The sequence below is a fragment of the Urocitellus parryii genome, chromosome 7 (genome assembly GCF_045843805.1).
Source record: "Urocitellus parryii isolate mUroPar1 chromosome 7, mUroPar1.hap1, whole genome shotgun sequence".
NCBI classification, from domain to species: domain Eukaryota; kingdom Metazoa; phylum Chordata; class Mammalia; order Rodentia; family Sciuridae; genus Urocitellus; species Urocitellus parryii.
Genome location: NC_135537.1, coordinates 181794700 through 181855647, shown reverse-complemented (window position 1 = coordinate 181855647; position 60948 = coordinate 181794700). Strand labels below are relative to the sequence as shown.

Genomic DNA, 60948 nt, shown 5'->3' with positions numbered 1-60948 from the left:
GCGGTAGCGCGCTCGCCTAGCGTGTGTGCGGCCCGGGTTCGATCCTCAGCACCACATACCAACAAAGATGTTGTGTCCGCCGAGAACTAAAGAAAAAATAAATAAATGTTAAAAAATTCTCTCTCTCTCTCTGTCCCCCCACCTACTCACTCTCTCTCTTTAAAAAAAAAAAAATAAAAAAAAATAAAACAAAAACAAACAAGGATTTTAAGCAAAACGTTTCAGTCCAAAATCCAGGTACAGCACTCCTTGCCCACCGGGTGCAAAACACTGTTCCTTCTCCGTCTCTTGGTCTGTCATTCTGGAGGGCTTTTGCCAAGCCACTCTTCCAAAAGGTCCATTCCCCAAGGACAGGCAGAACACTGGAGTCCCACCTGGGGGTCAAGAACATTTATTCTGACACTATTCGTCATCACAGTAAGTAATTCACAGCAAATGACAGGAGAATGTGGGTCACAGAGCACCATGAAGGGAGCACGGGGAGCCGGGAGCCCACCCGGTGCTGACCAATGTGTGTGTTCTAGGGAGCAGGAAGTTCTGGGTGATCACCAGAGTGGACCTGGGGGGGAGGTTCCTGCATTTTTTACAATAGGCATTTATGATTTTTACAAAACACCAAAGCTATCACTTCAATTTAAAGAACAGAGTCATTTCCAACAGACTTGAAGTCCTTGCACCCCTCGGTGTCCTCGGGGCCACAGATGGATGCCACATCAAGATCTGCCGCCCAGACACGGCCTCCCATTCCTCCTGGGAGCTCCTGCGGGAACCCGGGCAGGTGCTGGGACAGCACTCCTCGCCCACCAGGCGCAAAACCCTGTTCCTCCGCTGTCCCTTGGTCCGTCACTCTGGAGGGCTCTTGCCAAGCCACTCTCCTACAAAGGTCCGGGCCCCGGGACAGGCAGGAGGCTTCTCCAGTTGTCCCAGAGAACACGGGGGTCCCAGCTGGGGCTGCCCACGGGCTGCCTCTCCCTCCGGGGTCACCTCAGCCCTTCTCATCCCCTTCAGGCCAGCGTGACCATCAGACGACATCCCGGTATCCAATCTCAGTGACAGGGACCTGCCAGGGGACCTCCCACACCTGACGCCCCGGGGCTGTCACGCCTTCAGCAGGGCGACCTTGTGCTCGGGGACAGGGTCTCCACAGCTGTTGTAGGGCTGGGTCCCTGCGTCCTGCTGCAGGTGATTCTCTGCAAAAGACACAAGACATTCAGGCTCTCAAAGGGCAGAGCTGAGGTGGCTCAGTCGTGCCATGGCATTAAAGGTGCCCCAGGAGGGGTCCGCCCAGGGGGCCAGCATCCCCGGCCCGAGGCTCCGAGCAGGTCACCCTCCTGCGTGGGCCATCTCTCTGCTGGGAGACACTGGCTTCCCGTAGCTGTGCCAGCCTCCCTCACCTGCTGGGCCTCAGCGTTTGAGCTGCTTCTAGTAACAGCCCAGAGGACTCTGGCAGGGATGTGAGAACTCAGGAAGCCAGGCGCAAAAACACTGGGGCTGGAACCTAGGGCGCTGGGCTGGATAAAGCGCCACCCTGAGCCACGTCCCAGCCCTTCTCCACATTTACAGGATCTAAGTTGCTGCGGCTGGCCTTGACCCTGCAGTCCTCCTGTCCCAGCCTCCTGAGTTGCTGATTATAGGTGAGGGCCACCGGGAAAGTGGTCCTCTCTGTGGGTGAGGGCATGAGGACAGGAGGATACTTTCTAGAATGATTGAAATGTCATTTTTTGATTAGTGGATGCACAGGGGGAAGTTTAAGCTACTTCTTTGTTTTCAAACACACACACACACACACACACACACACAATCCCTACAGAGGAGGAGGGCCCAGGGTTCCACCTGTGCCCCTCGGCTCTCCCCTTTCCCGTTTCTGGCTCCCTGGGTCCTGTCCTGCCCTGTCTTGAGGCCTAAGGGTATGGACATGCTGGACGGCTCAGCCCCCTGGAGAATGTCCCCTGCACCCACCTGCCTCCTCCAGAGTGGAGAAGTACTGGAATCCCTTCAGGTCAGCGGCCAGCAGAGTGCGGAGCACTGGCACCTGTGGACAGACGCGCTCCAGTCCAGGGCACAGCGCTCCCGACCGACATGCAGGTGGGCAGCCTGGCTGGACAAGCCTGAGGTGTTTTGGGGTTGGGGGGAAGGCAGCCTGCCCAGGGGCTGCTGCCAGGGGAGGGGTCTCTACACGAATGGTCTCCAGAGACCACCAGGAGGAGTGCTCTGCAAACGTGACGGCAGGCGTGGCTCTGGAGCCAGACGTCCCCGGCAGAGTGCAGCCCGGCTGCAGAGGCAGACCAGGCAGCAGGGAGTGGCCCCAGAGGACAGGCGGAAGGGGACAAGGGGACGGTCAGGCAGAGGACGACCAGGTCAGAGGCGGGTCAGGCCACGCCTACCTGCAGGCCCACGAACACCAGGGCGGCCCCCTGCCTGCGGAAGTCCTCCAGGAGGTCGCCGAGGCCCAGCACCACGGTGTAGTCGATGCTGCAGACGTGGGTGCACTCCAGGACCGCGCAGCGCCGTGGGGACCCTGGGGGCAGGCCACTCGGTCACGCCCAGTGAGGACATCAGGGAGGCAGGACCCACATGCCCCGGGCAGGCACTGTGCTTCTGGCTAAAGCGGAGAGCAGGTGGTCTGGGGCCCGGGGCCCACAGGGGACAGTGGGAGCGGGCAAGTGTCCCCTGATGGCTGGGCTGGGTCTCGGGTCCTGACAGCCAGGGCCAGGTGACAGAGGGTGGCAGGAGCTCCCAGTGACCTCGGCCCAGCCACGTACCTTCCAAGGCCTGGCTCAGCATCGCCTCCCGAAGGGCCTCGATGGCAGGGAAGTGCAGGCCGCTGGCCGGCTGCAGGACCAGAACCGGCCCCTCTGACACCTGGGAAGGGACAGGGAAGAGAGTCCGGAAGTCAGGTTGGACACAGCCTCTGCCTGGCCTTGCGGGTCCCCAGCAGCAAGCCAGAGGGGAGCACAGCGGCGGGAGGACAGCAGGGGGCACTGGCAGGAGGCCAGGACTGTGGAGGCCGCCTCGGCCCAGTGGTGACTGCAGCTGGGGGGGGAACTCAAGACACCAGGACAGCTAGGCAAAGACGCCCACCCTCGTGTGCCCACCCCGCCCCTGCCCGCACCTGGGTCTTGGGCCTGGCCACGGCGTGCAGGAGGATAAGCAAGGACACCAGGGTCCCGGCCAGGATGCCGTACTGGACCTCCCAGAAGCACAGCAGGAACGTGACGCTGAGCGGCAGCAGGTCCAGCCCTGGGAGAGGAGTCCACTGAGGGGTGCCCTCCCCCAGGTCCTCCCTACCCAAGCCAATGTCTCCAGCAGGGTGGCCCCTGGTCCTCAGGCTGCACACAGGGTGGTCACAGAACCCAAGCAGCCCCAGGGCCCTCAGGGCAGCAGGCATGGACCTCAGCTGGTACCCGGGCCTCGGTCAGAGGAACACAACCTCCCTGTGGCTGAGGTGCGGGCAGGACCCGCCTGGGCCTTCCCGCCAGGGACCTTGGAGGGAGGGGAGCAGGGGCTCATCAAGGGGCCATCAAGGGGCCATCAAGGGACCTAGGAGAGGCGGGGTACAGGGACCACAAACCCCAGACTTGCAGATCTCCTTCCCGAGGAGGCATCCCAAGGGCGAAGTGCAGCCCCAGAGTCCCCCCAACACAAGTGGCTCGGGCACGTCCCACCCCCGAGCCTCGGTTTCCCTTAGGGAGCTCTTAAATTGCACACAGGTGTGTCAGCGTGTGCCAAGGCACCCTAAGATGAAACGTGACGTGGCGGGAAGCCCTGGGACACAAGAAGACCACCACTCCTTTCCCTGGGTGACTCGCTGGGGCCCCGGGAAGGACACACACAAACGGCCTAAGCTGTGACTTCTTAGGCAAGATAACAGAGTGGACTAGTGGGGGTGAGTGGCCGAGGTGGCCCTGGGGTTCGAGACACAGAGCTGCGGTGCTCTCTGCTTTTGGACCAGCACATGATGTTTCTTGTTATTTTTGCAGCGCTGGGGACTGCACCCAGGGCCTCCGCAGCTGGGCAGGTTCTCCCGCTGACCGCACCCCCGCCCTTCCCATCTTGACAGAAGATCTTGTTACATTTGCCCAGCTGTTCTCCAGCTTGCCCTCCTCCTGCCTGAGCCTCCCGAGTGGCTGGGATGACAGGAGTGGCCACCGATGCTGGCCCACATACATACTCTTCACGCGCCAGAGTGTCCCGAAGATCTTGGTGTCGAACAGTGGGGCCACCGCCATGATGATGACGGCAGCCAGCGCGGCCTTGGGGATGTAGTAGAAGAGGGAGGTCAGGTAGTCCAGCGACAGCAGCACCAGCGCACCTGGAGGGGGCAGCACTCAGGGGCCAGGCCCAGCCCCCCGAGGGTGGGGAGCGAGCACTGACCGCCTGCACCACGGGCCCCAGGGGCCACTGTCAGGTGAGGCTGACTCAGTGGCCAGCCAAGCAGGGACCCCGTCAACTGTGGACTGCCACCCTCCTCCCCAGGCCCCCAGACAGGGACACAGGGAAACACAGGGGCTCACCAGTCACCAGGCCCCCTGCAGGGGTGCACACCCCCGACTGGGCGTTCACAGCTGTCCTGTAGGTCAACAGAGACCCGTCAGTAAGGAAGGGCGGGCGGCTGATCTTCCCAGGGACCCTGGCTGGGCAGGCGCCGTCCCCTACCCAGAACAGTGAGAAAGCCGCGCTCTCCACGGCCCTCTGCTTTGACCCCCACCCCACCCGGGCTCTGCTGGGCAACACTTCCCACACTTGGCCACTACTCTAGGACAGCCTGCAGGGTCTGAGCGTGGCCCCAAGGCCAATTCCAGGGCAGAGCCTCAGTCCTCCACCTCCACTGTCGGGACTGGGCACCTGCAGATGCAGGAGCTCCCGGTGATAAACACAGAGCGGGGAGCCCAGATGCCGCCTGAGGGCAGGCATGAGCCCCATCCACCACTGCAGACGTGGTCACAGCTGAGTGGGAAGTCACGAAGCCAGGCGGGCTGTGACAGGAAAAAGGAGTCCCACGCGGCCAAGTGCCCAGCTAGGGAGAGGGGTCCTAGGGCTGGGTCTTCCCTCAAGGAGCAGAGAGGGAAGGACGCGTCACTCACCTCCCAAAGCTGCCAGTGACGGGGTAGGAGGAGACGAGGGAGCCCAGCACGTTGGTGAGGCCTGGGGAGAAAAGGAAGCTCGCGAGAGGGGAGATGGAGGACAAGAGCCAGGCCAGGGACCTGGGAGGGACCGGGGCCTGCGCCTGACCTCCACAGTCCCCCTCCAGTGGGCCCAGGCTGACTCCAGCCTCTCACAGGGAGAGGAACCAGGGAGGGAACCCAGGGCCGCGCGCGGGCCAGGTGAGCACCCTGCCCCGGAGCCAGCCCCTGCCCCAGGTCCAGCCTTGTCCAGCCACTCTGGTCCCGCTCCACTGCGATGGGACTCTATCTAGAAGGAGTGTGGCCACGGGAGGCAGTGCGTGGAGGACACAGCGGCCACCACCCTCAGAGCTCTACTAGGGTCCTCTCAACCCCTCTGCTGCTCTGGCCCACCAAAGTGAGGGACATGCTGTCTCCCCCAGGTGGCACAGACGGACCACACGGGAGAGCCCAGGCCCACCAAAGTGAGGGACATGCTGTCTCCCCCAGGTGGCACGGACTGACCACACGGGAGAGCCCAGGCCCACAGCCTCACTGGTGTCAGCCCACGCCAACCCCAAGCTGCCCACAAGAACCCCCCCACACCCCGTTCACAACCACCACAGTCTCCCCCACTCTGCAAAGCCCACGATGGCGGGGGGCGGGTTCGAGGCCTGCCCTCAGGTGGCTCAGGCCTGGCTGCTCAGCACCAGGGCCTCCAGGTCACATGGCCCAGGGCCTGTCCCGAGAGCGAGGGGCCCAGATGTCAGTGGCCGTGGCAGAGGCCATGCCCTGGCCGCAGTCTGCACAGGACTGCCCTCACTCCTCGTGGTTTCCGGTCCAGAACGGAACTCTGCTGCCCCTGGCGGGACAGTCCCCCCAGCTCGGGCTGCCTGTGGGACCCAGGTCAGCCTCTCCCTGTGCACCAGATGGAAACTGCGGCCCATTTCAGATCAGGAGGCGTACATCCCCTCAGCATCCCGTGGCCAGCGCTGTCTGGGCTGCAGCGGGGAACTCCGGTCCCGTGGAAGGTTCCGGGCCATGAGTTCTTTGCTGTTGCTGCTGCAGGGGGCTGGACGTGCTGTTGGGAGTGATGGGTGTGGGCAGCTCCGAGAAGCCCGTGGGGAGGTCTAGTGCTGGGGGGTCTGTGGGTTTCCTCTGCTCACGTGCAATTCCTGGGAAACTGAAAGCCGCCGGGGCACTACTCCATCAGTGGAGCTTGGACAGCATCCTTATGTTCCCTTGAGACCCTCAGAAGAGCCCAGACCTGGCCAGGGAGCTGGGTGTTGCTGGCAGTCACCCCTGGGAAGGACCATGGGCTGCCCAGGCCGGACGGGTGCACATCTCCCAGGTAAGGGATGGTAGTAGGCCGGGCCCACAACACATTAAACAGCACAGAGAAGCCGGGCGCAGTGGCACGCACTTGTGATCCCAGCAGCTCGGGAGGCTGAGGCAGGAGGATCGCGAGTTCAAAGCCAGCCTCAGCAACAGGGAGGCACTAAGCAACTGGGTGAGACCCTGTCTCTAAATACAATACAACATAGGGCTGGGGACGTGGCTCAGTGGTTGAGTGCCCCTGAGTTCAATCCCTGGTACCCTCCCCACCAAAACCCAGCATAGATTAACTAAATTTAAGATTCATGCCTACGGTCTCAAATGTCCCCTGGAGAAGTCAGTTCACACAAAGGAAGCGCAGGAAAAGGCAGCTGTAACTTGGAGGGCCCACCTCCCACTGACCCACCACGCCTGCCTGCAGGGGGGGTACTCAGGAGCAGCTGTCTGGCCACCCCCTTCCCCAGCCCTGGCCTGGGGTGCCCCTGAGTGGGCATTGCAGGAGCTCCTCAGGCGTGGTACACAGCAGGCACTGCGTGTCCACCCTATTCCCAGGATTAGACAGAGCCTCTGGATACCTGAGAATGGACCCAAGTTAGTGTTTCAGAAGGCCCCGCTAGCTCATCACGCACACCGCCACCTCGAACCACTCAGCAACATGAGATGACAGGCGCTGGGCTGTGGGGTACTCACCGATGGCCAGTAGCTCCTGGTTGGCATCGATGCGGTAATTATTTTGAGAAGCTAAAGAAAACAAACACAAACACTGTCACCAGATACCAAAACTGCAAGGAAAACTCTCACGAGGTGACCACAGGCACTGCACTCCGCGTACGACACTCAGCCTTGTAAACGTAAGACTCGGCCTGCGCACACGGAATGGAGAGATCCAACCCCGCTGTGTTCCAAAGTCCAGAACTTTTCAAGGGCTCAAACAATATCCTAAAGCCTTCGGACGGTGCATCGTGGCCTTTGGGTCTTTGAATGAAGGGTATTCAATCAGTGAAGCTTACGTAAACATTCCAAAATCTGAAAATCTCAGAAATCTGAAACGTGGCTGCTGCCAGGCGTTGTGCGTGTGGGCCCTGCACACAGTGTGCACGCAGGTGCTGCATGTGACACAAGAGTGCCATCTTTTTTTTTTTTTTGGTACTGGGGATTGAACTCAGGGGTACTCGACCACTGAGCCACATTCCCAGCCCTATTCTGTATTTTTTTTAAAGACAGGGACTCGCTGAGTTGCTTAGCGCCTCACTTTTGCTGAGGCTGACTTTGAACTCAGGATCCTCCTGCCTCAGCCTCCTGAGCTGCTGGGATTACAGGTGTGCGCCACCACATCTAGCAGAACAGCATAATCTTAACAGTCAACCAGGCTAGGAGGGACAACAGGTATTTGTCTCTCCTTTCTTTTCTACAACAAACTCACATGGCTTCTGTAAGACCCGAATATATTAAGCCAAAACATCTGATTTCAAGTCAGATGGTTAGAAAGCTCAAGGCTCGGAATCTAAGAGGCGGGAAAGAGTCTGAGAGAGGTCACAGGGCACCGATCTAAGGACAAACGGCTGGGAGAGGACCAGTGGATCCACGTTCCACGCTCTGCAGGTGTGAGTCTCCCCACCCGCTCTGCTGTGGGGCAGGCAAAGGAGCAGAGGAGTAGGGCCGAGATCCAGGACGGCCCCTGAGCACGCTGAAATGAAGCTTCTGGGTTTTCCATGAAGCACAAAATATTATTATGATGTTCTGATTTTCCCACCATTTACGAACGTAAAAATCATCTCGAGGTGAGTCACCAGAGGTGGGGGTGCAGGGACCACGGCCCGACTGCAGAGCACACAGCCTTGCAGGTTAGGCAGGTGGTCCGGGGGCTCCGAAGAAAGGGTAGGAGGCCCAAGTGACAGATGAGAAGGGGAAAACCCCAAACGCAGATCCAGGAAGGACGCTCTGTGCTGCTGCTTGTGACAGAAGAGAAAGACACTCAGAGAAATAGAACTGAGCAAAGAAGTCAGGAGCTGTGGGTGGAAAGCACTGCAATGTGGTGTGGTTCTGAACAGCGCGGAGGTTTGGGAGACCCTTCTGAATGGACGAGTCTCTTCTGGATGGAGAGAGCACAGCGCTGGGGGAAGAATGGACCCCGGCACACCAGGCTGGGCAGGCACCAGCCCCGGAGGGTCAATCACGCTGGTGTGTGTGTGTGTGTGTGTGTGTGTATTTTTTTAGTGCAGTTGCTCATGCTGGGCCAGGCTCTGCCAACTGGGCTCCAACCTTCAGAATCAGCCTAGGCCCCCACACAGGGGCAGTGACGGGAACAAGGGCACCATCCGCATGAATGATTTGGAGCTGGAAGCCGCTGTGTGGCGGGACCAGCCAAGGTCCCAACAGCCTCAACGTGCAGGAGGGAAGCGGAGGTGCTGGAGCAGACGCAGGTGCTGAGGCAGGGAGGGGACGGCCGGTTGTGGGAGCCAGCAGGAGGCAGAGTGCTGTCAATCCTGCAGGCTTCTCTGGGCCAGTAAACCAGAGCTGTCCACCACACGTGACCCTCGAGCTCTCTGCTTCTCAGCCTGACCCAACCTCCCCATCCCACCGAGGCTCCTTACATCTACAGGGAGTGCCACGGTACCTGGGGGAGGCAGAGGGCGGCTAGCGCCCATCTCTGCCCGACTCCATGCCCAGGCTGCTCACTCAGTGATGTCCCTGGGGGCAGCCAAGGTGAAAGCATGTACCCTGGGAGTCGGCACTGGCCGCACGGCAGCACCTTTCACGTCCACACTGAACAGGCTGCTGGCATGTGCACCAGCACCTGGACGGCTGCTCAGCACCGCAGGTGAGCGTCCCTGACCCAGAACCCGGGGAACCAGGAGTGCGTCAGGCCTGGGAACAGAGGCACAGACTTCCCAGTGGGGCACCCCCCAGGCCTCGCCAGCGGAGCTGACTCACGGCACACGCCACGGTTCACACTTCTGAGTGTTTCAGATCTTGGATTTTCTGTGCGCGCGCGCGCACACACACACACACACACTTTAACACGTGACCACGGGTTACTGAGATAAAAATTCTAATTTTAAAAGTTAGAGCAGATAAAAGCAAGCAAGAAGGCGGCAGGCCAAGAAGGCGGCAGGTGAGCCTTCGGGGCCAGGGGAGCATCTTACCGAAGGCTTTGGCCACAGCGATACTCTCCAGGAGGCCCACCAGGGGCACCACGGCCAGCCCCGTGCCCATGTCCTGAGAGAGAGAAGGGGACAGTGAGTGCCCAGGGGTGCTCTCCCTGACTTCAGGAGGGAGGGGCGGGTCTGGCCAGGGAGGGACCTGCCACACAGGACCAGTTCTTCCAATGGCAGCAAGGGCACCCGTGTCCACCGCAGGACCTGAGCCCACCCAGGTGAGGGGGTGTCCCCTCCTGAAGGAAGGAGCAAGACACTGAGGGCCTCCAGGCAAATGCAGCCCCGCCAGCGTCCAGGGCGGGAGAAACACCAGGCTCCAGGCAGGAAGACCTGGCGGTCCAGGGGCTGGTCCAACCTGGGACTCTCCCGTTCCCCAGAGCAAGGCCCACCACGCCGCCCACCCCGCTCTGCTCACCTGCACCATCTCGGCGAAGGAGGTGGTCCCGTTGGCTGTGGTCAATGAGAAGGGAGGGGGCCGCACTGGGGGGAGCCCCTCGGCCGTCTCCCCAGTTAGAATGAAAGGCTGGTATCCGGTCACCTCAAAGGAGTACGCCACCAAGGCCGCAAAGGAGACCACCAGGGCGTTGCGAGCTGGGATGGGGAGACGCGAGACCCGGTCACGGCGGGCACGGGGGTCACCGGCCTCCACCCAGTCACACCCCATGGCTGCAGCATGGGAAACGTGGCCCAGATACACACGGCCACGAGTCAGCAAGTCCACGTGGGAGCACACGGACAGTGGGACGGTGACAAAGAGAGTATCTTAAAGTCAGTGGAGAAAAAGGTCACACAGGGGCTGGGGATGTGGCTCAAGCGGTAGCGCGATCGCCTGGCATGCGTGCGGCCTGGGTTCGATCCTCAGCACCACATACCAGCAAAGATGTTGTGTCCGCCGAGAACTAAAAAATAAATATCAAAATTCTCTCTCTTTAAAAAAAAAAAAAAAAAAAAAAAAAAAAGGTCACACAGAACGGCAAAGCTAGGACAAGAGCATACCTGGGTCTAACAGTGCCCGCCAAGGACAGCAGGTGGCATCTGTCCGGTGCTGCACACAATCAGTCTACACGAGCCTTTCACTTTTTTATGCAGAGTTGGGTTTTGAACCCAGAGCTTTCGGCAAGTGTTCTACCACTGGGCCATACCCTCAGTCCTAAAAACCTAGACTTCTACATCCAGCTAAACAATCTTTGAAAAACAGAGACAAAATATTTTTTCCCCCCTCAGGCATACAAAAGCACAAAGAGCTGGGTATAGCGGAGCAAACCTGTAATCCCAGTGACTCAGGAGGCTGAGACAGGAGGATCACAAGGTTGAGGCTAGCCTCAGCAACTTGGTGAGACCCTGTCTCGAAACAAAAAAATAAAAAGGGCTAAGGATGTGGCTCAGTGGTTAAGCACCCCTGGATTCAATCCCTGGTACCAAAAAGAAAAAAAAAAAAGTAGAAAGAAAACCAGCAAGAACACACTGACCTAGAATTACCAACTCAACTGACATTGACAGAACACGAGTAACACCTGAATACATATTTTCAACTGCACCAAGAACAATCACTAAGACAATATTCTGGGCCATACACTAATCTCAATAAATGTAAATAGATTTACTCATTTCAAGTGTATTTTCTGATCACAACCAAATTAAATTAGAAATAAACAGCAAAACTCTAAGCGGAAAATCTCCAACCATTTGAAAACTAAATTCCCACAGTTCAAATGAGAAACCAAATAATCCATTTTTAATCAGTCAAAGGAGTACTCAAAATGGAAATTAGAAAGTACTTAGAGCTGAACAGAAATGAAAACGGAACATATCACAATTGTGGAATGCAGCTAAAGCAGTGCTGAGAGGGCGATGTATAGCAATTAAACATCCGCACCGGAAAAACACAGATGTCGAATCAGAGACCTCAGCTTTGACCTTAGGAATGTGGGGGAAAAAGATTAACTCAAAGTAAGTAGAAAAAAAGGAAATAGTAAAGATCAGAACGGGAATCAAGGAGGTCTAAACAAGAGCCATAATCAATGAAACCGGTTCTGTGAAAAGATGGATAAAAAACAGCAGGCCCTAGACAAAGCAGTCGGCAACAACGCGGAGCGTGGGGACGGGGCCAGTCCTCCTTCTGCCTCCTCCAGTGTGGGTCCAAGGTTGTTTAGTTCTTACCTCCCAGAGCCTCAGTTTCCTCGTGGGAAAAATCCTCAAGAATCACAAGCAGAAATGTACACTTCTATTAGTTTAAAGCTAACAATTCTACATGCTCTGGGGAGAAAGCAGCCTGTAGAGTGTGATTTTTTTGTCTGTTTGTTTTTGGTACCAAGAATTCAGCCCAGGGGTGCTGAACCACTGAGCCACAGCCCTTTTTATTTTATTTTGAGACAGGGTCTCACTAAGTTGCTGAGGCTGGCTTTGAACTTGCCCTCCTCCTGCCTCAGCCTCGGAGCCACAGAGATTATAGGGATGTGCCACCATGCCCCGCAGCATGACGTTCTGGCGTTTTGAAAACCCTTCTACGTGGGGGGAGACGGCAGCCCGCAGGGCTGCACAATTCTTAATAACCAGGGGCGAAAGCCAGAGGCGTCTGTGACATGCAGACTTGGCCAGTGCCCGCAGCAGGCAACATCCTCCGCCTCAGTCATCCCCAGGCCAGCCGCTGGCAACTGGGGACCACCCTAAGCCGAAGCTGGCTGAAACCTCTCAGCTGGCTGCTCCACCGCTGGCCCTGCCCAGCCTCACCTTCATCCCGCCAGCCACCATAAAGGCCTGCCCTCCCCGCCCTGCCTTCTTCCTCCTGGTGGGAAAGAGTGTCTTTCCCACTTGGTTGAGTGGCCTGCTGCGCCCCCTGCTTCAGGACCTGTGGCCATGACCAAGTCTGGGTTTCCTTGAGCCTCTCCTGCCTCCTCCCCTGGCCCCACCTGACCAAGCCTCTCACAGGAGAATACAAAACAAGTCCCTGAGAAACTCAGGGCAGCACTCCCCACACTCTGGTATGCCTGGGAATCTCCGGGGGTCCCCAGCAGATGCAGAGGTTAATTCTGGCCCCTGGGTGGGGCCTGAGGGTGCCAGGCTGCTGGTCGGGGCCACACTGCAGCATCCAGTGTCAGACAACAGCATTTCCACAGGGGCTACTGTCACAGATTCACAGACCACTGAACTGCGGCTCAGAGACTGGTGACAGTCCCCGCAAGATCAAACACAGGGCTACACTGGGATGGGAAGCCAGATGTTTCCACCCTTAACCCAGAGGTCTTGCCCCCACCAAGCTCTCGCCTTTGCCCACAGCCTCAGGTCTGCGGACAGGACCTGGTAAGTAACCACAGCAAATGGGAATCAGCCTGAACAGCGGGAGGTGACCCAAGGGCAACCTCCCTCTCCCTCTCCCTCTCGTGGCCGTTGGATTTCTCGGTACCCCAAAGCAACCCCCAGCTCGGGCCATTCAGAGACAGAACACTTCCCAGTCTTCCTGGGTGGGCCCCCCTCCCTGGGCGTCACTGACCAGTACTCGGCCACAGGACCTCTATGCCCATCCTGGCAACCAGAGCACAGAATGCACAGGGAGAGGGTTCCTCCTGCGTAGAAATGGCCTTTCAGCAGCCAACGGCCATCCCTCCACCCCCACCCTGTCACTCGGGCTTCCCCAGTAGGCCTTTCATTGACTGTGACTCGCCTAAACACTCCATGCCTGAAGCCCCTTTCACTCCTGGCCAGCACAGCTGGAATAGCCACTAGCCTCGGTGGAATCCGGTCCTCCAGGGACCCTGCAGACCAGGTGTGAAATCCCAGCAGTGCTGGTGCTTCTGCTGTGTGACTGCTGCAGGTGGCTGTGTACCTGTCACTCCGGGATCCCTGGCCTCTGCCTGCTGGATGCCAGCAACAACCTCCCCAGTACTGCCAACCAGAGAGGTCTCCGGACATTGCTAAATGTCCCCGGGGCTTTCTAACACCCAATGCTCACAGCAAGTCCAGACCCTACATTCTCCAGGGGGTGGGGTGCAGGGCTCCCTGGGTGGCCCCAGCATGTGGCCCAGAGTGCACACAACCTCGGTGGAAGCCGTTCCTCACAGAAGGGCCCTACCTGTGGTGGCAGTCCACACCAGCCCGTGGCTGAGCCGCACGCCAGGCGGCATCTCAGGATGCACGGGAGGCACGTGATCCCGCATCAGCTTCAGCACCAGCAGCAGCACCATGCAGACCAGCCCCAGGACGGCGTCACCCACCCTGCAGACGGAGGACCGGTCACCACCCAACCCAGCAGCCCCGGGTCCCACTGTCTTCCTGGCTTTCACTGAAAGGCTCTCTCTCAATTGCTCTTCCTGTGTTCTCCCAACCGCTCTGCATCCCCCTTCTACTTCAGAACGCCATTCAGATCTCAGTGAGCACACAGCTCTGCGCAGGACGGGGGTCAAGGGCCTGTCACCATGACAGCAGGGCTACCAGCCTGGTGTTCAGTCACATGGCTCCCTGGACTGCAGCCGCTCAGTGAGCAGGGGGATTGGGACTATGCAGTCTGAGACTGACGTGCTGGGACTATCAGTCTTCACCTCCACTGCCCGCCGGGGGGCTGACCCCTCCTGGACAGGCGGGAAGCCAGTCAGCAGCAGAGGGGGAGGAAGCCATCCAGATCTCCCCCACTCCCTCCACTGCTCCCCCAAATCATTTCCTCCTCTGACCCCCGTGGCAGGAGAGCTGGAGAGGATTCCTGGTCTCCAGCTGGGACCTGCAAGTCCACCTCTGTGTTTCCTACTGGCTCCCAGCTCGGTTTTGAGGACCTCTGAGAGCTGCAAGGCAGAAGGCTGACAAGTGCCACCTGGGGTGAAGAAGCAGGGGCTGGGAGGGGCTGGAAGAATGAGCTTTCTCAACTGGGGAAGAGATAAAGGCCAACAGGGCGGGGGAGGGCTGGGACACAGCTCCGCTGGCAGAGTGCTTGCCTTGCATGCACAGGGCCCTGGGTCCATCCCCAGCACCGCACACACAGAGAAGAGCCAACAGGTACCTGGTCTCTCCGATATTCAGGAAGGTGTGATACACCTGCAGGAAAAACTGCCTGGGGATGTTCTGCAGTCCCAGCAGATTCTGCAAACAGAGATCCAGTCCAATCAGAGGCCCTGCCCAGGGCCCCTCCCACGCACCCCACTCCCCGCCCCCGGTTCCAAGCAGCCTGCCGCCGGGACCCCAGACCCCTCCAGGAGCTCCGGGGGGACCACCGGCCCGGTCCCGTGGCAGGAGGTGATGGTTATTTCCGGGGAGGGGACCTCACAATGTTTGGGTCCGTGGCACCTTTCTAGGTCACCCCAAAGGGGTCTACTGTGGCACCGGCAGGCTCCCGGGACCAGGCCCGGAGCCCTCCCACTCCGCTGCCATTGGCCTGAGGCCCCATCCCTCAGCCACAGGCCCGCCCCGCCCCGCGGCCATTGGCCCGAGGCCGCGCCGGTCACTCCCAACACCAGCCGTGCCGGAAGGAAAAATCACGCCGCCGCGCAGAGCTCAGGATGGAGCTGCCGGGGAGGGGGGCGCTGGGGGTCCGGCGCTGGGGGTCCGACCGCAGCCCTGGGGTCCCGGGGAGAAGGGGCCCCCCTCCCTGCTCTAGCTTGAGACTGTGGGGCCTGTTGGAGGGAAAGTCGAGGCTCAGACTGCCGGGGGATCCTCCCTGACCCCCCAAACCTGCCCGCAAACACAGAGGTGGGGAAACACGCCCACACTGACAGATTCTGTCCTGTGCAGGTCAGGTGGCTGCAGGTCACCACCTAATCAAGGTTTTAGAAACTTCGTGGGGGCGGGGTAGGGTTGCTACTAGGAAGGCAGGGAGAAGATACCCTCCACTCCAGCCCACAGAAGCCTTCCCCAGTTCCCAGCACCAAACCACACCAAGCCCAAATAAAGGCAGACCCTCCCCCACCACCTGTGCTAAGATCGCTGGATGTATGTGCATGTGACATACACGCTAAGTTGTTCCCTCCACCCTAACGCCAGCATGACAGCCTGCCTCCAAAGGAGAGGCAGGAGACAGTTAAAGGCACCCCAAGTGTAACCCCGTGCTTAGCACAAACACGGGGGCCACCTCCCGTGCACATTCTCCTCTCCCTGGCTGCTCCCTCGGCCTTTATCAGAGGAGAGAGGGCCAGGGCCAGGTGGACAGCCCCAGTCCTGGGAGGTGTGCTTTGTGGAGGTGCTGGTCACGAGGCAGGAGTGTGGCCCTCAGCCCTGAGTATACCCTTGGGGGCCGCAGGGCCCCACCTGCAGGACAGAGTTCATGTCCACTCCACACAGACTCCGTTGGGTGCTCACCTACTCCACACCATGAACAGGGCTGGGACCAAGGAAGGTAAGACCCAGTAAGGGGAGTAAGTTCCTTCCTGGATAATGGAGGGTCATGGGGTCCAGTGCCTCTTATAGGCATTTAAACAAAAGTGTAAACCATGGCATTTAAAATAATATCAAGTAGAAACTGGGAAAAAACACAACGACCACGCTGTCTAACCAGGGTCAGGAAACCACCTGCTGGGGGAAGCCTGGCCCCAGACTTGTGACCCACCGAGGAACGGGTCAAACAGAACCAGCCTGTAAGGCCACCAAGCACCCTGTCACGGAAGCTGACCACCACTCCACATCTCCCCAGGTGGGTCATGTACCACTGGGGGGGGGGGGGCACAGGAGTACCGGGTGCTTCTCGTCCACAGACAGGTCACCCCAAACAGCAAGACGTGTACTAACTGTAAACAACAGGATGGGCTTTGGCCCTGCTCCTAGGTACCCCTGTGCTGACCAGCAGTTGTCAGAGGGCAGAGTCCTGGTGGGCACCATGCCTACCTTGATCTGTCCAAAGCCAATAGTGACGGTAGCAGCAGAGGTGAACCCCTTAATGACAGGGCAGGAGATGAAGTCCAGCAGGAAACCTGGCAGCCAAGAGGGACACTGAGCTGGCCCCAGTTCCACCAGGTTCCAGAGAATGGGGAGGTTCTAGGCTGGGGGAGTGATGGGGTGGGCCTGGGGAGCAGACACTACAGCTATGGACTGATGGATGGCACACCCCGTGTGGGGCACACTAAGGGGACCCTGGGCCCTGGTACTCCTCCCAGAACACAGGAGGGCTGGGAGCTGAGGGCACCCCCTTCACATACCCACATAAGGATGGCTCTTGGAATGCAAAGGAGAAAATGCCAACCCAAGGGGCCTCAGTACCCTAGGAAAGGCAGAATTGGAGCCCCCCCCCAGCAAGGGGGCAGTCTCACCCAAACGCAGGAAGCCCATGGCCAGCTGGATACAGCCCGATAGGAAGGCCAGCAGCACAGCATACGCAGGCTCGTGGAAGGTATAGAAGGACACCAGGAGGGACATGATGGCCGTGGGGCCCAAAGTCACATCCCGGGATGTGCCCAGGAAGAAATACACAAAGCATCCCATGAAGGCAGAGTAGAGGCCGTACTGTTGGGGAGACAACGGTGAGTACCCAGGAGGCCCAGGCCTTTAACACACGTACCTGGTGTCCAGGTGCAAGCACAGGGTGCCCGCTTTGTACTGGGCACCCAGGCAGGGTGTACCTCCCACCCTCCACCAGCCACACTGCAGACCTGAAGTAAAAATGGGGCGTTTTTTCTATCTGCACCACCTTGGGCTCAAGTTGTTGATGACCAGATGAAGTGTGTGTGTGTGGGGGGAGGGGCTAGTGCTTCTGAGAGAGTTCAAGGGCTGCCTGTGTCTGGAGAAGTATTCTCAAGGCCACCATGAGTCACCCCTCTGGCCCCAGCTGGACCCCGAGCTGGCTGGGTGCCCAAGGCAGTCACATGTTACAGACCAGGGGTTGCGTGGGGGCCTAGGGTAGGGCATGTGCTGGTGCCTGGACTCAATTTTGCTCTGCTTCAGGGTAGGCCCCGAGGCCGGGAAAGGTGTCAGGCTGTGGACAGGGGACATGGTTGGCAAGGGGGCCAGACACCTCACCTGGGGTGGGAGTCCAGCCACTTCTGCATAGGCCAGAGCTTGGGGGATGACTGTGAGCCCAACCGAGAGCCCAGCGATGAAGTCCATCTTCAGCCACTGCAGCGAGTAGTCAGGTAGCCACGCCAGGATGGGCAGCCTCCGCTGCATAGCCGCAGGGGAGCAGCAGCAGCTGTCTGGGGCCATGGTGGAGCGAGAGGACCTGGCCTGACCCAGAGCCTTCAATGAGGAGGGCATCTCTAGGGGGGACAGGCAACAGAAAGCAACAGTCAGGGACCCTGAGAGAGGGACCTTGGGAGAGCCCAGCAACACCAGCAGGCGTCCAGGGGCATCAGGAGCAGGCACTGTCTTTCCTGGGGTGGGGTGGGGTGAGGGAAGTCCCAGCCAGAGGGGTCAAGTTCCCCAGAGGCCGTAAGAGAAAGCCAACCACAGAGGGGCCTGGACCAAAGGCGCAGGTCCACCCTGCACCCTCACCCCTAACTGTTCCTGAATCCTACTTGCCTAAATCTGGGGTGCCCTATCAACGACTCTGTTTACAGACAGCAACCTAACAAAAGGTTGACAAATGGCTTCTTCCTGGAAGCCTGAAGATGAATTTCTCATTTTTGTTTTCCCTCCCCAGGGAACGTAACCAGACTAGTGCAGACAGAAGCAGGGTCCTGGGCGGGCGCCTCCCGAGGCTGGCAGGATGCGTGGGTGGGGGCCTGTAGGCCCTGATGGGGGGGCTCTGAGATTTCCAAGTGCGCAGCGCGGTGAGCTCCACCCACTACTGCGGACTGCAGCGCAGATGGGGGGCGTCTCTGGCACCGAGGCCACTTCTTAGCCAGCCACCACCTGTAGCATTCGTGGCCCCAGAGAGGCCCCAGGGATTCTAGTTGGTTCTGGAGAATGACACAGGCTCCTCTATTAATTCAGGGTGCGCAGCATCCTCTAGGGTCCTGGCGCCCCCTACGCGCAGAGCTGGCCCCAGACCCTCACCCCGTCTGGACTGCGCCTCCCTGGGCAAAATCCACTCCTCCCCACCCACCACGATGCCACTAGTCCCCGATCCTGGGATCCAAATCGCGGAGCCCGCGCTGGCTGACTGTCCGCAGCAAGCGGACCCCGAGTACGGCCGAGGGCCCGAGGACCTGGGAGGGGACTCTGGGGGAAGGGTCCCGGTGGGAAGGGCGCTTCCTCGGACGCCCGGGTCGGCCGTCCCCGCTCCGTGATCTCGGCCCGCCCCTACAGCCTTCTGCCTCGGACCCACTCGCCGCCCGCCAGTGGCGCGAACTCACCCACCGTGCGCCGTAACTCGGGGTCGTCTGGCGTCTCCGCAGCCAGGTCCGCAGGAATCGCTAGGGGTTGGGGGTGGAGTGGGCGGAGCCGGGGCGGGACCTGTAGTGCACGTGATCGCGGGGCGGGGCGGGGCGGAGCCGGTGACCCGGCAGAGCGCGCGGACCGCGGTCGCCATGCACAGCCCCGGGCCCGCCTGCTGCGCGCTGCTGCTGGTCTTGGGACTCTGCCGGGCGCGCCCCCGGAACGTGCTGCTGATCCTAGGTGAGTGTAGCCACCTGGGCACTACTATTCCCACGGCCACCTGTTGCTGCCCCACAAAGCGGCCACTTGCCCTCTCCCCAGCAGTGCTTGGTGATGACCCCAGCGTGCCCGGCTGTACAGAGTCACTGCCGTTCCCACCCCATCGCTCCTCACTGCTGCCCACAAACTCTTCGTGGTTGTCTCAGTGGAGAATGCAGTGGGGTTTGGAAGGGTCAGCTCCCTTGCTCAGTACCCCGACTTCTGTCCCTATTCCCGTCTGGCCTTGCAAATCCCCTAGCAGTATCCAGAGCAGCCAAGGCTGCCCTATAGGGTGCCAGCAGAACCAGCTGGGCAACAGGGGTCAACAGTGCCCAGAGGGCGACTGGAGACCTCTCAGGTGCCCCTCCTCACCCTGAGAGCTTAACCTTCCCCTTTCAGGCTCCAAAGGTGTGGCTCAGCTTTCCGGGCCCCCACAACCCACACAGCCTCTCAGAAACCCCAAGTTCCTGCAGGCCCTGCTGCTCATGAGACTTCCTGTTTGGGTGACCAGGACTGGCATGTGACACCTCAAACCCTTTTGAGGTCTGGCTTCCTGCCAGGCCCACTCTCTGATTAACTTTGTGGTCTGGGGCAGGCCGTTCAGCTAATTGTAAGGTAAACAGCTCTCTTGTCAGCCCCCCTCCCAGGGGCAAGGGAGAAGAGTCTGCCCCGGGATCCATCCTGTCCAGACCAGGATTAGTGCCGGAGCCTTCCTGAGCCCAGACAATGGGGCCCCCAGGGTTGGGCCTGCCTTAGGTTGGGCTGCAGTAACAAGAAGCCGCAGACCAGCCGTCTGACAATCAGACAGTTATTTCTCATGATTCTAAGGCCCCCCTGCCAGCAAGGTCAGGTTCTGGGGAGGGCTCTCCTCCTGGCTTGCTGTTTTCTCACATGGCAGGGGAAGGCCTCAGTCCTTAGATTTGACCCCACCCTTAGGACCTCATTTAACCCTCATTAAAGACCCTGTCAACAGCAGTCACATTGGGGTTGGGACTTCAACGTATGAATCCAAGGTGGAGTTTGTCAGTCAGTTGCTGGGCCACAGCCAAGTGTAAGGTGTCTGAGTGGGCTTGGACCAGGGCAGTATTTCCTCCTCGGCTGTGGCAGGATGCATTCTAAACGGCAGGACCTCAGCATCCTGATCCACCCTCCCAGGCTGCCGGGCTGCCATCACTCATGCCCAGTATGTCCAGCAGGATGGAGGATGGTGGCCCAGCTGGACCTTGGCCATTCACCTCTGTTCAAGGAGTGGGCAGCCTCTGAGGCAGGTGTAGAGGGGGGTTGCCCTGGGGCTCCCAGAGCAGAGGGAAGAAGCTTGGTGTGGCTGTAGGAGCTGGGAGGCCTGTTCCCACTCCCCACTGCCCCGCTGTGTGGACATGGGCTCTGCACCTCACCTCTGGGCTTCAGTTGCTTCGTGGTCTCTAGGCTTTGGGGAAGGGGGCTGTGTATCAGTGAGAGGCGGGGATGGAAGCACAGAGGAGGATTCTCAGAGGGCCAGCTCTCCTGGCCACTGCCTTGTACAGCTATAGAGCTTGGGATGCCAACAAGCTTGCGTTGTGGCCAGCAACCCCCTGTGACGTGCCGGGTTGTACTGTGCTGGACTATCACGCACCCGTGGATGTCAAGCTGTGGGGTTGTCCTGCCTCATGCGTAGCACGTCGGCCCCCTTCATAACATACCCACCTGGGTGCCATGCTTGCTGGATACCAGGCCGCCTGGGTCTTATCCCTGCCTGCTAGGTATGCCGCCTGGCTGTCATGCCCGCCTGGGTATCACTTGTGTGGGGTGTCATGCCTGCCCAGTTTCACGTGTGAGTTGTCACGCCTGCCTGGGTGTCACATGCCCTTGATATTATGCCTGCTTTGTATCAACCACTCAGATGTGCTGCCCGCTGGGTGTCTTGTCCTCCCCGGCATCTGTGACCCAAGTCTCCGCAGCAGGACCCATCTCCCCGCTCCCACACACTGTCTCTCTGACCCAGCCCCATGCCCTGTCTCCTGCCTCCCCCAGCGGACGATGGAGGTTTTGAGAGTGGAGTGTACAACAACAGTGCCATCGCCACCCCTCACCTGGACGCCCTGGCCCGCCGCAGCCTCGTCTTCCGCAACGCCTTCACCTCCGTCAGCAGCTGCTCGCCCAGCCGTGCCAGCCTCCTCACAGGCCTGCCCCAGGTGAGGGCCGCCAGGGGCCCAGGGCCCAGCCTCAGGACCCCCGCCTCCCTAGGGTGCTGCCACTTCCCTCCCGTCCCCAAGGCAGGCACAGTGGCCAGTGTCAAGGGCAGACCCCGGCTCTGACTCCGCACCCACCAGCAGAGCAGGCTCCATGGCTCCTCCCTCCCTGTGCCTCAGTCTCCTCACCCATAAAGTGGAGGCCCAGCAAGACCTGGCTCACAGGGCCCGAGGGGTTGGCCGAACACAGCTCTGTGGGCAGAGCATGCAGCAGCCTGCACACTTAGCCCAGCTGCTGCCTTTCGGTGTGGGGCACCCCCCGTGGCAGGACCTGTGCCGTTAAGGCGCTTGCTCTTTTACTGTTGTGAGAAGGACGTGACTTTGACATCCTCACGTGTATTTACTAGTTTGCAGTACTAGGGATGGCACCCAGGGCCTCGCACATGCTGGGCAAGTGTTTTGCCACTGGGCCGCACCCCAGCCTTCTTCCAGTTTTATTTTGAGGCAGGGTCTTGCTCAGCTGCCCAGGCTGGCCTTGAACTTGCAATGCCCTGCCTCAGCCTCTTGTATCCCGTGGCACTAGTGCGTGCCTTCACTTCGCTCAGCCCTACCTGTTCATCTTCAGAACTTGCTCCTTTTCCCAAACGGAGACCCTGTCCCTGTTGAACTCTGACCCCCAGGGCTCCTCCCCAGCCCAGCACCCCCCTTCTGCTTTCTGTCTGAATTTGACAACTAGGGACTCCCGTGGGTGGGACCGTACAGCATTTGTCCTTCTGTGACCAGCTTGTTTCACCTAGCATGTCCCCGAGGTTTGTCCCCATTATAGCATGGGTCAGAATTTTCCTCTTTTTTGAGGCTGAATAACGTTCCCTGGTACAAGTGGTCCCATGGTGCCGGTCGGCTCTGTCGGTGCACACGGTGGCTTCCACCTCTGGCTGCTGTGAGGAGAGCTGTGTGATCGTGGGCGTCTGGGCTCTTGTCCTGCGTGTTCGTCTTGTGATAGTCCCTTGCTGTAAGCAGGTGTGCGCGCTCCACGCCTGCCCCGGGAGGCCGTGCTGAGCAGAAGGTGCTCGTGGTCACCGTGGGTCTCCTGAGGGGCCCCTGGCTTCTGGGCAATGGGGGTGGGGAGGCAGGGCTCTTCCTTTCTTCCTCACGGTCCCTCTTCCTAGACCAGCTGCAGCTTTCACGTGTGTGGTTTCCTTGACAGCATAACATGCCTAGGTCATCAAGGCAATAGCAAGAAGGGTTCCCTCCTAATCTGCAAGGTGTGATTGTAGCGGAAAGGTGGAAGGTGCAGGGCTCACAGAGAGGGGAGTGAAAGCCGCCTGTCCCGGGCACCTCCAGGTTCTCTTCCTCTTGCCCTGGCCCTGCTGCCATGGAGGGGCCTGTTAGCAAGAAGCAGGTCGGGGAGGAGATCTCCCTGGGTGCTGGCCATCTGAGAGGGGCGTGGGTGAGCGGCGAGAGCAGGAGCTGGGGCCAGCCTTACGGGGTCCTTCCCGCAGCACCAGAATGGCATGTATGGGCTGCACCAGGACGTGCACCACTTCAACTCCTTCGACAAGGTGCGGAGCCTGCCGTTGCTGCTCAGCCAGGCCGGCGTGCGCACAGGTGAGGCGCCATCCCCCTCTGCCCTGTAGAGAGAAGTCACAGCCTGGGAAGTCCACCCCTGAGCTACCCTGAGTTCTGCCCTGGGTCCTTGTCCCAAGGACCTGGGCTGCAGCCTCCTGGCTGGGCTGGGGCTGCACAAGAACCCACCAAGGGTCTGGGCCATCTGCCTGCCGCTGTAGCACACTGGGCTAAGGGTGTGAGGGGGACAGAGAGGACCCTGGACCAGCCTCTGCCCACCCCCAGGCATCATCGGGAAGAAGCACGTGGGGCCGGAGACCGTGTACCCGTTTGACTTTGCACACACAGAGGAGAATGACTCCGTGCTCCAGGTGGGGCGGAACATCACCAGGATTAAGCTGCTGGTCCGGAAGTTCCTGCAGACTCAGGATGACAGGTACGGGGAGGCCCCCTGCATTGCTCTCCCTGGTTAACCTGGACACATCCCAGAGTCTTCAGTGGGGATTCCTGGAGCCCCCAGCTGCTGGGGCAGGTGGGGAGAGAAGGTCCCGGACACTCAGGGCAGAGGAAGAAGGAACGTGGGGAAATCGAGGCAGTGAGGTGATGGAGACCCTCAGGTAGAGGAGTAGGCGAGGCGAGATGCGTCCTGGCTGAATAGCACAGGGCCCTCAGGGTGGTGGGCCCAGCTGGCCGACCTCGACCTGGACAGCCAGCCTCCCCCACATTCAGGCCTTTCTTCCTGTACGTTGCCTTCCACGACCCCCACCGCTGTGGGCACTCGCAGCCCCAGTACGGAGCCTTCTGTGAGAAGTTTGGCAACGGGGACAGCGGCATGGGGCGCATCCCAGACTGGACACCCCAGGTCTACGACCCTCAGGATGTGCTGGTAGGAGGGGTCCCTGCCGTGACCACCTGAACCCAGGACCCTGCCCGGCTCGCGCCCCTGGTCCCAGAGGAGGAGACCTCTGCCTAAGTGGGGTTCAGACCCCCTCCATGGGGCCACAGGGCGCCCTGGAGACGGGAGGTGACCCTCCAGAGCAAAGCTGTTCCCCTGATCCATCCACGGGAGGAAGAGGGTGGCTGGCACCTGTGTCTCCTACCCCAATTCAGTGGTGGGTCCCCCAATCTGAGCCTGACTTCCCACCCTCCTGCCTCCCCAGGTGCCTTACTTTGTCCCCGACACCCCAGTAGCCCGAGCTGACCTGGCTGCTCAGTACACCACCATCGGCCGCATGGACCAAGGTGGGTTCTAGGAATGCAGGCTTCGAACCCTGCCCTGGGTTGGGTGCCCCTCAGCTGGGTTGGGTCAGCAGAGGAGGGTCCTACCCACAGCAGAGTGTGAGCAAGGGTCGGTGTGGAAGGCCCTGTGCCAGGCTGGGCAGAGCCTGCATTCAGGCTTGGGCAGGCACAGGTGGCCCTGTCTCCAGGGGCACCTCATCCTTCTCTGAGGTCACCTGCTGCAGAATTCTCCTGGCCAGGCCCTCAGGTGCCCCAGAGGCTAAGTGAAGACTCCAAACACTTTCCCAGCAATGGGGTCCGAGTCAGGTTTGGGTGGGAGCTGCCTGGATTGTGCTGAGGCGGGACCCGGGAGGTGTGCTGGATTTTTGTGGCTGCTATAACCAAGTACCACAAACGGCGGTGCTTAAAGCAGCAGATATTTGTGCTCTTCCTGGAGGCCAGAAGTCCGAGGTAAAGGTCTGACTGGCCTCACCCCTTCCAAAGGCTCAGGGGGTGTCCAGCCTGTCCAGCTTCTGGAGCGGGGAGCCCTTGGGGTCCCTCAGCTGTGGGAGCGCTGCTGAGCTTCAGCCTCCACCTCGTGTCCCTTTGCTGGGTCTTGTCTGTCTCCTGTTCTTACAAGCACCCTTGTCATGGGGTTTAGGGCCCACCTGGGGACTTCAGGATGCTCTTGTCCCCAAATCCTTAACTTACATCTGCAAAGTCCCTTTTCCAAATAAGGTCATCTTCTCAGGTTGGGGGTGGACATATCTTTAGGGGGTGCACCTTGAGCCTGCTGTAGAAGGTGGGGGCTTTTATCACGTCTCCGCTGGTGCCTTTAGGGGTCCCGGTAATGGTGGGTGAAGGGAAAGTCTGTCTTCAGGCTGTCCCTCTTGACTTCACTGGATATATATGAAATTCCAGAAAATACAGAAACCAGTGAGGGGCAGGAGCAGCCGCCTGGGCATGCCGGTGGTGACAAGGGATGACCAGGTCCCTGGAGGCCCCTGAGCAAGAGGCCTGGGTTGGCAGGAAGGATCACGGGGGGCTCTGGGGAGGTAGCATGCTCCAGCCCTGGGCTTAACCCCCAGTATGTGGGTGGGGGGCACCAGGGGTGTTGGAAGTCCAGAAAGTGACAAAGCCCAGCGGCCAGGTAATGAGGTACAGGGTGAGCACACTTGCCCAAGTCCGTCTTCACGCCTGCAGCTGAGCCTGTGCCCCTGCACCCCAACAGGGATCGGGCTTGTGCTTGAGGAGCTGCGTGGAGCCGGGGTCCTGAACAACACCCTGGTCATCTTCACATCCGACAATGGGATCCCCTTCCCCAGCGGCAGGACCAACCTGTACTGGCCGGGTACCGCTGAGCCCTTGCTGGTGTCCTCTCCGGAGCACCGGCAGCGCTGGGGCCAGGTCAGCGAGGCCTTCGTGAGCCTCCTAGGTATGGCTGTGTCTGCCTCGTGCAGGGGAGGGTTAGAAGTGGCCATCTGTTGGGACTGCTACGGGCCAGGCCCGGCTCTGCAGTGTGACCCAGGCAGGGAAGGGACAGCGGCCCGTTTACATGCATGAGTACCAGAATCACCTGGCACGTGAGTTAACGTCCAAATCACACCCCAGAGTGCCTGACCAGTGCCCAGGGGTGCCAGCACCATGGGCCTGGGGCCCCACTTTGAGAAGCACTTACTCCTGGTGCCCTAAGGCGGCCCTGGGTTGTCGAGTCCCACAGTGCGGCTGCGTAGGCAGAAGCACAGGTGCAGGAAACTGAGAGAGGCTGAGGAGAGCGTGGCCCGGGCAGAACTGGCTGTGCTCTGCCCTCTGCTCACAGGAGCTGCGGGCAGGCTGGTCAGGGCAGCTGGGCCCCTGGGTTCCCTCCAGCTCAGGCCCATGTCTCCCTTAGCCCCAAACCCTGAGCCAGGGACGCTGTGACGGTACGCTGCGTGAAGTGCTCCCTGCCTGGGGCGTGCACTTCCTGGGTTTTAGAAGGACTCCAGTATCACCAGGCAGGGCCTCTGGTTATACTAGTAGAGACCAAGTGGCCCAGGGATGGCCGGACCCTGAGGGTGTCCTCCCAAAGCAGCACCCCTGCTGGCGGTGGCTTCAAGGTGGCTTAGACGCAGCTCTTCCCCAGGCTCTGCCCTCAGGGACCCTCCTGAAGCGCCCTCTCCTTTGCTTCCAGATCTCACGCCCACCATCTTGGACTGGTTCTCCCTCTCCTACCCCAGCTACACCATCTTTGGCTCCAAAACCATCCAGCTCACGGGCCGGTCCCTCCTGCCAGCACTGGAGGCAGAGCCCCTTTGGGCCACCGTCTTTGGCAGCCAGAGCCACCATGAGGTCACCATGTCCTACCCCATGCGCTCTGTGTACCACCGGAACTTCCGCCTGGTGCACAACCTGGGCTTCAAGATGCCCTTCCCCGTGGACCAGGACCTCTACGTCTCGCCCACCTTTCAGGACCTCCTGAACCGCACTGTGGCCGGCCAGCCCACGGGCTGGTACAAGGACCTGCACCACTACTACTACCGCGACCGCTGGGAGCTCTACGATGAGCACCGCGACCCCCGCGAGACCCAGAACCTGGCTGCCGACCCCCGCTTCGCCCAGGTCCTGGAGGCGCTGAAGACCCGCCTGGCCAAGTGGCAGTGGGAGACCCACGACCCCTGGGTGTGTGCCCCCGAGGGCGTCCTGGAGGAGAAGCTGTCTCCACAGTGCCGGCCACTCCACAACGAGCTGTGACGCCCCAGGGCACACACAGCCAGCACCGCCGCTCCTGTGACGTGGGGTGTCACACGGCCTCTCCTCTGCTGAAGGGGAGACCCCATATGCCCTACCTCCTCCCTTGGGGGGGATGCCGCCATAGCAAGGGACACTGTTGTCCTCGAGTCTGAGCCGTGCAATGGCACAAGAACTGTAGGGGGTAGCCTGGGACAGGGTGGCCTGGGACAGGGTGGGATCCCCAGCCCATGCTTTCAGGGTGCGTTTGGGGATCCCAAGACAGGAGGGCAGGGACCTTGATCAGTGTGAGGCACCAGGGACATTTCTGACCCCTCCACTGGAGGCAGCCGGACATGGCCTCTGGCGTTACCCCTGCTTGGCTCCACTGCCTTCCTTTGCCCACAGCCCCGCATCCGCCCCAGGGGGTTCTCATTGGTTCTTGGTGGTGACAGGTTTAGTCCTGGGACCTTGCTGGGCAGAGCTGGTCCTTCTTTCTGAGCTGCTGGGGATGAGGTGTGAAAGGGCACCCTCTGGCTTGGGTTGCTTCTTGTGTGACACCAGGGTCTGGCTCTATCTCTGCCTGCCTCTGCCTGCCCAGAAACTCAGCCTTGAAAAACTAGACAGAGGGTCCTCTCCCTCTAGTGGGGTCCCTGCACTCCATTCCATATGGGCCTGGGGTGGGAGGAAACCACTGCCAGAGCCCTGTAAAAGCCTTTCATTTCATAAAACACACGGAATCCACTTTCTGAACTCATCTATGATAGTAGCAACCTGAATTCTAGGACAATGTCCAGTCCAGGGACACTGTTTGAAAATGACATTCAGTCTACAACAGCCCCAGGAAGTGAGTCAAGTCCAGGTAGGGGCCCTTGCCTAATAGTCCAGGGCTGAGCATGGAGACCACCAGGCACAGACCCCCTGAGAATACTGTTTAGGAACTTTATTTACAGGTGAACATGCAGGTGTCTGTGACCCAGAGGGACTGACACAGCTCCCAGCCCTCAGGAGCTGAAAAAGTCAGCCAGGGCCACATGGCACGGGGTCTGTGCCTCTGCCCTGGGCAGGGGTGGCAGTAACCTTGGGGACACTGAGGCTCCCAGCCGGCTGCTCCAGGGGCTTTGGGAGGTTCCTTTGACATCTTGAAATGTGAAAGGAAGGGCAGCCGGTGATCAGATGGGGAGTTTATCCAGTTGTCCCAAGAGGCTGGGGCCCCTGGCTCTGGAGAGCCCACGCACACACTGCAGAAATGTCCCCAGGGCCTCTGGCTCAGCCCGTGCCACGCCCTGGTGAAGGGCAGAGGGGTCACAGTGGGTGTGGGTGACCACTCTGTGCCCCACCGTGGTGAGGTGCGGAGAGGGGGAGCCGGGCCTGCATGCTGAGCTGTGCCAGCTGTGCCCCGAGGCTCTGGCAAAGGACAGGAGGGCAGTGACATGGGCATCCTCACAGCCCAGGGAAGGATGCCTCCGCGTCACTAGGGGCTCTCCTCCGTCCACACCACCTTCTTCTGCTCATCTGCGATGGCCAGGCGGACGCAGCCCAGCAGGACGTCCACGTCACTCCAGGCATCAGGGGCCAGGCTGCTGTACAGGCAGGGCACTTTGTCCAGGTCGGCCTCCTCCTGCCTGGCCGCCTCCAGGAGCTGCTCCTCCGAGGTGCCCAGCCGCTGCAGGCCTTTCCTGGGTGGCAGAGACCGTGGGGCTTCAGGGCAGAGCAGGGTCACCTGGCTGCCCAGGAGAGAACCAGAGGCACAGCACCTGCCCAGACACCCCTGGATGCAGACAGTGGCCCACCTTGAGGGGACCTCATAAAGAAGCTAGGACTGAGCCGGGCACAGTGGCACACGTCCGTTTTCCCAGTGCCTTGGGAGGCTGAGGCGGGAGGATCACTAGTTCAAGGCCAGCCTCAGCAACTTGGAGGCCCTAAACAACTTAGACTCTGTCTCTAAATGAAATATTAAAAGGGCTGGGGGTGTGGCTCAGCGGTGAAGAGCCCCTGAGTTCAATCCCTGGTACCCCCACCAAAAAAAAGCTAGGACTAGGCCCCCAAGTGATTTCCACCAGTGGGGGCAGTCGAGCTAGGCCAGGTGGCAGGTTCTCACCTGGAGAGGGCAGGTAGACCTTTGTCCTGAAGTTGGGGGGTATGGTGTTTCCAGGGCCAGAGCAGCGTGAGCTTTGGAAGCCCCTCAGCGGGCCCTGAAGCTGGCCACCTGTGCATTCTGAAGCTCGGTGCCCGTCCAACCCCACTGCCAGCCCCGGTGGCACCTACTTGAGTTTCTTTGCATTCTTCTCATTGATGGAGACATGGACGATGATGGGGAAGATGTCCATCTGATGCAGGCTACGGACGCTGTCCAGCCGGACATCAAGGAGGGCGTGAGTGTTCTTAGGGGGAGAGAGAAGGAGGAAATGAGTCAAGATCCTGGGTCTCGGGCCTTGGAGGGGCTATGAGGTGCAGAGCCTCGTACTCATAGCTCCTCCCAGGGACCGTCTTCCTCGCTTGAGCCTCAAGCACCGGAGCATCGGCATCTCCATTCTATTCATGCATTTGCTAAATGTCTCCTGAGTCAAGGGAGCTGAGGATCAAGGAGTCAGCTTGCCAAGGTCCCATGGATCTGGGTCCCTCCCACGGAGCATCCAGCTGGGGCGTCCAGGGCCCCAGAAGTTGTCCCCAAATCCTCCCAGCCCAGGAGGGAGCTGCGGTCCCTGGAGCAGCCCCAGGCCCACCCCTACCTCTTCCATGAGGGACTCTATAGCTTGGCGTGTCACCCAGCAGCGGCCAGGAGATTCCTGTCCTTCTTGGATGATGTCCCCTCTCTGGCTCCAGGTGTCATATTCCTCCTGGCTCAAGTACTCTAGAGATGACATCGGGCAGGGCCGTCACACCTGGCTGCACAGGGATCCTCAGGGGACCCACCTGAATACCCATCCCCATGGGTCCCCATAGCCAGCCCGAGAAGCTCTAGAGTGGTCACTTCCCACCAGGAGGAGTCTGTGCTGGACACTCCCACCCTGAAAGACCTGGACACTGCAGGGACACCACCAGGGTAGGGACGCGGATGGGAGAAGAGAAGGGATGGGCGGAAGGGATGGGCGAGCAGATGGATGTCCAACTTCTTACGGCTGAACGTTCCCTCAGCTCCTTAGATCACTGTTGTTCATCCAGGGGCACTTTACCCTCAGGGGACATTTTCAGGGGCTATAGCTAGAACAGGGCTCTGCTATGACATCCAGTAGGATGAGGCTGGGGTGCTGCCCAACACCCTCTAACGCCCCCACAGTGGACATGGCCTGGCCACGCGAGTCCTGGTGTGCAGCTGAGACCCCGCTGGGAGCAAACCTGGAGCCCTCCGGGCCCTGCTCCTGAGTGGCTATCCTTGTCTGCCAGGCCCTGGCTCAGAACTGCACCCCCTCCTCCTGACCGCCCCCCCCACCTTGGCACCCCTGATCTGGGGCTGCCAGGTGCCCTTCCTCCCTGCTGAAGCTTTGCCAGCACCTCCACTGGCCCAGCGGCCCCGAAGACCCTCTCTGGGCTCTAGCCACCTCCCATTCTGTTTTTGAGATGGGCATCAAAGGTCAAGCCCCCAGGTCTTTTCACTGACTCCCCGGGCCTCACCCGTCCCGCGTGCAGTGGCTCAGGCCTTGTGCCTTTCCACATCTGCCCACTGCCTGGGGATTGGCGGCTCCCCCCAGAGCTGCCCCTCCTGGCTGGCCCCCACCCCTCCCACACAACCCACCACTACCCCTTTGGGCCACCTACTGGGGCTCTGCCCCTCCCACGGGCCTGCCCCAGGTGTGCCCAGGCAGCCGTTTCTGAAGAAGTGGTGGGGCTCGGCATCTCCAGCTGCCCCTCGGAGCCTGGCCACGGTCCGTGCTCATGAAGGAACCTCCTAGAACGCGCCTGCTTCCTTTCCCCTTGGAAAGCCAGAGGTGGCAAAGACACCGGGGTGTAACCCAGCACCTGCCAACAGCCTCTCCTGCTGCCCGGGATTGGCAGCTCCCCTGGGAGACCGCCTCGAGTGGCTTGGGGGCAGGTGGCCCTCCAGCTGTGCTACCCCAGTGGGTAGAAGCCTGCTTGCCAACAGTGACTGTGGGGGTGGAACAGTGCCCCCATTCATGTCCACACAGAACCTCAGATGGAACCTTAACTTGGAAATAGGGTCTTCAGAGCAGGCCAGGTGAGGTCTTGCTGGATGGGAGGGTCCTAAACCTGATAACTAGTGTCCTGACACGAGAAGGCCATCTGAAGACCCAGGGACACAGTGAGGTGGGAGCCGTGCAGACACAGGCCAGGGAATGCCAGAGGTCCCCAGAGCTGGGGCCCCGAGAGGCCTTGGCCCTGCGGAGGAAACCCACACCGTGACCTTCACCTGCTGCCTCAGGAGCAGACAGAGCCTTTCTGGCAGGGCCAGGTGAGAGCGCACCTGCTGGGCACTTCCCAAACCCCTGGAGGAGGCAGAGCTTCCTGCTCAGGATCTTCCCGACCACCCTGGGCACCAGGAGCACGGGCCGGGGCCGGGCGGGCCTGTGGGGGTGCACCAGGGTGTACGGCGCCAGGGTAAAGCAGCTCTCGGCCCAGAAGCACACACTGGAGCAGTCTGTGGAGGAGAAGGCTGATGAGCAGGGGCGCCAGGCCGCGGCCGCCCCCCGGAGCCCCGCTGCTGCCCCAGCACCTACAATAACAGGACTCAGTCCAGCACCACTGATCACACCTTCCACCCCACCCCAGGCCTCCCAGCATTTCCCTGACTCAGTAGTAAACAGCGGGGGCTCTCCAGGCTCAGGGCTGATGACCCTGACATCCTGTTTGACCCCCAGAGGTCACAGAGGAAGCAGATTTTCTCCTTCCAGAGGAGGATCTGGGAGAGCCCGGCCCCTTCCCCAGTCCTGCCCCCAGGGCTCTGGGTCCCCAGCCTGCCGTGGGCCCTTCCCTCTACTCCTGAGATACTTGTGCTGCTCTTGGTCCTCAATAGCCACCTTGTACTGTGCACTGAAAGAAAACTTCAGGGGGAAAATAAACCAAAATGATTCTTCTTGTTCTAACTTGGCTTCTGATGGTCTCCAGTGAGCAGTCTTACCTGCCTCGGGGTCTGTGCCAGTCTGGCCTCTACCATGACCTCGTGCACACACTGGTGGCTAAGTGACCACCCCAGGGTCCACTGGCTTGCATGATGTTGGTGGGTTTCAAGTTTTTACTATTCCAGAAAGACGGCCATGGATAGGCTTGTGCCAGTGGCATCTGCACTATTTCCCTGGGGCAGGTCACAGAAGTCACGGAGGAGGGAGTGACAGTTTGGAGGACATCACAGATATGTAGCTTAGTGGCCTCCAGAAGGGCATGTAGACATCAAATACAGTTTTTTAAAAACAGACCCTGGCCTGGGCAGGAGGCCTCGGCCTGAAGAAGCTAGCCCCCCAGGCCAACAGTGCAGCTCCCCGGGCCTCACCTTCTGCCCTGCTGGGGTCCTGGCCCTCACCAAAGGATGAGCACAGAGGACCATCCTTGGCTCTGTCCATGCTGACGATGCGCACCAGCTTCTGAGTGCCCCCGGAAGACTGCCACAGGAGGGACGGGGAAGGGAAGAGGGGTGAGGAGGAGCTGCTGACGCCACCACACAGGGCCTGAGGCCCAGCCTCCCAACCCTGCCCCCAAGCAGATCCAGTGTGGTCTCTACCCATCAGGCTGTGCCCAGCGGACAGGGGCAGGAGGCAGGGGAGGGTCCCCAGGCAGTCAGCCTAAAGCAGAGGGAAGAGCAGCGTCCCCACACCTAAGCACTGCCGGCTCTGGGACAGGACCATCCTAGCTGCCGCTTGGTGACAGATGGGTACTCAGCAACCCGCCCCATGCTGTGTGCAGAGGAAGGAACAGGAAGAACAGCAGGCAGACGGGGCCAGGCAGGTGAGGCACGGAGCAGCTACGTGTGAGAGCAGGACCCACCGGGTTTGCACAGAGTGTTCCAGGGCCTGCGCGCAGGGAGAGGCATGCAGACCCCTGCAGAGGTCGGGAGGGCCATGGGGACAGGCGCTGCCCTGCTCAGATCAGCTCACACCTGCCCACGGGACCCCTGGCCCACACCCACACCCTCGCAGCCCACCCAGGACCTCACTTTGCATGCAACCGTCCGTTGTTGGGTCACGTCCTGGATAAGGGTGATGAGCTGCTGCTGAGCCCTGGAGGGACAAGGAGAGGCCCCTGCCCAGCTGCCATGGCTGCTCTCGCGTCCAGGAGCACCAGGCAGGAGAGGTGTCCCTGCCCGCTGGGCTTCTAGCAGGAGTGCTCAACCCTGGCAACGTTCACAGTCCCCAGGGCTTAAAAAAGACCCCAGGGCCTAGCCCCCTCCCCAGATGCTCACTCAGGTGTTCTGAGGGAGAGCCCGCGTACTCTAACGAGTGGCCAGGCCCAAGGACCTGCTCGGGAACCTTGCCTCGGGCACTGTGGGCAGCCCATGTCACTGAGAGCTCGAGTCAGACATGCCAACAGCAGCCTCTCCCAGGGCCTGCTGGGGCACTCACAGTGGACGGGCGAGAGGTGCTGGACTGGAACACCTCTGTGCACCTGAGCCTCCCAGGTCCCCACAGGTCATTCTAGGACGTGCTCATGGGGCAGGGTGAGCAGCTCTGCCCAGTTTTCCCAGGACTGAAGGGCGGCCCTGGATGTAGGGCTTTGGGTCTTGGGCAAACCAGGGGACATTTGGCAAGGTGTGGGGACACTTTTGACTCTCACAACTGGGGATGAGGCGTCACTAGGGTGAAGGCCCCACCAGGGTGACCAGCCCCAGTGTGATAGGGCCAGGGCTGGAGCTAGAGCTCTGGAAGACCTGAGGTCCCTCCTTGTCCAGGGTAGAGCCCCTATCAGCAGGAGACCCCAGCAGTGATCTGGGCCACAGCCCCTTCTGTGGAGTGTCCATCCCTTCCCCCGACTCCTGAGAGGGGCTCTGCAGCAGGGCGGAGGACAACATCCCCCGGGCCTCTCCGGGATGAGTGGGCTTGACGGTCCTCACCGTGGGTAGTTGGGGATGGCCCCGTGCTCTGCGTCCCTCATGGTGTAGGGGTTCACACGGTGGGCGCACCAGCGGCCGTGGCCCTGGAACACGGTGTCTGTGATGTGCAGGACCTCATTGCAGTGCACCTGCAGCTCCCCTGGCCCCTTCACCTGCATGGCCAGGTTGACCCGGATGTAGAAGGAATCTCCTGAGGTCACCACTTTGGCCTCCAGGTCCTGGACCAGCTTCTTATAACCTGATCAAAGGGGACATGAGGGACTGATAAGCTCAGGTTCCAAGGAAGGTTCTAGAATGTGAAAGTAGGACAGAAAGAAGGGCCCTCCCCCGGTATCTTGGAAGATAATTGGTAAAGTCAGAGGGTCAGGGGGTGCTGAGAGCCACAGCCGAGTCTGTATGGCCCCTGGCATTTTGCCAACAGTATTGATTGACAGGCAAGGCATTAATATCCGCCTCTGCCACTACTTTTGAGTTCTAGCGCTATTTTTGAGTTCTAGCGCTATTTTTAGTTCTCATGGGGATTCCCCGGGAGTTCCCATTGGTTGGCAAAGTGCAGGAGGAGGGATTTCCCGGGGAGATATTTCCGGCGGGGGGTTCCTGCAGGAGCCTCGTGGCTTTCGGGAGGATTCCCCAGGAGCGTGTGTGAGGTTTTTTTCTTGCAGTAAAAAAATAAAGTCTGTTCTTGCTTCAGTGGCTCGTGATTTGTGCCCAGCCAGACTGCGGCAGGGGGGCTTCCAGCTTAGGGGCTGGGGACTCAGGACACAGCTGACTGGGCAGCCCTGGGGAGTCTGGGTGCCGAGCTGTGGCCCAGCTATGGGCCAAGGATGGGGACGGGGCTGGGTGGCTGAGCAGGAGTGAGGGGCAGCACCCCTACCCTCAGTGTTGACCTTCACAGACAGGCAGCAGAAGCCGTCCACCCTCCGGAGGAGCCCCAGGGCCTGCTCCAGGGTTGTGTTCTCCAGGGTGGCCTTGAATGAGGGCTCTGTGGCCTCGTGATCCACCTGAGGGGCAGTGCCGGGGTCAGCACCTTGGACCAGGACTCTGCAGTCACATTCTGAGTGAAGCTGAGCAGGGGCTTGGGGCAGGCATGGTGCACCCCTGCAGAGGGACGCTCTGGCCTCCTCGACTGTCCAGGCACCTTGCCCAGACGCGGCCACAGCACTGGAGCCTCGTGGCAGGCTGTGCAGCAGCACAGGGAGGTGGGCCTGGAAGTTGTGTGGACTGCACCCAGCACATTCCTGGGCCCTGGGGGCCACCCACCAACCCAACCCCGGCCCCTCACCCCTAAAGACCACATATCTTTGTGATACGACGCAGTTTCCTCTCTTGAAAATAGACTTCTGTTCTAGAACATTCCGGAGTGTTCCAGACGTGGTCTTGTCAGGCTTGAGACTCCTCACTAGGGGAGGGCTGGCCCACTCTCTCCCGGGGGCTGTGGGTGTGGAGCAGCATCCTGGTGCTGACCTCTCAGTGGGAGGGCACCCCCCCACACCGCCTTCCCCACCTGTGAATACCCCCAACAGGGCCTCCACTTTGCTCTTGGGTGGAGTTTAGGAGAATGTGCATTTTTGCTATGAGATAAAAATTAAGCCATGTCTTAGGCCATTAGGACTGAGCTGGCCCAAAGGACACCAGGACTGTCTCCAGTACCACAGAGGGACTCTGCTACTTTACCACCCAGCTGGTGGCTGGGACTCCTGGGACTGCAGAGATGTCACGGGGGCCTTCTGCCAGGGGTGGAGTGAGGGATACCTAATGGCCTTCTGCTAGGAGACAGGTGACTGTCCAAGCTAAAGACAGCTTCATTGTGGGTGGCCTGTGGCAAGAGGCTCAAAAGACACTTCTGCCAGGGCACCGGCCCACCCTGCCTGGCCCTTCTCTGGGCCCTCACCAGCCCCTGTCTCCTCCTGGCCCACGGTGAGCCTTGGGCAAGGGGGAAGCCTGCTTTGCATGTTTCTTGGTATTTTTTTAATACTTGAAGTTTAATAATTCTGCTTCTGAGTTCACGTCACAGTCACCCTCCCTGCCCTATGTACTCTATCAGTACATTTATGTTCTCTTCTGGTTTGCACATTTTACAATAAAAAAAATTGCTGAGGATCACAAGCCTCAGCAACTTAGTGAGGTCTTGTCTCTAAAATATAAAAGAGGGTTGGGATGTGGCTCAGTGGTTAAGCACCAGGGGTTTAATCCCAGTACCCCCCACCCCCACCAAAAAAAGAGTCCCTGGTCAGGGCTGGGGCACAGCTCAGCGGTGGAGGGCTTGCCAGCGCCCAAGGCCCTGGGTTCAATGCCCAGCACTGAAGGGGGAAATTAAAGACCCTGTTCAGAACCACCCCAGTAGCCTTCTCACCTGTCCTGGAAAGTCCCAGCTTCTGAGCTCCAGTTTCCCAGAGGCCAGGCTCCGAGAAGCTTGGCCTCCATCCTCCCCAGCCTCCCCTAGAAATGAGGGCACACCTCACGCCAGCCTAGTGGGGCTTCGAATCCACTCGCATCACACCCTCCCCGCTGTGACTGCGAGGAGGCTGGCGGGCGTGGGGCCTCGCCCACTCTCACCGTCATGATCTGGGTGCCCGGGCGCAAGGCCATCCCATCTGCCGCTGAGCCTGGAGTGACCCGGTGAATGAAGATGCCCGTGAGGTTTCCGCCAATGACACGGATCTGCTCCAGCAGGGCCCGTCCCTGGAAGGCCAGCACCGTCACCTGGCTCAGGATCTTGAGGGCTGGCCTCCTCCGCACAGGGGCGCTGCTGCAGTGGGCAGAAGCCGAGCTCAGGTGCTGCCCAGCACAGGGCAGCCAAAGCTGTTTCCGCATCGCACCCCCACGCCCCGCCCCGGCATCTGGAATTCTCCTCCTCCACCCTCAGTGAGCCTGTCTCCTTGGAAAGGCTGTGCCCTCCCGTGGTGAGAGGACGTGGTGGTCACGCTGGGCTCTCTCAGCCCCCAGCTCTGGTTCCCCAGGCACAGCTCACCTTTCAGGGCTGTCCAGGCTCCTGGAGGACAGCTTCGGGCTGCCCTCAGGCTGGGGGAGGTCTGGGAGGAAAGTGGGAGCTTCGCGGTCACAATTCAGGGTCCCCCACTGCTGACCCCACTGACCCTGTGCAGCCCCGGCACCCCACCCCCACCCCGACCCCACTGGTTGGGCACCCCCTCCTGGTCCCTCCCTTTGCTGACACTGGAAGGTCTTTTCCTCCTCCTCGTCCTCTGTGCTTAGCACCTGATCTCACCTTTCCTAAAACCAGAGGGAGCACGAGAGCTGTGGGTCTCGGGAGACCTGCCTGAGTGGCCGACATCTCTGGACCTGGGGATGTTTCTCCCAGAACCTGGATTTCTGATTTCACTTAGAAACCCAATCCAGCCCGACTTTGGCTGGGCCTGCCTCTCCACAGGGCATTTCTGCACAGCTGCATCTTGGGCTGGCCAGTGGCCAGCAGACCGCGGCAGGTCAAGGACTAGATGCTCCCCTGGCTCCCAGGCTCTAGCCATTCACTTTGCAGCCCCATGAGCTGGAGGCAGGTGCCCTGGAGCTTTGAGCCTGTGCTTCTCACCCTGCAAATGGGCGGCGAGAACCAGCGGAATCCTCACGGCTGTCTGCTGTAGGAACCTGTGCTCAGCTCAAGGCAAACATCCATTTGTGATTGTGCTTAAAATCCCAATTAAATCAATCATCTGTACTCTGGATGTATGGGGGGTCAATGCCACTACAGTGTTTAAATCTGAGGCATCAGGCAGAACCCTGCCCGACAGAAGCAAAGAGGACCAAGCACTTCCAGGTCATGATCTCACAGCCAGCTGCTTGCCTTGGGTGGGCCGTCTAAGTTTGCCACTGGTACAAATAAAAACATGTCTGAGCCTGCAAGGTTAAGGTTTCTGGTCACTGGCACCCACAGACCCACAAGGCCACCTGTGCAGAACAGTGCGGGGCACTTGCGCCCCCTGGTGGCTACAGGGTGATCTGCAGATGGGAGCTAAGCACCTACTGTGCCGGGAGCCAGTATTCTCAAGGGGCTCACGCACCTGGGAGGGAGAAGGGAGCAGTCCACTCACAGACATGAGGAATAAGCCCCAGGAGAATCAGAGACCAACACCCAAGAGGGGGGATGCTCCTAGCAGGCGGACCACAGCCTGTGGTGTGCCCTGCCAGGAGCAGCTGGGCACCTAAGCCTGTTAGTCGCCTCCTGACAGCCTGGGAGGCCCCGTTGTCCAGAGCAGAGCAGTGGGGGACACAAGCTCAGCTGGACATGGCTATGAATAACTCCCCCGGACTCTATGTGAGGCACAGAGACAGAGACCCCACTGAGCAGAGAGCAGCTGGGCTTTGGCCTGAGTGGCCAGGCGGTCAGTCTGGACAAGGGGTGAGCTGAGGTCAAGCTCACCCCTACCTGCCAGTCCTCAGGCAGTCTCATGTGTGGCCCTGCAGCTTGGCCAGCAGCCCGGGAGGACACTGGACACTGCAGCGGTCTGGGGGTGATCACACTCACCCGCCCTGTCCAGGATCTCATAGTCCAGGTCTGTGTCGTCCCCCTTGGCCCCCGGAGGGGCTCCTAGGTCTCCCTCCAGGATTCCCGGGAAGCTTCTGTGAAGCACAAAGAGCTGCTCAGGTCATGTTGCCCGCTACTGCAGGGGCCTGGAGGCTCCAGTCCCTTCCCAAGCAGCTGTGTCCATGCCCAGATGGTCCAGGGGCTAGCTCAGTGTCCCCCGTGAGCTGGACCTCACGGTTGCATCCCACTCTACCTTAAAGACTCGGGGTCTTCCCGGAAGTCCTCTGTCACCCGCTTATACAGGGACTGCTGGCTGGGAGGCACAGGGCTGCTGGAGCGGAAGCTGTCCATGGGTTCCCGGCTGGACGTGGCGCTCAGGTCCCACCAGAGCTGGGACTGGAGGAGGGCGGTGGAGGGTGGCATCACCGAGAGGGGGCGCGGGAGGGAAGGGAGAGCACATCAAGGTCCCGGCCACGGAACCAGGATCTCTGCAGCTGTTTTGTGTTTAGTACCGCTGGGCCCTCAGGATCCTGCCGGGTGGGCATCCTGTTCCATCTGGTGCAGAAAGCCACCAAGGCCCGGAGAGGCGCAGTTCCTGCTGGTGAGGGAGGAGCTGGGCCTCCTGGAGGGAGGCTGCTTTCAGAGCAGGGTCTGACGAGGACCCCAGGAGTATAGAGTTGCTCTGAATTTACTTTCTGAGAATTCCCTGAGCACCTACTGTGTGCCGAGCCCTGTGCTAGTGTCAACGTACCCCTGAAGACAGGTGTTCTTCCTGGGGTAGGGGATCCATGGGCAAATGCACACCAGGGAGTGGGGTGTGCCACAGCAGGGTGTGGGCAACATGGGTGGGAAAGCCCTGGTGCCTTCCTGGAGGAAGTGACAGAGGAGCCAGGTGGGCAGGCCTGGGGCTGTGGCACATTGCAGCTCAGGCCCTGGAGAGGCCCAGAGGAAGCCACGAGTGGGTTCCTGGGACATCATAGGTGCAGGAGGGAGGGAGCCAGTTCGGAGCTGCTGAGGCCCCTTTGCTTCCCAGTCCCTACCACGGAGGCCAGGAGGAATGTGCTACACCTGGGGCAGTGAGGGCACAGGGCGGAAGCCGCGCCTGCCCAGCGTGGGGTCTGGATGGATCTGGCCGTGGAGTCCTCGTGGAATGTGGAGTGGCCCCTGCTCTGTGTGTCAGGGTTCTGGGGAGGTCACCTGGCTCTCCACAACTGTCCAAAAGGTTGGCCAGCAGGTGGGCCTGAGCAGGTTGCCCTGTGGGATGCAGGACAGTGTGGGGAGGCTGTCATGCAGGAAGGAGACACCAAGGCCAGCTGGGGCAGTGGCCCAGTGAGCTAGCCTGCCTCCGGTCCTCTCTCCCAGCTCATGGAGCCCTTAGCAGGGGTGGCTCTGCCTCACCCTGGGCATGCTGGACCCACATGCCCTCTATGGTGAGACCACCTCTTGGCTTTGCCAGAGGATGTGAGCAGGTGCGGGGACTCAAGGTTCCAGAGACTGGAGTGGGTCAGACCACCCGGGAGCCCTCTGTGCCCAACAGAGTGCACCCCCAAGTTCACGTCCACTGGTGACCTGAGATGTGCCTTTGGGACTAGGATCTTTGTGTGAAATGGAGCCCGATGGAGTCAGAATGGACCAGAGGGGCCCTGACTCCCCCAGCCTGGGCCTCCCTGCCTGGAGTGTGCCCAGGGGCCTGGTCCAGCCTGTGCTGCTGCCGGAGACGTGGAGCCTCCAGGAAGTGGGGCCTGAGGGAGGAAGTTAGGTTGTTGGGGGCGGCCCTCAGAGGGGGTGCTGGGACCCGCCCCTCTCCCTCTCTGCTTCCTGCCACAGTGACATAAGGGCTCTGCTCCATCACAGGGTCCTGCTGCCTCGCGCCACAGCCACAACAGAGCCAAGCAGCCACAGCCAAACCTCTAGAACCGTGCCAAAATAAACCTCCTTCCACTAAGTGGATGACCTCAGTCATTTTGTGTCGGCCTTAGAAAGCTGACTGACACATGTTCTCAAAGGAGGAGACTTGGGCCCAGAGGCATCACAGGGCTCATTGCAGGAAGATGAAGGCAGAGCCTGGAGTGATGTGGTCACCAGCTGAGGAGGCCAGGAGCCACCCGGAGCGTGGAGAGCTGTCGGAGTGTGGCCCTGCTGACACCCTTTGATTCTAGATTTCTGGCCTCAAGAGCTGCCAGGGAATTGGTTCTCAGTGACTGGACTCTCCCAGTGGTATTGACCTCTCCCCACCGGGACAAGGGGGTGGAGATGCCCGTGGTCCAGATGGAGGGTGGCGGGGCTGTGCGTGGCAGAGGCGCTGGGCGGCAGGAGAGCTGCTTACCTCGGTGGAGCTGAGGAGGCTGCAGCTGCTGTCCACCCCTGGGCACACCGCATGCATCCGCACCAGCCGCTGCTTCCCCCTCGGGCAGGGCTCCCTGGCCTCCCGGGCCTCCCGGGCCTCCAGGGCCTCCGCTTCCTGCTGGGGGCCAGAGGGGTCCTTAATTCAGGAAAGCTACCTGGGGTGCCCGGGGCTTTCCAGTGGGTCACTGCCCCGCAGTGTCTTTTCATAGGCTTCCAGGAAGAACAACTCCTGTCCTCGGAGCAGGGGACCCCAGTGCACAGGAGCCAGCCACCAAGGAGACCAGCAGCACTGGAGAGGTGGCGTCTCAGAGAAGGCGTGAGTAAAGACGCGCTATATAGATACTTAACACAATTGTATTCTACATAGAAAACAGGGCGCCTGGGGGACAGCTCAGTGACAGAGCACTCCGCCTAGCGAGCCCAGGGCCTGGGTTCTGTCCTCAACGCCACGAAAAACAAGAGCAGAGGAGAAAAAGAAAGAAGAGAGCGCTGAAGGGACCGAGCTCCACACCCACAAGGAGCATGGTTTGCCTCTTGGTGGCTGTCCCTTTACGTGTCTGTGTGTCTAACGCTGTTGGGGTGAGGAGGAAGAGCCACTGCCCCCCCACTCACCTCTCCTGAGTCCCCAGACTCAGGGTGCCTGGGCAGCGCTGCCTGTGGTCCAGGACCAGAGGGCTCTGATCTCTGGGACCAGAGCTCCCATGCTACTCGCTCTTGGACACGACTCTGACATTTTGGAAAGCGTCATCTATGCACGGCTGCCCATGGAGCCGCTCTCCACCAGGCCCTGGACCTCTGCTAACCCTCCCCATCTGAAACAGGCTGGTATTTTCAGAAAAGGAGGTGTGGCAGAGGCTGGGCGTGCCCGTGTGCTTCGTCAAGACGTCAAAGCCCCACCTTGTGTGGGAACCGGCCAGCAGGCAGGGGGACAGTTGGACAGCCTGCCTGCCAGGGCTGCTGTGGCCCAGCCTGGGCTCAGCTCCTCCTCTCCAGCCCCCTTCCTGCCGCCTCCTTGAAACAGCCCTGAGCCTGGTGCTGGCCACAGAGCACTCACCCCTGCTGTGGGCTCTGCCCTTAGCTTGCAGAGCTGGGTGCGCAGCTCGCAGACCTCAGCGGTCAGCTCGAACACTCTTCTGCGGAGGGAGTCCTTCTCCGTCAGGCTCTGAGAAATCGCCAGCTGGGCTCTGTCCCTTGCAGAGTATGCCTGTGGGCCAGGACAGGACCGTCAGGAGGCTGGGCCAGAGAAAGCACTACTGCTGGCGGGCATTTCCCGGGAACTCTCCCGGCGAGGAGACTCGAACACCGTCCCCTTCACTCCGAGTATGCACATGTGGTTTTAATAAAAGCCACCATCTGGGGTGGACTTTCTTAATGTCTTGGGCCGGGAACGAAGGCAGGGTGTGTAGTGCAGGTGGGGGAGTTAAGAAACCTCGTGTAGACCAAGGAAAGGGACCTGGAAGTCTGGAACCAGCCTCCATCGAGGACAGGCAGAGCCCGAGAGTGTCCCCCAACCAGCAGCCCTCAGCCTCACCCAGACACAAGTGTGAGGCAGCAGAGGTGGCACGGGCTCCCGAGCTGGACCAGCGAGGAGTGAGGGTGGCGTGTGTGTCCTCCTGGCCCTGGCCCGGCTCCCGGGTACCTGGTCACGCTCCTTCTGCAGCTCGGCCACCTGGCCCTGCAGCGTGTTCATCTTCTCCCTGTACAGCTCACAGTCCATCTGTGTCTTCCGGAACTGGAGCAGGGTCTGCTCTTTCTCCTCCCAGTACTGGACAGAGGGGACAGGGCCCTGGAGGTCAGTGGCTCTGAGGGCCTGGGTGGGGGAGGGGCGGGGAGCTAGGGGGCAGGTGGTTCCAGAGGAGGGAGAGTGGACTCCTGCTGGTTTCCGCAGGGCGGGGTTAGGGGTGTGACAGGAGCCTCCTGAGCTCAGGCACAGCAAGCACTGCACGCAGGTGGTGTTTAGCTTGATGTCACAATTTCCCCCACCCTGCCTCATCCCCTCCCACGGCTCCTTTCTCCCTGTTCTCCCCTCCATTAAATCCCTGGCTGTCACTCTGGCCTCCCCAAACCCTAGAAATCACCCTGGACTTCAGTGACTCTGCCTGGCCGTAGCCTGGGCTTGACCTGGCTCTGACCAAGCATCGGATAGAATGTGCCATCAAACTGGGTAAGCAAACCCAGCAGCTCAGCAAGGACAAGGAGCCCATCTTCCCACGGATGCAGCCTGCAGACATGGGGTCACCGGGTCCCAGGGGGGCTGCTGCTGCCCACCTCCTTCCGCTGCCTCTCTGCGGCCGCCGCCCGCTCCCGCAGCGAGTGGATGCGGTCCACCAGCTCCTGCTTGCTCTCCAGGGCCTCGTCCAGGTTCTGCTCCAGAATGTCCTTCTCTGCCTGGTGGACAGAGAGGCCTGAGCTCCCCAGGGGCCCCCGGCTGGAGAAAAGGCCCCCCGGCGCAGGTGCCCTCAAGGCCAGGGTTGTGGGGGGGGGTCACCCCACTACTGACCACCAGGCAGGAAGAAGCCGCGGGAAGGCCCCAGTCACATTTGGGAAAAGACGTTTCAGTTCTAATGCTGCGTGGTCAAGGAGTCAGAGGGTAAGGGAAGCTGGGGACGTCTGAAGGACAACTTCTTTAAGTCCCTTGACCTTCTCCTTCACACACTGAGCTTGAAGGAGGGATGAGCCAAAGGGTGGACTCAGCACCTCCCAGAAGGGAGCCCAGAACCATGCACATGCCAGGCTGCATGATGGTGTGCCAGGTGGCCAGTGGTGTTTATAAAGGGCATTTCTCACTAAATATCTGCCTTTTTTTGCTACCAGGGATTGAACTGAGGGCACTTGACCAGGGAGCCACATCCCCAGCCCTTTTTTGATTTTTATTTAGAGTCAGGGTCTCACTGGGTTGTGTAGGATCTTGCTAAGTTGCTGAGGCTGGCTTTGAACCCGTGATCCTCCTGCCTGCCTCCTAAGCTGCTGTGATTTCAGAGGTGTGCCACTGAGCCCGGTTCCTTTCCCCGAGACTCAGAGTTAACCCCTCTTTTGTGGGAAGAGGAGGGAAGCGGAGAGAAGGTGGCGGTGGCGGAGGGCTGTGTGGCTGGGGCACAGCCCTCGTCCAGTGTGTGCCAGGCCTGGGTCCACCCCCAGCACGCACACACATGTGGACACCCCCAGCTAGTGCCCAGGGGAGCAGCTGACCTGTGGAGGGAACGGACCTACCAGGCTGAAGGTCAGCAAGCGCAGTTTCTCATTCTCCGCCCTCAGGCGGGCCAGCTCCTCACTGCCCTCCTCCAGGTCATCGGCCATCTTCAGGGACCTCTCTCGAAATTCCCGCTCACAGGACGACACCATCTGCACCCGCTGCAGCTCCTGCTTCGCCAGGTACAGCTGTCCAGGGAGGAGGGCGAGGACGCCAGGTGAGCAGCTTCCAGCCAGGACGGGGCCTGGGGGCTTCTCCAGCTCCTCATCCAGGACGCTGTTCACACGCAGGGGTCCCCGCCAGAAAGGCAGCCGGAGCTCGGAAAGTGAAGGGCCACCCCAGGGCATGGAGCAGGGCGCCCCCCAGCCAAGACCCCGGGAAGAGGGACCCAGTCTGCGCCCACAGCGGGTGCCCGAGTTGGGGGAGGGGAGGCACCTCCCGTCAGGAGCCAAGGCCAGCGGTTGCCCAGGCCACCACCACGGCCAAGGCTGGGACAGGCTGGCGAGTAGGGGACACTTGCTGGTCCCCAAGAGCCTCCCCAGATGGCCTATTAGTTGCAGGGGTGAGGAAGAAATGGCGATTCTGTCAAGCAGGAAGCAGGTGGCACCTGACCAGATGGTCAACGGCAGCAGCCCCTGACGGGCGGCCAGCAGCATGCCTCCAGGCGGTACCCAGTGGACCCAGCAAAGGTACAGCACCTCGGACCCTCTCTGGGAAACAGGAGACAGACCCCAACTCTGCCATGAAAGTATCAGTGATCTTCAAACTCATCGCGTCCCCCAGGCCCAGAAGGGCCGTGGGAGGTTCCAGACTGAAGAGGCTGCGAGGCAGGACAAGCAGAGCCACCGCCTGCCCCTGGCTGGAGAGAAGTGCCCCAGGGGACTCCATGTGGGTAAGTGAGGGTCAGACCACAGGGGATGAAAGACCACATCGATGCAAATTAACAGAAAAGAGAGCTGTGTGGTTACACAAGAAAACACCCTGTTCTTAGGAAATCCACTTTTCAATGTTTGGGAATAGAGGGCCACGGGTATGGGCTGGGGATATAGCTCAGTGGTAGAGCACTTGCCTCACATGCCTGAGGCCCTGGGTTCGGTCCCCAGCACCATGTGAAAATAAACAAATAAAGATATTTGGCCCATCTACAACTAAATACATATATATAAAGGCCACAGTGTGTGTGTACAGAGGGCCCTTATGAACATAAGGGCATGGGGTATTCTCTGTACTATTTTAACTGTGGGTTTTTTTAAGAATAAAGTTGGGGCTGGGGATGTGGCTCAAGCGGTAGCGCGCTCGCCTGGCATGCGTGCGGCCCGGGTTCGATCCTCAGCACCACATACCAGCAAAGATGTTGTGTCCGCCGAGAACTAAAAAATAAATATTAAAAATTCTCTCTCTCTCTCAAAAAAAAAAAAAAAAGAAAGAATAAAGTTGAAGTTATTTCTAAATAAAAAGTTAAAATTCAAAACTTAAAACAAACACCTGGGGGCTTGGTGTAGCTCCCTGGTAGAGCACGTGCTTCACATGCTTCACATGCTTCACATGCTTCACATGCTTAGGTACGAATTCTAGCACTGAAGTGAAAATAAAGGCCAAGATCACAGGATAATCCTCAATATTGAAAGAGCACGTATGAATCAATAAGAGGACAGTCTCCCAAGAGAAAATGAGCTGAAGGCGCTGCCCTAACCCAGAGCCAATGGAGGACAAAGGCAGGTGACAGAGATGTCACCGCACTCCTGGGGCAGTGGTCAAGGTGGGTCTTCTAATCTGGAGCCCAGCATAGCCAGACCTGCCTCCAGATGCTGTGGTGGGCAGCTCACACCAGGCCATGCAGGCCACGGGGAATTACAGGGCAGGGCAGGCTCGTAGCCGTGCGGGCTCAGCACAGCCCCTCAGGAGCCCCCTGGGAGAGCTGGGATCGACTTCCCGGGGGGCCTCAGTCCAGGGTCTGGGCAGGGAGGTGTGCACAAGGAAGAGGTCTCCAGGCAGGCAGACTGACGGGTAAAGGCCCCAGGGTGGGCAGCAGCAGAGTCAGGCTGGGCCCACCACCCGCAGCGAAGGCTGTCCCTGCTACCTCCTCCTGCAGGCTGCGGGCCCGCGAGGTGGCCAGCTCCTTCTCCTGCAGCGCGTTGCTGTAGTGTAGCGAGAGGCTCAGCATCTCGTCCTTCAGCTTCAGCACCTCGTGGAAGTGGGTGCTGAGCTCCCTCTTCATGCGGCTGTGGTCGGCCTCCAGTTGGCACAGGCCCTCGGCACGGGCCTCGGCCAGGCCCAGGCGCTCCTGCAACCTCTGGCACTGCCGCAGCACGGCCTCCCTCTGGGCCTTCTCCTGGGCCAGCTCCTCCTGCAGGCTGCCGATGGCCCCCGCCAGACACTCGGTCAGCTTGGACGTCTCCATGAGACCTGCGGGGTGGAGGGCAGAGGTGAGGCGCTGCCACCTCGCCCGCCCCTCGTCTCCGGCCTCCAGTCTCTGCATCCTGACCCCCATGCAGGCCCCGGCCCTAACCTGTGTGTGGTAAAATCTTCCAGGCCTCCATGCACTTGATATCGTGGTTAAATGAACAGCAGGGTGCGTTAAATAAAAGCAGGCCCCCCCTTCACCTAGACAGTGTGCCAGGGTGCCACAGGTTCTGCTCCCTCTGCCTCTGAAAGGGCCCCTCAGCCCGTCTGAGATCTGGGACCCAGGACGGTGCTGTCTCACTGGCCTCCAAGAGAGGCCGGCCTGTGCCTCTCCCCTCTGGGATGCAGGTTCTCCCAGGGCTCTTAGAGTGCTGGGTGAGTGAGGATGGACCTTGTAGGGCCCAAGGTCCAGGGTCCTTTTCCTGCCTATCCAGTGCATGGAGTAGGGGTGCAGGGACACAGACCATGGCCTCCATCAAGAGGAAGTTGGGGGACGTCCTGTCACAGCAGCGTGGGGGGTGCCCACCGTCCAGACACAGGCCCTGCTCTCACCGCTGAAGTTGCTGGCCTCCACGTCGGGCTGCAGCCCCGTGACCAGGGTGTAGACATCGGGGTTGTGGAACTTCAAGCTCTCCAGGAAGGCGATGGCGCCATTCTTCCCGCGGGTCTTCAGCAAGTCCAGCAGGTGCCCTTGGGGAGAGAGCATCACTTAGCTACCAGGGCTCAGGGCGGGAGGACTGGCTTCCTGCAGGGAGGGCTGAGCGGGAGTGTCCTTGACAGTGAGGGGCAGTGAGGGGCAGTGAGGAGGTGGAGGTCCTGGATAGAGGAGCCCTCTCTGCTGGAGGCTCATGGAGCAGGACCTGGTGATGACTTGACCCCGCTCAGCTTCACAAGGCAAAGTCCACGGTTATCAACTCGCTGCTACAGCGACTCCAGAGCTCTGCCCAGGGTGAGGCCTGCAGGCGAGGTCACGCACAGACACACCTGGGGTTGTGCCCATAGATACCAAGGGGGGCCCCAGAGAGCCTTGGGGGCCCCCAAGCCCAGACCCAAATCTCATATTTCTCAACTCCATTCATAGCTTGGATTCACCTATAAACCAAGAGGCACACACACCGTGGTCTTCATAGCTACCACTTATCGCCTGATCTTATGGCGAGGCAGAGAGTGTCTCCTCAATGGCAACTCGTTAGTTCTCCTAACCATCTTCTATGGTAAAGCCATCAGCATGTCCAGTGGGACGAGTGAACACAGCCTGTCGGACCACAGGCGTGGGTTCCAAAGACATCTGTCGTGGGCTCCCAAGATGTCCACCTGAAATCTTTGTGTGTGAATTCCTTTGGGCACACGGTCTGCAAAGGTAACTAAGTCAGAGATCTTGGGGTAAGACCATCCCTCGAGAGCAGGTAAGTCCCAAATCCAGGGACAAGTTTCTCATAAGAGACCCAAGGAGACAAGACACAGAGGAAAGACCCCTGTGAAGGGGGAGGCAGAGCCTGGAGTGATGGGGCCACGAGCCAAGGGCCACCTGGAGTCACACAAGATGGAAGAGGCGGGCAGGGTCCTTCCCTGGAGCCTCCAGTGGGAGTGGGACCTGCGGCACTGATGTCGGACCTCTGCCGTGAGCAGACACATCATCCAGTGTGCGTCTGTGGGTGCTGCTGTGCTGGGGTCGGACCTAGGGCCTCGCTCACCTCAGGCCTGTGCTCTGCCACTGAGCTACCCTCCACCCCGTTGCTGGTCAGTGTCGTTGTCGTTGTTTTGTTTTGGTACTGGGGATGGCTCTGAGCTACACCCCAAGTCTTTGGTACTGGGGAAGGCTCTGAGCTAAACCCCAAGTCTTTGGTACTGGGGATGGCTCTGAACTAAACCCCAAGTCCTTTTTATGATCTATTTTGAGCCTGGATCTCACCAAGTTGTCCAGGCTGGTCTTGAACTCGGGATCCTCCTGCCTCAGCCTCCAGAGTTGCTGGGTTTATGGGTGTGCACCACTGCACCCAGCCCCATTGCTGTGTTTTAAATCATCGTGTTCAGGGTCGGGTGGCCCTAGGGGATTAACAATGTTCCCAAAGTCTGCAACTCCCGTCCCGCTGGTGTTGTGTAGCCTGTGCTCCCGGCCCTGCTGTTGGCCCTGCTGGAGGGGCTTTATGGCTAGGGGCCAGGTGTGTGGTTCTGGCTGGGCAGGAAGAGCCCAGCTGGAGTCCAGGGGCTGGGGGTGCTGGGGCCCAGTTGGCGGCGCACCCTCGGGGCTCACCCACTCTCATGGCGCTGTTGGTGAAGCGGGAGCTGTGCAGGACCTCCTCCTCGTCCAGCTGGCCCAGCACCTTGGCCTGGCGCAGGTAGGGGGTGAGGCGGCTGGGGCAGATGCTGCGCACGATCTTGTAGCGGTGGCTCTCCATCAGCTCCCACAGCGTCTCCTCGTCCAGGGACATCAGTGTGGAGTCTGTGCGGCACAGCTCCGCCATGCCTGGGTGCTGCCACCACCTGGAAGGGGCACAGGAGGGCTGGAACCCGAGACCTGGCTTCAGGGATCCAGGAGGAAGCTGCCCACGTCATGGGAGAGAACAGCTCAGAGAGGAGGGCAGGTTCCAGGCCCACCTAGGAAGACCCTGTCTCAAAATAAAAATTAAAAAGGGCCGGGGGTACAGCTCAGTGGTAGAGCACCCCTGGTTCCATCCTCACCACCAAAAAATAAAACATAAAAAGGCCAAGGGACTACGGAGACAGAGAGGGCTCAAGCCAGGACTGCGCAAGGTGGCTCCAGAAGCCAGAGGGCAGGAGGGCTCTTCCCAGGAGCCCTGCCGACACTTTGACCTGAGGTTTTGACCTCCAGGACTGTCAGAGAATAAAAGTCTGTTCTAAGCAGCCCAGCCAGGGGCCCTGTTGTAGCAGCTCCAGAGGCGAGGGCCGGGATCCAGATGGCAGGAGAGCACCACAGAAACAGACGGAGAAAGAAGCCCCGAGGCCCTCGCCTCCTGGCTGGCGGGGCACGGGCTTCAAAAGGCAAAGAAGCAGAGCAAATGGCGGGAGAGACAGGTTCCTGGAGGGAGCCCAGTCGGCTCCACCACTGGCCTCACAAGCCCCAGCTCTGTTTGCACAAAGTGCATCCAACCAGTCCCTGCTCAAGCCCCTGAAGACTGGCTGTCCATGCGGCCCGCAGACCTCAACCTATGGCCCAGAGGTCACGTGCACCCTCCCCCCCAGGAACATGCCCTGGGCACCCTGGCTTTGTGGGTGAGCTGGGTTCACAGCTGTGTTCCTGCCGGGGTCTCTGCCTGCCCCGCTGCACTGGCTCAGGTCAGCCCATTAATCCACCTAAATAACATAAGGACATTTCTAAACTGCAGACTGGCTCAAGCATATAAAACAGGTCCTGCCCGTGATGTGCCCGCGAACCCACGGTGCAGATTCCACACCAACATTTGGCACATCAGACTTCTGCTTAAGGAAATGTCACAGGGACTTGGAATCTGCCTTTGCTAAAGACAGACTCCTCACCGGGGCCTAAAAAGGTAGGGAACTCAGCACCTCTGCCCCAGTTTGCCCCTGGCTCCTTTGCCCTGCCTTGCCTTGATTCCAGGAACAACTTGTGTAATAGTATCAGACATATGGACTGGTACGTTCCACCTGTTTTTAGGTTTATCTTCTTGGCCTCTCGCGTGCCAGGCTGCACCCAGTCTGGAGGCGTGTGGTGCTGACAACTGCAGCTCCATATGACGGAGGCCCATTTGACTCTGACTGCCTCTCTGGCTTGGTCTTTTCCCTTCTGAGTTCTCTTAAGCCACCCTCTTCTGCAGTCACTTTGGATTCAGGAACAAGTCTCACAGAATATCTTCTGACAAGAGGCAAAGCTATTCCCAGGCAACAGCAACTTTCTTTTTTGTGGGGGTAGGGGGGCCAGGAATTGACCCCATGGGTGATCTACCACTGAGCCACATCCCCACCCCTTTTATTTCTAGACGGGGTCTCACTAAGTTGCTGAGGCTGGCTTTGATCTTGTGATCCTCCTGCCTCAGCTTCCCGAGCAGCTGGGATGACAGTAAGTTTGTTATCACAACAAAACCCTGCATGACTGATCCCGAAATAAAGATCGAACAGTCCTGACCAAGATCACCCCGTCTGCCAGCTCTGCGCCCCCCACCTGTGCAGACCCAACCCTGGCCTTCATGTCCCTTCCTATGAAACCTCAATGTCCTTGAGCCCCTTGAAGCCAGGGCCGAGGCCTCCCGGTGAACCTGCCCTGACTTCAGCTCTTTCCCTGCCTCTGCCACCCTCAGGTCTTGGTTTGGCATCTTGGAGTGCGTAGCCCGGTTCAGTCCACTGGGACCTCCAGAGCCGGGCCTCTGCCCTGGAACTCTGGAAATGTGTTCACTCTGTTCCTGTTGAAGCTGAGCCTGGATTCAATATACCAGGGGACCACAGCTGGCTGAGCGCTGCTCCTGTGGCTGGACCCCGCCAGCTGTCCTCCAGCACAGTGCTGTGCTGACCATCCTGGTGCATCTCTGGGCACAGCGGAGAGCATTTCTCAGGTCCATGATTCCCACTGTTTGATTCTCTTGTTTGGAACGACAGGCTGGACCAGCTGTAGCCAAGTGCTCACTGAGAGGCCTGCACCCTGAGCACACCTGGAAATCAGGCCACCAGCCCTTGCAGACTGAAAATGGACAATGACGTTGGAGTCCTGCCTCTGTGAAGAGCCAGCAGCCCATCCCAGAAGCCTGGGCTGCAGCGGGTACTCACCGAGGGGCTGGGGTCTGCTTCTGCACGCACTCCAGGGGGTGGGATGGGGTCTGTCCCTGCAGCCACGGTCCCCAAGCCCTGGGCCAGACGTGCTGCCGCTAGCTGCCGAGGGGATAGGGCTGGGCAGGAAAAGCCTGAGACCAAACAGTGCCAGATGACACTGTGACAGCTCTGTTGAACCACGTGATCTGCTCCAAAAGTCAAAGTTCAGGCACCAAAGACTAACACAGTGGGGAGAGAAAAAGAAAGTGCCAGGTGCCACTGAGTCACGGAACTCTCCCCCGGCGGGCACCAGGGTCAACTCTGCTCCAGGAACTCACAGGGGCATCCTGCCATGGCCTCCTCAGCCACTGGGTAGGCGGAAGCAGACTTCCAGAGTGAGTCTGAGCTTTGAACCCTGGAGCTAAGGAGGATGGAAGGCCACAGCCCTGACCACTGAAAAAAGGCCTGCCTGGGGCCAGTTCCCGCTAACACCTCCCTCAAGCCTTCCTGTGCAGACAGGAAAAGTGCTGGAAGGGAGGCGGTGGGGCCCGGGGCCAGGGATGAGGCAGTGGGAAGTGGGGCAGAGTAGGAAAGAACAGGAAGGTGGCAGGAACAGAGATAAAAGGAAGTCAGGAGGTATAGCTGAACCTGAAAGCCGTGCTGTGGCTCCTCCACCTCAGTCCCCAAGCCAGTTGTCCCTCAGGCCGACACGCCCAGGTTTATGGGAAATCTATAAATCTTCACTCCCAACCTCAGTTACTGTAAGTTCACTTATGTAAGAAAATGACCTTGTGCCGTGTTAATTAGCCAACTTAATAAATCAGGTTAAGCAAGAGAGAGACACTATTTAAAAAACCATAATCCAGGGTACCTTCTGATGTTGTTTACTGGCCAGACCATGGAGACACCGTCACCCTGAGGACCCCCAACCAACCATCTGGAGCACCAGACTCATGTCATTGTCACATGCCTTCCCGTGCCCACCTCACCAAGTTTCCTTTAAGAGAAGAGCCTGGGAACCAGGAGGGTCCCTTACTCGGTAGACGGCCCACCTTCTCTCTCCAAGGTGTCTCTGCTTTCCCAACACATCTCTGCTATGCCTCCAGCTGATGTGTCCTTAGATTCATTTCTGTGACATTTGTCAAGACCCCCCACTCATTCTGGGTTGAGGTCCCCTCTCCACCAGGCCTCCCCCAGCCACAGGCCAAGCTGGAGAGCAGCTCAGTCCTGGCTTCCCCTGGGGAAGAGCTGATGCATGTGTGTGAGCCAGGCTGGGTCGTGTCCCCCAGTAGATGCGTGAAAGTCCCAACCACCAGTAGCTATGAGCATGGCCTTGCTTGGGAATAGGTCTTTGCAGATGAAACCGAGTTGAGGTCAACCCAAAGACCGGTGTCCTTCCAAGAAGAGGAGGAGAGACACAGACCCAGGAAGAGGCGACTGTGGAGCTCAGAGGTGGGAGGGGTGCTTGCCCACGCCAGGGGCTGCCAGTGTCTTCTGCCACATGGAACCTGTGAGAGCCTTCTTGGGAAGCATGACCCTGCCGGCCTCCAGGATTATGGCCAATCAATTCCTGCAGTTGGAAGCCACCCAATGTGCAGTGATTTGTTCCAGCAGCACAGGAAATGTAAGCAGTGCCAAGGGGATTTGGCGGTGGGCCCAAGCCCTGCAGTGCCCCTTGCCTACTGCAAGGAGCCCCAGCAAGCTCCTGGGATCTCCACTGTCAGTCTGCACGACTGGATTTCCATCCTCCAAATCAAAATGGCCTGCTCCACATCAGGACCAGAGCCCAGTGAAGTGTGGGAATCTGCTGCACTTGTCTACGAAAAATATTCAGGTTTTCTAGAGCGCGACAGCTGAGCAACAAGCCTGGTGCAGACTCTGGGCTCTGGGCAGGCCCCCCGGAGGCCAGCCCTGTGGTGATTGGTGGGTGGTTTCCAAGTGGTAGCTAGAGGGTGTGGGATGGTTTTCCTTAGTGTAATGAAAATGTCCTGCAAAGGCCGCATCGGCACCGTCTGCGTGCATTGGGAGCACTGGGCTGTGTACCCTGACCAGGGAATCACAAGGCGTGTTATCTACAGTCCATAAAATGTTTAAATAGATCCCGGAGCTGCTGGTGGCCCTGCCTACCCCCTGGCCAGGATATTGAAGGGAGGCATCAGGTGGTCCCTGGGGTGACCTGGCCTGCCCTGCCTCCCCAGGGCCAGCCCTGGCCGTGCGCAGTGGGTGAGACACCCACCTCTTCTTGTGCTTCCCTTCCCTTCCCAGGCCTGGGCCCATCACAGCCACACCTGGCTGTCCAGGGTCCAAGCCAGCCAGTCCCCTCTCTTCCTGCTCCCGTCCTCAGGACCTGGTGCCGCCTGTCACCTCCCTCCACTGCCTTGCTTCCTCATTCCAGGATCCGGGAGCTCCCAGGAACTCCTCTTGGCTCCTGTGGAGCGGGGATTCCTCTGGCTGCGCACTTGTTAGGTGACAGTAGAGGCAGAGTGAGTGCAGCCACCTCCCTGGGTCAAGCTCGGGTCAAGCTCAGGTCGGGTCCAGTGCTACACCAAAGATCAGTTGCAGAAACACTCTCCCCAGTTCCCGGCAAAACACACCAAAAATTGCTTCTAAAAAATGTTTAAAAAGACAGAGAGAGGGGGAGAGAGAGAGAGAGAGAGAGAGAGAGAGAGACAGACAGACAGACAGACAGACAGACAAACAGCCTCCTGCCCAACGCTTTGGTGAACAGCAGGAAGCAGTCAGCACAGTGCGGCTGGCACCAGGGAGGGGCAGGGCCAGGGCCAGAGCCTCCAGCGCCTGCCCACCTGCGGGGTGGCACACCTGGGCGTCTGGAGAGCTCAGAGCAAGCCCTCTTACCCGGGTACCTCCGACCTCCGCAGGGAGTCCTCAACGGAGGGCAGGGCTGGCACCTTGGCAGGTGACCTGCTGGGGTCCAGGGTCTGTGCTGGCCCCAGGAGGAAAGCCCAGGCCCATAGCCCATCAGGAGCTTCAGATCAACGACACCTCTGAGCGCCACCCTGGTGACAAGGCAAGTCCTAGACCAAATACGAAGATCCTCCACCTCGACCAAGTGAAAGACAGTGCAGGGACAGGACCCCGACAGGGCGGGCAGGCTGTGCCACTTGCTCTTTCATGGGGATGGGACATGGAGATTCTATACACATCTCTCATTCACCAAAGTTTTCATTGTCTCTTATCTAGATCTTTGTGGGAATTCAGAAGAACTAATAATTCTCACAGGTGAAGCATTCATGCTGCTTATTCATTCTGTTAAATCACAGGCACACACCCACAGACACACACACACACACACACACACACACACACACTTGCACACGACAGGTGGATTGGATGACTGGGACAGCGTCCCAGTGCAATTAGTAACCACGTTCCCCTTCGTCTCTGAAAGGCAACTTGGTTGGATGGCAAGTTGCCACAGGAAGGGGACTCCCAGGTGTCAGAGGCCCAGCCACAGAGGGCTGCCGGCGCAAGGGCTCCGTTCCTGACTTCCCCTTGGTCCCAGGAGGGTGGTCGCCCTTCAGTGTGCAGTGCATGGGAGGGCAAGAGCAGACCGCAGGATGACAGGTGCCAGCCAGGGGGAGGTCTGGGAAAGCCATGGGGTGGGGGCAGACTTGGCTGGGCTGGGACTGCCATCGTTAGAGTGACCTGGTCTCACTCTCGGGGCAGGAGTTCCTGACTTTCCATGCCATAGGGAGGAGTGGAGCACCTTCCAAGAATCTTGACACTTCCTCCCAAATCGCTCATGCAATTTCCTTTTAAACAGGTGCCCAAGCCTCAGAAGCAGATGGGAAATGTGGGTATCCCCAACTGACCCTTTGAACCAGGGTCAATGGTCCTGCAATTAAGTTGGCATCAAAGAACCAATGGCCCCCAAACCAGGGTTTGCAGAATATTTCTTTTTAGCAATTTGCCCTTTAGCCTGCGCCCCCACCTCTCACCACATTGGTACCCGAGGGCCAGGCTCCAGCTGCAGGTAAAACTGGGGCAGCTGCAGACACCTGGGTTTCCCAGGAGGCCCTGAGGACCAGGCATGCTGGGACGTGAGCCCTGAGGGTACATGGGGCCTTGTGGGGACTTCCCTGGGCTGAGACGGTAGTCACAGCCAGCCCTGCAGAGTTCTTCTGACCCCACCTGTCCCCAGAGGGGAGCAGGACTCCTGCAGAAGGCCTGATGACTCCTTGAGCCATCTCACCCCTCATCAAGCTGAACCTAACAAGTCAGGCAGAGCTTCTCCAGGACTCTCCAAATCCCAGCCCTGCCCAGGGTTCTGGGCCCCCGAGCTGCACGGGGGGTGAGGGTGTACGTGGGTGTGGCCAAGCACTGGCCATTCTAGTCCAGTCTAGGAGGAGTAGGGCAGCTTACCCTGGATCTCCAGATGGCAGTTTAGAAAGTGGGAGTGAATTTGTCACTTGCCTTCAGTTTACATAGGGGTTAGCCTCAGCAGAAAATAAACTCAATCCAGCGCGCTAGGGGGTTCCCAGCTCCAGAGGGGTCTCCTCTCACTCTGGGCAGTTCCTGAGCAGCCTGTGTGCACCAGTCCCACGCATCTGAGCAACACGTCCTACAGCTGGACCCTCCCTGACACCATTCCTCTCAGACCCCATGAGTCACTCTCCTGTCTTGCCTGGGAAATCAGAAAGGAGAAAGCTCGCGTGTGACACACACACACACACACACACACACAGGCACACACACACACACACTCCATTCAGGACTCCAGGACAGACAGGGATTTGTTAGGAAGAGGTTAGGGGAACTGATGGCTTACAAATGCGGTGGACAAGGCAGACGGTCACCAGGCACAGAGGGAGGGGCTCCCTTGCACCCCTCGGCTCAAATCCAGCACCTCGGAGCCAGGGAGCATCTGGCCGAGCCTCACCTGCCTCACTGTCAGAAGCCGGCAGCTGCCTTGCTCACGAAACACCTGCGTCGGCAACCTCCCGCCCCTTCTACCTTCCTGAGCAGCAGCAGGTAGGAGAGCCCAGAAGCAGGGTTCCCTCTTGTCTCGGCCCGTGCTGCTGTGAGGGGTACTTAGCAGCCAGAGTGTGCCATCACTTAACCCAGCTCAACGGGACAAGCCTCTTCTCCTCTCTTCCACAAACCAGGCACCACCCCCAGTCCTAAAGAGGAAGAAGCAGTCCCTCTTGCCCCCTGGGACAGCCTGGGGCCCCATCCTGACCCAACAATGGCCATTCCTCTGGTATCCTGACCTGTTCTTGATGGACAGACTCCACGCACTTCCCAGCAGCACTGACTGGCCCAGTCTCAGGCTGGGCTAAGCAGCAGCTGATGAGCAGGTTTGGCGGCAGTTCTTCTGGGCTCTGCCCACAGAGGCAGGCCTTATATGGGGCCCTCCACTGAATGTCAGTACGTCCCACCTCCCACCATAGGCGTCTGTTTGGCTGATATAAGAGTGACCATCCACTGTCCCTGTGACAATTTCCAGGCATCTGGGTGACCCACAGGAGGCAGCTGCTGAGGGGTGATGGGGATTTCAGGGGGCGGGGGAATCCTCTCTGCTTTGTCCACATCCCAATTCATCGTCATTCCTACCTCCAAAAAATCCCAGGGAGATTAGGATAATTTCTGGGCCTTCTTGGTTCTTATGGTCAATCATGGGAAGTATCTGAATAATTCCGATGAATTCATCTAAAACCAGTATCTCCTAACTATGATTTAGGTCTACATGAAAGCCTCCATGTCGAGGTGCATCTGGAACCTGGTCACTTCTCCCCACATGCGTTGCAGGGCCCTGATCATGGCCCCCTGGACCTCTGCAATGATCCTGTTCCAGTTCCCAACCCAGCAGGCACAGCCAAGGCTCCTCCCTTGGTGTATGGGCCCTGAGATCTCAGCAGGACCCAGGAGGCCCTGGCGCTTCCCTGCATTCTCACTGTTCCAGACTAGGGGGCTCTCTGTGAGCCTTTCACTGCTCCAGGTACACTCTGGCCCCAGGGCCTTTGTGCTTGCTGTTCCCTCTGCTTGGAACACTCTTTCCTCCACTTCCTTCAGGGCTCCACTCAAGGTCCACCTTCCCAGAGAGGCCTTTCCAGATCATTCAACTTTAAACTGCAGTCCTCTCAACCTGGCCCTCCCTTTGCCTTGTCCTGTTTCCTTTTTCTCTGTTGGACTTGTTGCCCCTGATCAGTTGTGGATTCGGCTACCTGCTGGTTTCTTTTCTTTTTTTAATGAATGTTTTTGTCCTTTATTTATATGTGGTGTGTCAAACCCAGTGCGTCACACATGCCAGGCAAGTGCACTACCACTGAGCCACAGCCACAGCACCCCCACCCCCACCCCGCCCCACCCTTGAGTCCTTTTTATTTTTTATTTAGAGAGAGAGAGAGAGAGAGAGAGAGAGAGAGAGAGAGAGAGAGAGTTTAATATTTATTTATTTATTTTTTAGTTTTTTTTGGCAGACACAACCTCGTTGTTTGTATGTGGTGCTGAGGACTGAACCTGGGCCGCAGGCATGCCAGGCCAGCAAGCGCGCTACTGCTTGAGCCACATCCCCAGCCCCACCTGCTGGTTTCTTATCTGCCTCCTGGGGCAGGCCTCTAACCCCGGAGGACAGGAGCTCCTGCACGTCTGTTCTCAGCTCGGTCCCACCCCCAGGTCAATGCTGACCCACAGATATTGGCTTGGTTTAGTGCCCATTCCCACTGATCCTGACCCTGATGGGGAGGGGAGGGACATCCACACCCCTCCAGCCTGAGCGGAGGACTTAAGGGTCTTTATCCTCACGGGTGGAGGCTGGTTCCCAAGGTTCCACAGCCAGTTGGCAGCTGAGCACCATCTCCTGCTAAGCTCCCCCTCCCAGTAAGAAGCTTGGAGTCAGAGCCAGGCCCCAGCTCTCCAACCAGGGCCTCGCTGAACATCTTCAGGGGCTGATAATGTTCCAGCCCATCTCACCTTGCCTGCTGCACAGAAAGTTCTGCACACAGAAATGCTATCATTCCAAGTAAAATGGGGAGCCAGCCAGCAGGGGGTACTGAAGGAGTCTCTGCCCTCCCTCGAGAACACAGAGAGCCACAAAAACAGGGTTGGGGGACCATGGGCCTTCTGAGGGGGATGCTCAGTCACCATGGTGTTCCCGGGAGACCCTCAATTATTCAGTTATTCTGCATCCCACAGGGTTATAACTGGGCATGCTCCTGGAACAATTAAACAGTATTTCTGGGGACTGGGGTTGTGGCTCAGTGGTAGAATACTTGCATGAGGCACTGGGTTCGATTCTCAGCACCACATATAAATAGATGAAAATAAAGGTGTATAGGGCTTTAAATTAAAGACATATTTTTAAAAAACAGTATTTCTGGCAACCTGGATGGGTTAGGGAGTGTCCTGGAGTGACCTAGGGCTTTCCACCCATGGTAGAGGTCAGCACAGGATGATCGCCAACGGCTGGGCCTGGTGAGTTCCTCTGGGCGACTCCGTGTTCATCCATAATGTTTCAAGGGCTGGAGGAAGGTTTCTGGCTTTGCCTCAAAATCATGGTGTCTACACCTGGGGAAGGAGGTGCTCAGTGTGAAGGCCCTCCCTATAGGAGCAAAACAGACCCTCGAGAGAACCGCAGACCAGGGGTTGAGGATGAGGCGGCCAGGGGCAGTGGCCCTGTAAAGGATCAGGTGCTGGGGACAGCCGTGCTTCTTCTCACTTGTAACCAGTGGCTGGAGGGCTCCCTGACTTCCCCAGGGGACTGGCTCTCACGCAGGCGCCCAGCAGCCTGCACTCCACACCGCACAGCTTGGCCCCAGGCAGGGCATGGCTAGGAGGGGCAGGAAGCAGCTCTTCCCACCTGGCAGGAAAGGCCGGTTGCTCCTGTGCTTCTCACAACCAGCCAAGTCACCTCCGTGGACATTCCTTTCCTTTTTAAAAACTGTGGTGAAATCCAGACAACATGAAGTGAACAATTTGGTGGCACTTAGTACATTCAATGGTTGTGCAACCAACACCTCTATATCCAGCTCCACAACATTTCCTCACCCAAAGGGACCCCACGCCCATTAGCCCCCCCCCCCCACCGCCCTCATTTCCTTGAGGCCACCAGTCCTGCCTGTCTGCACGTCTCCTGTCAACGGTGCTGTGTGATGCCTCACTTCTTGTGACTGGCTTCTTTCCCCAGCATCGTGTTTGGGAGGCCCACCGAGGTGGCCATGTGTTGGCGCTGTACCCTGTTTGCGGCCCTGGGATGCTCCCTCACAGGGCCCTGCTCTACTCAGCCTGCTGATGGCGCTGGGATAGTGTGCCTGAGGCCCGGGGCTGCTGCGAGCAGGCGCACAGCCCTTGTCAGGCCGGGTGGCTCTGCACCAGCTGCAGCCCTGCAGCCCCACTGGCTTCGGGGTCTCATGACCGTGCCACGCAACTCTTCTCCCAGGAAACCCAGGAGCCCATCTTCACCCTCTGTGACCCTGACAGCCCCAGCCAGCCAGACACCATCCCTGTCCATCTCCACCCAAAATATCTGAGGCCCTCCTGTCACCATTTCCACCACCAGTCACCTCTCCTTCCAGCTCCAGCCCCCACTCCCATCTCTCCCTGCATCAGGTCATCTTTCTAAACCATTTACCAGAACTCACACCCTCCCCACAGAAAGGCTGCCCTGGAGCGGCTTGATGGCCAGGACACATTCAAACTCCACTCCCCAGCTGGCAAGGAACTTTTTGCTTGCATCCTGCTCACCTCTTACCCCTCCCAACCCCATGCCTGCATGGCTCTCAGCCCTTCATCACTTGGGGGCTCTGCATGTACTGTCTCCTCCTGGGATACTCCCCCACTCCTGTGTCACTGTGGATGCCTCCTCTTGGTTCAGGTGACACATTCCTCAGTCACTGGGTAAATCAGCAACCCAGCACCTTCCACTGTGCGTTATTTGCATCCCAGTGACCAAACAACCTACAATTGTCCTGTCTGTGGTTCATGGGTCTTGCCCTCTGGAACATAAGCTCTGAGAGGGCAGGTGCCAGGGCTAAGCCAGCACCTGGGACAGCTCCCTGTATATGCTGCTGTTTTCCAGCCAGCCTTTGGGGCCCAGGCCAGCAGTGAGGTTAGGTCAGGCAGCACTTAGTAAGGTGCCCTGCCCTAGTTGAGTGGGTTTAGAAAGGAACCTGTGATGGGTGGGGACCTCTGGCAGGAAGTTGTCCCTTCAACCCTTCAGACTGACCTCTGTCCAGGTCATCAGCTCTAATGGTAATGATCCTATGAGCCCAGCCAGCCAGGCAGCAGTGCCCTGAATCTACTCTGCTCCTGAACAAGACCAGCCATTCTGATTCTAGGAGCCCCGAGGGTGCAGGAAGAGACTGGTGGGCTCTTGAGAAGTGCTGACACAGAGCCGTGTGAGCTCAAGATGCTCCTGTCCAGGCTGGACCACGCCTTGGGTCCTTCCCTCTGGTCCTGGATGTTGACACAGGAAGCAAGTCAACCACTAATTACTGAGCACCTATTGTGTGGTAGGGAATTGATGGGGAACTAAACAGAAGTGGCCCCTGCCCTCCTGGAGGTTGGAAATGCCTCCTGCAAATATAAACAGTGTGGGAAGTGGGGTGCTGGTGACAGGTGCTAAGTTGGGATGTCATGGGCTTGTCCACCTTAGTGACCAGGAGGCTTCTTTTGAGAAGCTCAGGGGCACAGGGGTGCACAGCCCAGAAATGACCAACAGCATAAAGCCACAGTGTAGGGAACTCAGAACTGTGCCCATTTCAACCCCTCACTGTAGGGTGCCGTGCGTGACTTTTCCTCCATCAGTAAAACAGCAAGATGTCCACAGTCTGCACATTGTGCTTCTAATCTGGCAGCACAGGCAGCAAAAACTGCAAACTGATCACAAGTGAGCTGGGCTCAGTTCCTGCTCAGGTGGATGCTCATGCATAGCACAAGGCTACATACAACAGGGCACACAATCAAGGTACCTTCTCAAAACCCTGGCGAGGGCTGGGGATGTGGCTCAAGCGGTAGCTCGCTCTCCTGGCATGCGTGCGGCCCGGGTTCCATCCTCAGCACCACATACCAACAAAGATGTTGTGTCCGCCGAGAACTAAAAAATAAATATTA

General features: G+C 59.3%; 3 protein-coding genes across 4 annotated transcripts; 1 reads left to right on the top strand and 2 right to left on the bottom strand.

The window, feature by feature from the left end:
- Positions 1-373: 373 nt before the first annotated feature.
- Positions 374-18864, bottom strand: Slc26a11 (solute carrier family 26 member 11). Its single transcript, XM_026408400.2, has 17 exons — positions 18799-18864; positions 17525-17760; positions 16819-17011; positions 16397-16482; positions 14583-14662; positions 13665-13807; positions 10011-10186; positions 9584-9656; positions 7128-7178; positions 5085-5145; positions 4515-4570; positions 4172-4312; positions 3113-3240; positions 2763-2862; positions 2385-2518; positions 1960-2032; positions 374-1190 (listed from the first exon to the last, which is right to left on the bottom strand). The coding sequence occupies exons 2-17, from the start codon at positions 17756-17758 to the stop codon at positions 1099-1101; spliced, it is 1821 nt and encodes a 606-aa protein (XP_026264185.1). The 5' UTR covers positions 17759-17760; positions 18799-18864; the 3' UTR covers positions 374-1098.
- Positions 18865-18961: 97 nt separating this feature from the next.
- Positions 18962-27462, top strand: Sgsh (N-sulfoglucosamine sulfohydrolase). 2 transcript variants are annotated; one of them, XM_026408402.2, is made up of 8 exons: positions 18962-19060; positions 21089-21249; positions 22749-22854; positions 23098-23248; positions 23542-23674; positions 23973-24054; positions 25262-25465; positions 26201-27462. In XM_026408402.2, the coding sequence occupies exons 1-8, from the start codon at positions 18973-18975 to the stop codon at positions 26758-26760; spliced, it is 1485 nt and encodes a 494-aa protein (XP_026264187.1). In that variant the 5' UTR covers positions 18962-18972; the 3' UTR covers positions 26761-27462. The 2 variants fall into 2 exon arrangements, with proteins under 2 accessions (XP_026264187.1, XP_026264186.1); XM_026408401.2 differs by having other exon boundaries at positions 23542-23698.
- Positions 27463-28210: 748 nt separating this feature from the next.
- Card14 (caspase recruitment domain family member 14) lies at positions 28211-48620 on the bottom strand. Its single transcript, XM_026408441.2, has 20 exons — positions 48410-48620; positions 46708-46845; positions 45833-46158; positions 43769-43940; positions 42831-42946; positions 42202-42327; positions 41617-41766; positions 40543-40659; positions 38470-38612; positions 38217-38308; positions 36708-36768; positions 36293-36485; positions 34611-34737; positions 33737-33974; positions 32843-32906; positions 32183-32291; positions 31160-31333; positions 29469-29590; positions 29005-29120; positions 28211-28415 (listed from the first exon to the last, which is right to left on the bottom strand). The coding sequence occupies exons 1-20, from the start codon at positions 48618-48620 to the stop codon at positions 28211-28213; spliced, it is 3000 nt and encodes a 999-aa protein (XP_026264226.2).
- Between the last annotated feature and the right edge of the window lie 12328 nt (positions 48621-60948).

What these genes read in the sequence shown, in the direction of transcription:
- Card14 (XM_026408441.2), bottom strand. Translation starts at nt 48,620, where the DNA reads ATGGCGGAGCTGTGCCGCACAGACTCCACACTGATGTCCCTGGACGAG. An exon ending in CAGAGAGGCAGCGGAAGGAG is followed by an intron (nt 42,328 to 42,830) that starts GTGGGCAGCAGC and finishes CCCTCTGTCCAG; the next exon opens with TACTGGGAGGAGAAAGAGCA. An exon ending in GCCTCCTCAGCTCCACCGAG is followed by an intron (nt 38,613 to 40,542) that starts GTAAGCAGCTCT and finishes GCCCTCCTCCAG; the next exon opens with TCCCAGCTCTGGTGGGACCT.
- Slc26a11 (XM_026408400.2), bottom strand. Translation starts at nt 17,758, where the DNA reads ATGCCCTCCTCATTGAAGGCTCTGGGTCAGGCCAGGTCCTCTCGCTCC. An exon ending in GGTGTGGACTGCCACCACAG is followed by an intron (nt 10,187 to 13,664) that starts GTAGGGCCCTTC and finishes TCCCCATCCCAG; the next exon opens with CTCGCAACGCCCTGGTGGTC. An exon ending in CGCTGTGGCCAAAGCCTTCG is followed by an intron (nt 7,179 to 9,583) that starts GTAAGATGCTCC and finishes TGTTTTCTTTAG; the next exon opens with CTTCTCAAAATAATTACCGC.
- Sgsh (XM_026408401.2), top strand. Translation starts at nt 18,973, where the DNA reads ATGCACAGCCCCGGGCCCGCCTGCTGCGCGCTGCTGCTGGTCTTGGGA. An exon ending in GAACGTGCTGCTGATCCTAG is followed by an intron (nt 19,061 to 21,088) that starts GTGAGTGTAGCC and finishes TGCCTCCCCCAG; the next exon opens with CGGACGATGGAGGTTTTGAG. An exon ending in CATCGGCCGCATGGACCAAG is followed by an intron (nt 24,055 to 25,261) that starts GTGGGTTCTAGG and finishes GCACCCCAACAG; the next exon opens with GGATCGGGCTTGTGCTTGAG.